The 51,526-nt window shown below is 39.4% G+C and overlaps 6 protein-coding genes and 1 non-coding gene across 13 annotated transcripts; 4 read left to right on the top strand and 3 right to left on the bottom strand.

The window, feature by feature from the left end:
• Window positions 1–575: 575 nt before the first annotated feature.
• LOC131320215 (small ubiquitin-related modifier 2-like) lies at window positions 576–3,587 on the bottom strand. The gene is made up of 3 exons (XM_058350845.1): window positions 3,296–3,587; window positions 1,113–1,262; window positions 576–881 (listed from the first exon to the last, which is right to left on the bottom strand). Exons 1-3 carry the CDS (start codon window positions 3,386–3,388, stop codon window positions 810–812), a joined length of 315 nt encoding a protein of 104 aa, XP_058206828.1. The 5' UTR covers window positions 3,389–3,587; the 3' UTR covers window positions 576–809.
• Window positions 3,588–5,804: 2,217 nt separating this feature from the next.
• LOC131320200 (uncharacterized) lies at window positions 5,805–10,292 on the bottom strand. Of its 3 annotated transcripts, XM_058350831.1 has the most exons (5): window positions 10,198–10,256; window positions 9,814–10,155; window positions 7,102–7,242; window positions 6,580–6,696; window positions 5,805–6,373 (listed from the first exon to the last, which is right to left on the bottom strand). In XM_058350831.1, exons 2-5 carry the CDS (start codon window positions 10,112–10,114, stop codon window positions 6,234–6,236), a joined length of 699 nt encoding a protein of 232 aa, XP_058206814.1. In that variant the 5' UTR covers window positions 10,115–10,155; window positions 10,198–10,256; the 3' UTR covers window positions 5,805–6,233. The 3 variants fall into 3 exon arrangements, with proteins under 3 accessions (XP_058206814.1, XP_058206805.1, XP_058206823.1); XM_058350822.1 differs by having other exon boundaries at window positions 9,814–10,292; XM_058350840.1 differs by having other exon boundaries at window positions 6,098–6,354; window positions 9,814–10,288.
• Window positions 10,293–23,441: 13,149 nt separating this feature from the next.
• LOC131320186 (uncharacterized) lies at window positions 23,442–30,499 on the top strand. Of its 3 annotated transcripts, none has more exons than XM_058350802.1 (11): window positions 23,442–23,733; window positions 24,933–25,028; window positions 25,208–25,284; window positions 26,111–26,190; window positions 26,586–26,646; window positions 26,999–27,066; window positions 27,174–27,255; window positions 27,919–28,005; window positions 28,102–28,179; window positions 28,616–28,735; window positions 29,982–30,499. In XM_058350802.1, exons 2-11 carry the CDS (start codon window positions 24,935–24,937, stop codon window positions 30,159–30,161), a joined length of 927 nt encoding a protein of 308 aa, XP_058206785.1. In that variant the 5' UTR covers window positions 23,442–23,733; window positions 24,933–24,934; the 3' UTR covers window positions 30,162–30,499. The 3 variants fall into 3 exon arrangements, with proteins under 3 accessions (XP_058206785.1, XP_058206775.1, XP_058206793.1); XM_058350792.1 differs by having other exon boundaries at window positions 24,924–25,028; XM_058350810.1 differs by lacking the exons at window positions 26,111–26,190; window positions 26,586–26,646 and having other exon boundaries at window positions 24,924–25,028.
• A 1,220-nt stretch (window positions 30,500–31,719) lies between these two features.
• LOC131320169 (putative pentatricopeptide repeat-containing protein At3g15130) lies at window positions 31,720–38,244 on the top strand. Of its 3 annotated transcripts, XR_009198143.1 has the most exons (3): window positions 34,229–34,435; window positions 35,145–36,388; window positions 37,786–38,244. XR_009198143.1 is itself a non-coding variant. In XM_058350768.1 (2 exons), the coding sequence occupies exon 1, from the start codon at window positions 31,945–31,947 to the stop codon at window positions 34,018–34,020; it is 2,076 nt and encodes a 691-aa protein (XP_058206751.1). In that variant the 5' UTR covers window positions 31,720–31,944; the 3' UTR covers window positions 34,021–34,218; window positions 35,145–35,978. The 3 variants fall into 3 exon arrangements, 2 of the variants coding, with proteins under 2 accessions (XP_058206751.1, XP_058206759.1); XM_058350768.1 differs by lacking the exons at window positions 34,229–34,435; window positions 37,786–38,244 and adding an exon at window positions 31,720–34,218 and having other exon boundaries at window positions 35,145–35,978; XM_058350776.1 differs by lacking the exons at window positions 34,229–34,435; window positions 37,786–38,244 and adding an exon at window positions 31,720–34,222 and having other exon boundaries at window positions 35,145–35,978.
• A 933-nt stretch (window positions 38,245–39,177) lies between these two features.
• On the top strand, window positions 39,178–43,880 carry LOC131320159 (uncharacterized). Its single transcript, XM_058350758.1, has 6 exons — window positions 39,178–39,509; window positions 41,370–41,434; window positions 41,591–41,868; window positions 42,688–42,759; window positions 42,869–42,931; window positions 43,534–43,880. Exons 1-6 carry the CDS (start codon window positions 39,403–39,405, stop codon window positions 43,576–43,578), a joined length of 630 nt encoding a protein of 209 aa, XP_058206741.1. The 5' UTR covers window positions 39,178–39,402; the 3' UTR covers window positions 43,579–43,880.
• A 790-nt stretch (window positions 43,881–44,670) lies between these two features.
• Window positions 44,671–50,407, bottom strand: LOC131320148 (uncharacterized). Its single transcript, XM_058350747.1, has 13 exons — window positions 50,203–50,407; window positions 49,384–50,089; window positions 48,446–48,530; window positions 48,256–48,345; window positions 47,789–47,862; window positions 47,556–47,640; window positions 47,375–47,464; window positions 46,967–47,097; window positions 46,594–46,675; window positions 46,477–46,524; window positions 45,880–45,952; window positions 45,664–45,767; window positions 44,671–45,230 (listed from the first exon to the last, which is right to left on the bottom strand). The coding sequence occupies exons 1-13, from the start codon at window positions 50,369–50,371 to the stop codon at window positions 45,117–45,119; spliced, it is 1,851 nt and encodes a 616-aa protein (XP_058206730.1). The 5' UTR covers window positions 50,372–50,407; the 3' UTR covers window positions 44,671–45,116.
• An 81-nt stretch (window positions 50,408–50,488) lies between these two features.
• TRNAK-UUU (transfer RNA lysine (anticodon UUU)) lies at window positions 50,489–50,561 on the top strand. The gene has a single exon. It is a non-coding gene; the product is annotated as a tRNA-Lys (tRNA).
• The last annotated feature ends 965 nt before the right edge of the window (window positions 50,562–51,526 follow it).

The following is a 51,526-nucleotide window of genomic DNA, read 5'->3' as shown; positions in this document are numbered from 1 at the left end:
TACCCTTCAAATGGTGTGCACTTGAATTTAAAATTGCACTATTTATTTATTTATTTATTGTATTTTTAACATGGAGTAATTTTATTTTGTTTTAACATTGTTGACGGCATTATTCATAGATAGCTAAAGTGAATGAAGTATTCACTCAAGTTTGAGTAAGTAGATAATAAGCTCAACAAAACAAAATAAACTAGACCCAGCTAATTTTCAACCAAATATGAATATGCTTATTTTATTCGAAGCTTTGTATACAAAACAATTCTTTATATACTTGTCACCACTAAATAAAAGTCTTGGGAATAATTTCTGATTGACCAAAAAATAACCCTAAATAAAAGTCTTGGAGCCGCCTTGATGGAATAAAAACCGCATTGTTTGGAAATTGTGAAAATTGAGGGTTATTTTACCCTCTCCACCACTTCTTCGGAACGCAAAGAAAGAAGGGAAAAGGGAATGAAAAGAAATATGTGGAAAACACGTCGGACTTTCTCTATGATTTTCCTCTTATTTTCCCTTCCTTGCCTCAATATCCAGACAGTGCATAAAAGAAGAGCAATGATCTAACACATGCACAATGTCACAATCCATATCATCATTAGGAAAGCAAAAGGGAAATTTGAAGCTGTTTTCGAGTTTCTAAATTGTAGCAACAAAATACCAACATCATGCATACACTTATACTCCTTGAACTACCACTGCTAACCAACTAAAAAAGAGAAAAACTGAGTTGGGTACTAGTTATATACTTCTCCAGCAGATCCATTTCTTAACAGGAAATATCTTCAGTCTTCAGAAAAGCCACACTGTAGCTAGAAACCCACATTCCCACCTCCAGTTTGATGCAGCATGGCATCTATTTCATCACCATCCTCCATCTCAAGCTATAAATAAAAGATTAACAGTTTACACAAAATAACATAAGAAATTCGCATTCAATAGAACACCACCAATGTCCCATACAGGTGAACATTTCGGATCGAGAAGAACTTGCATTTTTTTTTTTAATTTTATCTGGATTAGATATCTTAAAATGATCTATAGTTATCAGTGTAAGCTTCAACAAGCAATGAAGAGGATACAAGTCCTTATCATGCTGCCAAACAAAATTTTACCTCATCTGGAGTTTGCTCTCCTCGAAGCCTGCGTCCATCAAATAGAAATGCAATGGAGTTGAACTCCACAGACTGTCGGTCACAGTAAGCAGTCATCAGCTTCCGTAATTGGGTGCTACGTTTGATCCTAAAGAACACCTCATTCCCATCCTACAATTGGCAACAACCAAATGGGAACATAGAGCAGGAATAATACAGTACTTCAAAGTGCAAACGGAAATAACGTGAATACAGAACACTGCAGTGCTGTATTTAACTTCAGAGCAATTCAATCTAGGTGGTATATGTGAAAGCTCAAACAAACTATCAAATGCTTAAGTTATGTAGGCCCATGAAACACAAAAAAAATGATTAGTCACAAAAAAGTATCTTTAGGAAACACAAACAAGTAGACTTCATCAAAAGGGGCGGATCCCTTTGATACCAGCAAAGGGCATAGCATGTTAAATTGTTAACCACGTTTGTAACAAATATAGTCCCGTAAGGGGCGTAAAATATTTTGGTACGGCTCATGTTTCAAGTTCCGGCAAATCTTACATCCAAAACTTCCATATTGTGGTTAAAATTTTGACTCATTCCATGCTGCTCAAAACCACAATCTTAAAGGCCTAATGGCCTACATTGAGTCTGGTTAGTACACTGATTACCCAAAAGACATGACACATTTCCCCCCTCCTCCTCTCTCTCCAATTCGCAGCTTGATGGTTCCAAGTTTCACCTAGACTAATCCAATGTAAACTAATATAGAGGGACTAAGGGGAGGTGAACTACAAGGAAGGAAAAAGCCTAATCACTGCTAAACCCTCTGTCTGTTTAGTCAAGTATAAAGGGATAGACGAAGGGGTTAAAAAAGAAGAAGAAGATTTTCAACTATGCAAAGACGTCCTGTACTTGAAGTCAGTCTTCCAAATGATAATAAGGACAAGCCAACTCGTATGAAAGAGTTTATCCGAGTCCTTATAACAACATTTCTTCAACAATTGTGTGTTATAACCAATTCTATATAAAGATAAAATCACAGATAAATTGTCTCGTGCATTGGAAAAATAACAGGGCAATGAAAAGAAGCCACAATAAACAACATGTTTGCTCAAAACTCTAAACAATCAGAAGGTGGGTATTTCATGTTGCTTCCATAAAGGTAAAGTGATGACATAGCTTGACTCAACCCAACGTAACAACAACAAAAATTCTCAACAAGAATCAATCAACCCTTCTACAGACAAATTAAACAACCACAACTCTGCTTTGATCATCACATTACCAAAAGCTTGCACTGATAACTAATGATGGCAATGGAGTTCAGGCTAGACATATCACTTCAATAACCTAACACACTTATGAGTTTATAACGTCTTATCAATCCACACCTGAAAAAAGAGAAAGGTTATGACTTGTGCACCTAATGACCTTCATGGGAAACTAGTGCAATTCCGCAACCAAGACATGCGCTACACAGCTCAAAACAGCTTCATTGGAAGCAGCAATTCGTTGATTAGTCGGCCCCCATTTCTTCAGAGTTCTGTTTGATTCCTAGTAGCAAGGGGAGGCCCAATCTTTAAGCCATTAAGGCCAAGGCCTAAGCCTCCAAACTGAGTAGGCCTCACTTTTTAGTCCATACGTAAATGGGTATATATCTAACTATACCAAATGGCTCTTTTGATACTACTTCATTTCCTTTTCAGGACAAATCGCTACTATTATTTTAAAGCATGTAGAAACTCAAAAGTCCCTCAAATTACCTCCAGACAATCAAAAATAACCAGTCATCTAGAGTAAGACTAGAAGACATCAAATACTTGACTGCATTCATTCAGGATTCAAGTGGACTGGTCACATTATCAACTAAAAACGTTGAAATAACTTGATTTATAAAGCTTGATAAGTACTTTCGCATCAAAGAAGCAAGAAAAATACATCATCAACAGTTAAATTGAAATTAAAAAAATTATACTCGAGAAAAGCCTCATGTCAAGCTAGTAGCCCTCTCATTCTGCCTTAGAAACGAAAGGTAGCCTAGAAACAACAACTAGGTGTCATTCATTCATTCAAACGAAACGAAACATTCAACAGCCGCATAACATATTCAAAAAAAAAAAAAAAAAAAACCCAGAACAAATACAGACCAAACTGATACACTGCCATGTCCACAAAATAGACATGTATCGTATGATTACATATACCTGGCCTTTGACCTTGAGGTTAATGTGTTGCTCGTTCGGCTTCTTCTCTTCCTCCGGGGCACCGCCGCCTCCGCTACCGGGGGTCGCAGACATTATCCCGCCGGTCTAGGGTTTTTCTCTCTCTCCTAGATTGTTTCTCTCTCTCTCTCTCTCTCTCTCTCTGCGTCGATCGGAGAACGGAAAGGACGGTGTATCTGTCGCTGGAACGGTTCGGGTTTGTTTATAAACACGCTGTTCTGTGCGCTTCGATACCATCGCCACTACGGCGGTATGTATCCGTAGTTTCGTACTCGCAGTTTCGAAGTAGTACTGCGGGAGCTTATAAATCCACACGCATTTGTTCTTTCTACACAACCATTTTACTCCAGTATTTTTATTTTTCGCAGTTGAAATTGATAGTTTTTTACTTTATCATATGTTAATTAATTTGTCATATTATTACTTGAGCACTGAATATGTCTAATTTGAAATTAATTTCAGTTGTGGAAAGATAAAACGTATGTGCATATAAAAGTTCACAGAAAATTACAAAAAGTATCATCCTTATTATGAGGTGATTTATGGTAAAGTGAGTATAAAATATAAGTAACGATCTGTGAAATGCGGCTAGAAAAATGACACAAGGTGTGTTGAAATTAGAAAGGCGACAAAGTTGGATTCGGTATAAGAATTTAGACTTTGGCACAGGAAGGGTTTGAGACACCACAAGGACTAAGTGCGGCTATGAAACTCCAATATACGATGAAAATGTGACAAATAGCAGACGACAATGTTTGCATGTAGGGGATGGTGGTGGGTAATTCTAGTGAAAAAAATTTAAGTTGAACAGTTTAAGATTAGTGAGATAAAGAAATTAATTAAAAATAACTAAAATAGATTAGTGGGGTAAGGAAATTAACTAAAAATAGCTAAAATAGATAGAAAGATACTACTAGCATATTTTCCCTTCCTAGCATATATTATTTTTGTCCAATATTTTTTCTTTGGGAACAACAAATTTGTCCATTTGACCAAATTAATTTGGGGTGTGGAAAGATAAAACGTGCATGCATATAAAAGTTACTATAAGATTACAAAAGTACCCTTTATCAAGCGAGTATAAAATGTGTGTACTTGACGCGAGTGTGCACTGGTTTTTTTATCGTCGGGGCCACAAGTGCGGTGCGACCCTTTGGCGGGAGGAAAAACTAGATTGAATTCGAATTTGGATTCCGGGGAAACGGACGCGAGAATGATTTGATCGACTTTGACCGGCAAGAAAAGGGGAGTTTCAAAAAAGTGGAGGATCAAATTGACGGCTGGTATTGGTTGTGCGCGGGAATCCGACGGCCGGCAATGCACCGACGCCTGGCTTCAACGGCGGGAGTGAGTTGCAGAGTCGTTTTCTCGCTTTTTCGCTGTGGGATTCTGGGAGACTTTTGTTGGATTTCCCATTACTTGTTTGATTTTGTTCGTAAATGGAAAGTAAAGATTCTTCCTTATCCACACATGATAAGCACAGTTCACATTAGAATTTTTGCCATAGCATCCGATTCATCTTCTAGGGTTTTTCGCAGGCATGGATTCCAAATCTTAAACTTTGGGGAGTGTTTGGATTTTTTTATTTTTTCTGCTAGGATAATGTAGCTAGTGAAGTTGGTAACTCTACCTCTCCCTAGTCAGCAATCGTCTAGGTGAGTTGACAGGTGAAATTACCTTCTTGCATTCTCTCAAAAAAGTTGGTAACTCATCTCCCTTCCCTTAGTGGTGACCAAAACTCGAGTTCCACGACGGGCGTGGGTTTGGAAATCAGAGTTATGGATAGCTTCTGGACCTCTATGCTAACTTTAACACCTCCATTAATCCCGCCTGATGTATATCGCTTGACAAAAAAAATGTAATCAAATACGCACAAGAAGTAAGTCAAAGAAAATTTTCAGCGGCAAGCTGAACCGTAATACTCAATTTGTTCCAAAAAGAACGTGGAAAATCACTTCTCACGCATCTCAAAATTTAATTTATACTATCTTCATAGAAAAAATAATATGTATGCTATATAGCTCTTGTTTGATATGTCTGACTTAATTGAAAAATAATAATCTCAATCTCCAAAGACAGAGGATAAAATGTAATATGCTATATGTGAAAGCGTAATGATATCTGACTTTGTTCGACATTATTTGCATATTATCCCATGTCTCCTAGGCATAACCCACTTAATTTTGTTAAACAAAATTTTTAAATCATAAAAAGTATTATAAATTACAAGATACAGAGTTTTTTTTTGAGAGAGGTGAATAGTAAATTTGGACATTTTTTTTTTTGGAAACCAGGAGTAATTTGTTTATCTCTATTATCCGTTTATTTGACAATCTGAGATTTTTAGTATACTAACCAGGTTTGTCCAAGTATCCGACCTACCCAATCACCTAACCTGACCGAAAAATGGAGGTAATGGACGGTTCCGATCGGGGTTCACTAACATTTATCACTGTGTTTGCAGTGCAAAATTCGAGTTTCAAAGCAAACATGATTCCCCCATAATTGAAGCTTTTGTTATAGCCATAACATGAAGATAGCACTTTAGCAGGGACCAACATGCAAGCTTTTGGCCCACATGGTTATTAAGATTGAATGGCCTTGATGGGCATTGTGCTGATGTAATGATGCCCCATCCACAGGCCATAGACCTTAAGCTAGTTTAAATCCCTCCATCTGATCAGAAATACTCCGTGCGGCATGTCAAGGCAATGCACCACGACATGTACAAACCCTTAGGGCCATCATTTTAGGAACTAATATCAACATCCCTGCATGCATACAGTAATTGCGAGAGCTAATTTCATACTTGAAAATTGAACATAGAACTATACAACTGAAAAGAGGCACCAAGGGAAAGATAGTAGCATTCACGCAGTTGGATTCCACATTGAGAACCATCATCTGGTCTTCTTACTCATTATCTGGTCTTCTTACAAGGAGCAGCACTAACCATATCATCTTCTCTTATTCGTTTCATGTTGTAACTACTGGTTAAACTGCACCGAAATTGGGTGTTTGAAATCACTCCGGATATACCACTCTCTCCTGATTCAGAACCTGAAAAAGGACCGACAAAAATGCATTACTTTCATGGAGAGACTAAGTTCTGAAAACATCAAATAGAGACAAACAGGCAATATCAGCAAAAAGGTTTGGAAGCAATGTTACTGAACTAGAAAGAAAGAAATCAAGGCGTGGCAAAAAGAAACCAACAGAAATCAAGTGACTGGAGCTACTAGATAACATCAAGAAGCCCTACGTACCTGAGTTAGTTCCAGCCATTTTTATCCTCTTCAAGGGGACGACATCTTCCAAACATTGCTTTCTCTTCAGGCCAAAACCATCACCTCTGGCAACTTTATCCTCGCTGTCACTATCTCCTGAAAACATACAAGCTTAGATTGACTTTTGTTTCTCTTTCCATTCAAGAGTCCTGAAATACCATAGCTTGAATACGCTTCGGCTCTATTACCTACATCGATGTATAACTTTTTTTGGACAGCCGGAAAGTACTATTATATCACGATTAAAACTTATTGTGGAGAGCCAGAGAGGATTCTTAATTGAACAGGCAAAAACACGTGCAATGCAAACAAAGCATATTTGTCTGTCTGCTGATTCGGTGAATTGCCTGTTACTCAATAATCCAGAACTACAAGTATGCGGTGAGATGTGAGGTATAGCAAGAAATTGTGCAAATAGGCAGCAAGTAAACACCAATGAAGTAAAATGTGGGAATCTCAAGATTCACCAATACATCTACCACCTCTGATTAGCATGATTACCTGAGTTTCTCTCCTTTAGCCTTTTACTTTTGAGAAAGTTGGTATCTTCATCTTCAAGCCATGGCCTTGTGTTTATACTGCAACTTGGGCGTTCACTCTCACAGCAAATCCCATTTTCTACATATGCTTGTTCATGTGCTCCTGGAGAATCACAACATATTACTCTCATAATTTCCAACAAATGGGTGCCATGCTATAATTATGCTATCAGAAGAAGGTGGAGCGCACACATAGATAAGTTCCCTTTAAACAGGCAAATGCACATGAAAGCTACCAGTTGTATCAGACTGATGCTGCAGGAACATTCCAGACAAATATCGACATACAAATTACGTAGTATTCTCTAATTAGCACAATAAAAGAGAATCAGTTTTTCTCGGCAGAATTAGAACCGGAACACATTACCAGGAATTATACACAAATTCAGAAGGTAAGTTTCAGCTGAGGCAGACCTAATCAAACACTAGGAGACAAAAGATAGGGCAGTCATGCCTATTGGAATGGCTGGCATCATTTAACTCCATCATTTTCACATGCAACCAAAGCACCATTTGCACTTCTCTTCTCATATATTCATCTTCTTAATATCATGTCCTTTTGTTTGCATTCTTCGAAATTCTATTTAGTGAGTGTTGACACTGAAGTACCACATGAATATGCGAATGGACTTCCAAGCACCGTGAAGGAAAGGACATCTTTTTCATATTCCAAAACCAAACAACGCAACCAATACTTTATTGACACAAGGAGGAAATTATAGGAGAAATTGGTTGGACTACCCAAAAAAAAAGTATTACCACAAGGTCAATAAGGAACAGAATTGCATCTTCAGACATCCTAATGTTTGCTGGTTGAGCTAGTAAGTCCTATCTAGCTGATAACTAATTATGGACTCTCAAAACCTGTACGATCTATAAATCAAGTGGTCTTCTGTAAAATTTGCTAGATCTGCACTGATAGCGTCATATGTGCAAGGGCACGCGATAAGGCAGAGTCGTGAAGATATAAAGGAGGGCTACAATGCCAGTACAAAAGTTGCAACTCTCATGAGCAGAAATATTTAAGCCGAAAATTCTCAATTTTCCTGACAAATCAAGGACCATGATAGTTACCATCAAACCACAAGCTCACTCCAATCATGCTTCATATAACTCCCTCAGTTTGCCTATTGGACTGGCCAGCACCATTTAACATCCTCAGTTTCAAATGCACCGCAGCACCCTTTGCACCTCTTCTCATATCTCTATCATCTCATTAATATCGTTTCCTTATGTTTACATTCTTCAAATTCCCTTTAGTGACTGTTGACACTGAAGTACCCCATGAATTTGGTAATAGGACCTCCAAGCACCGAAAAGTAGAGGACATCGTTTTCACATTCCAAAAGATAGAAACAATGCAACCCATACTCTATTGACACAGGGAGAAATTGGTAGGACTACCAAAAGAAGTATCACTAAAAAGTCACAAGTGCGTACGGTAAGGAGCAGAATTGCGTCTTGAGACATCCTATTGGCCACCGACTAAGCTCGTAAGTCCTATCTTGTTGATAATGTACTTATTGGTACATGTAAATCATGGGCTCTCAAACCTGTTCAATCTAGTAATCAAGTGGGCTACTATAATATTCGCTAGATTTGCACGGATAGTGTCATATGTGGAAGAGCATGCAAGAAGGCAGAGTCCTGAAGAAACAAAGGGCAGCTATGCAATGCAGCTGAAATCACATTGGCTAAAAATCCCCAATAATCATGAAAAATCAAGGACCATGGAAGTTAGCATTGAACCTCAAGCTCATTCAAATGAAGCATTTTTTTTATCCTGTTTTTTAAAGTTGGTTGAGGAAATTCCTAATTTCAGTAGTCATTCCAAATCTTTGTTTATTCAATGGCCCCTTGCACTTCATATGCCCCATTTCAAAATGCAACCTTTATTACACCACATAAGATTAGACGTGGCGCTGTCAGGGGATAAGGGCCATAAGATCTAGTTCTACACCAACATGCAATCAGTTGACCGCAGAGCATCCATGTAGTTTTGAAATTTTCCACATAATAACGCAAGGCAAGTCCGATGTATCTCTCGTATTCACATAATAACCAATTCCAGTGGTTAAGGTTCTGCGAATTTTTAACAAGTAACAACAACAATTATAAATTTTTCTAAAGTGAAATTGTACCTAATCCTCTTCCTACAATTACCAACCAGAATCAGTTCCGGCAAGACCGCAACCAAAGGGTTACCAGCTCCCAGGTCCTAACATCATCTTCAAAAATAAATTTCACACTTGCCTACCTTCTGTCTAGGGCTGATAACCAATCCAAACTGCTCAAGTTCAATCTCGTGTTCATTCATTAAAAGCCCGTGACGGTTTATTACATTAACAAACCAAGCTTAAACTTGATATCCGTTCGTATCGCCTCAATTAAAGCTCGTTTAGGATCAATACTGTCACCTAGACAAGCCAAGCTCAAACATATTTTTAAAGCTCGTTAGGTTTTCAAACCAAACCAAGCGTGAACAATCTAACTTTTTTCAGCTCGTTCAGTTCCTTTATCAGACCTAATTCTAACTAAAACAGAGCAAACCAACAATTTAGATTCAGCAGTTCAAAATTTCTTCACTTTACCCCCGTTTTTCTCTAACCAATCAGGATAGACATAAATAGTAAAATAAAACAACGTCGCGACTTTGAAGCTTAAAAAAACTTACTCTTGGTTCCTATTCTCGAGAGCTTGCCGTCGACGATGAGTGCGCCGGAGTCCGTCTCTCCGGTGGACAAACCGCGTGAGGAGAAGAACGAGAAGAGGGACTTCCACGTGACCGACAAGGCTATGAGATCAACTCCTCTGCCAATGAAGTGGCCGTTGAGCTTGAGAGTAGCCGGGTCAAGCCCGAAGGCCCGGGATATGGACCCGAGGTCGAGCCTCTGTTCTTCCCATGCCACGAATGCTATTGCCTTCGACAGGGATGGGCAGAACAGCTTGATCGTTCTTTTTCTCTCTCCTGACATCAATCCTTCTCTCTCTCTCTCTCTCTCTCTCTCCAAATCTACTAATCTCTCTCTCTCTCTCTCTCTCTCTCTCTCTCGCGTACGTGATGACCGTGGTCTGTGTTTTGCTCTCTCTGTTTTTGTTCGAAATTCCAATGGATTCTGGAAGAGTCTGAAAGGCATTCTCTCAACACTGCTGCCGGTGTCGGGGAAGTTCTAAAAAGTACTGTGACTAAATTTCACTTTAGTCCCTTAAGTATTGAAAATTTGTTTCCCCTGGCACGGAAAAAATATTAATTGCTTCTAGAGGACTGCCACGTAGTGCTTTGACTAATCACTTTTTTGTTTTTGTTTTAAACAGCTTTGACTAATCACTCCATTCACACAATCCGATTGGCAGTGGGAAACGAATAAACATGTGTCGGCTCGTCCCGAGTTCCACGAAGATGATCGAGGACGTTTATTAGCAGTTTTTAACCTCTCTTTTTGATAAGCACCCGAGAATGTAATGCAGGGTGCGCTAGTATTTAGTTTTAGTTAAATTTAGTTACTTATTAGTTATTATTAACGTTGTTTGCTCGTATAGTGTCTAGTCCTATTTTGTAGGTAAATCGCCAAAAAGGGAGCTTTCGTTGCACTAGACAAGGTTTTGCCCGAGCAGAAGTTGACTTGCCAAGGCGGAACCTGTCATCGCCCGAGCCGAAGCAGATTTGCCCGAGCAGAACCCATCATTGCCCGAGCAAGAGGAAGGCGGCCAAGGCAATGACCCACTATTGGCCTCGGCAGCGATGTAAACTTTTACATCCCATCGATGCCGAGCCCCTTAGTGGCAAATACCCCCTTAACCACTTCGGCAGCGATGGGACAAATCATCTTCCATCGATGCCGAACCCCATAGTAGAGCATTCTAAGGCCGTTGCCATCGATGCCGAGGGGCTTAAGAGCGGATTTTCTGAGCATCTTGGGAATATTCCAGGCGCGGACCTTCGGAGTATAAAAGCCTTTGTCATTATTTTGTACAAACAAGTAGACTTAGATTTGCTTACCTAATTTTAGATCTAGAATTAGATTCAATTTGCATTTTGAATTGTTCTTGCTGTTCTTCATTTTTCCAGCACTTATATTTTAATTTTCTGCCCTTAGTTGTTAATTTTTGTTATTGTTGCCTTAATTAAAGTTGTTTATTTTCTCCCGATCTATCTTAGTCTCTAGTTTAATTCAAGTCTTGTTATTTCATTATGGTAGCTAGATTTTTGCTTGCTCCTATCTCTCTAGATATGGGTGAGTAGTTTCAAGGGTTAGGTCATGGGATGATTAGCATCTCATGGCCCGGGCGAAAATTGCATTTTACACCCAATAAAGCTTCAAACTTTGATTTGAAAATTGATGTGGGGTTCGGGTTTGTTTGATAAATCACCGAGGTGTTAACCTCTTTGATCTTGTGTAGGTGGGAGCGTCGACTACCCACCACATAAGATGCTTAGAGCTCTTTCGCACGAGGTATTTGTCAAATGAATTCTAGAGCTAGCTTGGTTCTCAAATCATTCGATTTTCCGACTTGAGAACTTTAATCAAGTATCTTAAATTGTGTAATTGGGTGAAGAGTGTAGTTTAGCTCGAGTCTTGGGTGTTAATAATTCCTAGACCTAGCCTATCTTTTCCCTAGTTAATTCGCTTTAATTTAGCCCTTTTATTTCCACCTTTCAAAGTAAAACAAAGTTGGCCGTCTAAAGGCCGAAAGCCCTTACTTGCATCTACAAATCCGACCAAGCCATATAATTTTTCCCTTGGGTACGATCCCGGATTTCCGGTTTATTATGCTTCAACCGACGTGTTAAGCCCTACGCTTGGGGTATTATTCCGCATTATTATTATCATCGGAGCGAACGAAGCATTTTTGGCGCCGTTGCCGGGGATCTCTTATTATGGCTTTCTTGGAGGTTCGACAAACCACTGTAAGTATCCCGCTTTCGTTTAGTAGTAGTAGTTTAGTAGTTTATGTGTTAGTAGTTCGTATTTAGTTTGGTGGATACCTCTAACCTAGTTCATCTAAACTTGAGGTGTAACGAAGCCAGGCTAAATATTGAATTTGTTTCTTAGTTAGTTTAGCGTAATTAATCTAGTTAGTTAGCTTTAATTTGATTGCATTGCTTAGCCGAGGTGGTGGCATAACCCCTCGCATATTCTGTTTGTTGAGTTGAGGTGGCGGGATGGCCCCTATGTTGTTAGTTAGTTAGTATATTTGCTTGTGTATGCGTGTTTACCGGAGCCCAATTTCAAATCGGCTTCATCGTTCTTCGTCTCCGCCAAAAATCCGTAGCATTGCCAGGGCGTATCCTGCCCACTCTCCGCCTCACAAATTAAATCGCAATTGCAAAGGCCCAATGGCCGAAGAAGTTCCAGTTCGTACTTTGCGTGATTATCTGAATCCAGAACGGGCTCCTCAAGTATCTCCTATCGTTATTCCGATTCCGACCGCTGGGAATACATTTGAATTCAAGGCTGAGTATCTTCGTATTATTCCAGAGTTTCGGGGGAGAGAATTGGAGGATCCGTATTTGCATATCCGGGAGTTCGAGAATATTCTGCACTCTTTTGTTACAGTTCCGGGGCAACTTGACCAAGCTCGTTTGAAGTTGTTTCCATTCACTCTCAAAGACAAGGCGAAACAATGGTTTAATTCTTTGAAGGCACAATCTTTGCGTAACTGGGGAGAAGTTCAGGATGCTTTCACTACCAAGTTCTTTCCAGCAAGCAGGACAAAGTTACTTATCGATCAGATTCAATGTTTCAAGCAAAGGGATGGAGAGACTTACCACAAGTATTGGGAGCGCTACAAAGATTTGCTTATGTCGGTTCCTCATCACAACCTTCCGTTGTATCTCAGAGTTAACTATTTCTACACCGGGTGTTCTCAAGAGAGTAAACAGCTTCTGGATACTATGGGTGGCGGTGATTTTATGGGGAAGACACCGGAGGATGCATGGGATTACTATGAGTCACTAGCTGAGAAGACTCAGTCTTGGCAGTTTGCAGATCCGGGAGATAGAGCAATGTTCAATCAAGGTCCTACAGGTTCAGGGAAGTTCTCTATTGCAGAGCATACAGCTTTTGAAACTCGTTTGGAGGAGATTGCTCGGAAACTTGACAAGTTGGAATTAAAGAGTGCTCAATCTCAAGAAGTGAAAGCAGTGCGCCAAGTGGAAGACGTGTGTGTTATTTGTGAGATTGTGGGCCATTCTACAGAAGCGTGCCCCAATATTCCTGCTTTGAAAAATGTAATTAATGGAATTGCTCCAGAAGAAGTACAAGCTGTCCAACGCTTTGACCCTTATTCTCAATCTTATAATCCGGGGACAAGGCAACATCCAGCTTTCCGTTGGAATCAATCTAATGAGGGGGGTTCTTCTCAAGCTCCACCGCCCGCTCCTCAATTGCCTTGGAAGCAACCTCAGAATGCTTTCCGTTTCCCTCAAGCTCAAGGTCCACCTGGTTTTGCTCCTTCTACTCCGTTCCCACATGCGAACCAATTTCAACAACAACCTGCTCAGTTCCACCAACAACCACCAAAGCGTTCTTGGGAAGATCAATTTAGTGCTCTCTTGCAAGGCCAAACAGCTATCAATGAGCAACAAACTCAAATGATGAATGACATCAGAAACCAGTTGGGCAAGTTGACAACTACGGTGGGTTTGTTACAACAGGAGAAAGGGAAGTTTCCTACTCAACCTCAACCTAATCCGCAACCGAATTCCAATCCTACTTCTCAAGGTCTTCACTTTGCTAGCTCTTCGGTGACTTTCCCCGAGCAAGCAAAGGCTATTATTTCTCTTCGGAGTGGGAAGATAGTTGATAACCAAGTGGTGATGCCTCCGGAACCGTCTTCCTTGCCTCCTCCTATCGAACGTTCAATTCCAATCATTGGGGAATCTCCCAAGGAAGCAAGTAAGGAGACTCTTGTTGAAGAAGAAGGAAAGGATAAAGGCAAAGCGAAGGAACAAAGTGTACCGGACCCTCGAGTTATTTCAACACCGGCACCGTTTCCTAGTCGTTTGAGGGCTTTGGCGAAACCAAATTTGAATGAGGAGTTGCATGAGTTGTTCAATCAAGTGAAGATTAACATTCCTCTTATGGATGCAATTAAGCAGATTCCGTCATATGCCAAGTTTCTTAAAGATTTGTGTACTCGGAAGCGCAAGCTTAATGTTCAAAAGAAGATATTCCTTACTGAGCAAGTGAGTTCTATCATTCAAACGAATATCGCGCCGAAGTACAAGGATCCGGGGAGCCCTACTATCGCTGTAACCATTGGAGAGAAGCGTATCGAACAAGCTTTACTTGATCTTGGTGCAAGTGTCAACCTGCTTCCGTTTTCTGTTTATCAAGAACTTGGGTTGGGGGAGATGAAGCCTACTCGAGTCACTCTCCAATTGGCCGATCGAAGCGTTCGTACACCGAGGGGAGTAGTAGAGGATGTTCTAGTGCAAGTTGGCCAATTTGTTTATCCGGTGGATTTTGTGATTCTCGATACCAATCCGATCGACTCTTCTGCTGCTTCTACTCCGGTGATTCTTGGAAGACCCTTCTTAGCCACGGCAGATGCAGTTATTAATTGTCGAAATGGACTCCTCAATATGACCTTCGGTAACATGAAGATGGAGGTCAATGTTTTTAATGTGGGTAGCCAAATGGGAGATGACGAGTACGTGAATGAAGTGAGCCTTATCGATACTCTTGTAGAAGAACACGTGGATGAATTGCTTTTCAGTGATCCCTTGGAAGTTACTCTTACGATTGAAAAGGATGAATTTCTTGAGTCTTCTGAAGTGAGTTATTTGAGTTCATTGCTTGGTAAGGAAGATGCAGCTTGCGCTATAAATTCTTGGACTCCAAAGTTTGAAGTGTTTGAGGAGCTTCCACCAATTGAGAAGAAGGTTCTCCCATCTAGTGTTGAGCCACCAAAATTGGAGTTGAAGCCCCTTCCTGATACTTTGAAGTACGTTTTTCTTGGAGACAACGAGACTTACCCTGTGGTTATTTCCTCCTCTCTTGGGAATCTCCAAGAGGTGAAATTGATCAATTCTCTAAGGCGGCACATGAAGGCTATAGGATGGACAATTGCTGATATCAAAGGGATTGATGCTACTCTTTGCTCGCATCATATTGCTTTGGAGGATAATGTCAAGCCGTCTCGTCAACCTCAACGTCGTTTGAACCCTATTATGAAGGATGTAGTTCGTGCTGAAGTTTTAAAGCTCTTGGATGTTGGAATCATTTATCCTATCGCCGATAGTAAATGGGTGAGCCCAATTCAAGTTGTACCAAAGAAATCCGGAGTTACAGTTGTGCGAAATGAGGAGAATGAGCTCGTACCTACTCGTGTTCAGACTGGATGGAGAGTTTGTATTGATTATCGTAAGCTCAACGCAAGTACCAGAAAGGATCACTTTCCCTTACCATTCATTGATCAGATCTTGGAGAGGATAGCCGGCCATGCATTCTATTGTTTCTTAGATGGTTATTCCGGTTACAATCAAATTGAAGTTGCTTTAGAGGATCAAGAGAAAACAACTTTCACTTGCCCCTTTGGAACGTTCGCTTATCGTCGTATGCCTTTTGGTTTGTGCAATGCTCCGGGGACTTTTTCACGATGCATGATGGGGATTTTTAGTGATATGGTTGAGAAGATAGTAGAGGTTTTTATGGATGATTTCTCTGTTTTTGGCGATTCATTTGATTCATGCTTGGCTAATTTAGAGAAAGTTCTAACAAGATGTGAAGAGAAGAATTTGGTTCTGAATTGGGAAAAGTGTCACTTCATGGTCACTCAAGGGATTGTCTTGGGGCATATTATATCGTCGGATGGTATCGCGGTGGATAAGGCTAAGATCAATCTTATTTCCAATCTCCCGACTCCAAAATGCGTGAAGGATATCCGTTCATTTCTCGGGCATGCCGGATTCTATCGTCGATTCATCAAAGACTTTAGTGCTATCTCTCGACCCCTGTGCCACCTTCTTGTCAAAGACGTTCCGTTTGAATGGACCGCCGCGTGTGAGCAAGCTTTTGTTAAGTTGAAGGCTAGTCTTACCACCCCGCCTATTGTGCAACCACCGGATTGGAGCCTCCCGTTTGAGCTTATGTGTGATGCAAGTGACTATGCTGTAGGCGCTGTTTTGGGGCAAAGGAAGGACAAGCATCCGTATGTTATCCATTATGCAAGCAAGACCTTGAATGATGCTCAAGTGAATTACACTACCACGGAGAAAGAGTTACTTGCGGTAGTGTTTGCTCTTGATAAATTCCGGTCTTATCTTATTGGGGGCACCCCTATTGTTGTGTATACGGACCACTCAGCTCTCAAGTACCTACTTACCAAGCAAGATGCCAAAGCTCGTTTGATACGATGGATCCTGCTTCTCCAAGAGTTCAATTTAACTATCAAGGACAAAAAGGGTGTCGAGAATGTGGTAGCCGATCATTTATCAAGGTTACAGTTCGAGGACCCTACTCCAAGCTTACCTATTGTGGACACGTTTCCGGATGAACAATTGTTTGCTGTTTCGAGTGCCCCATGGTTTGCGGATATAGTGAATTATTTGGCTACGGGACTCTTACCGCCACATTGGTCTCCTCAAGAACGTCGTCGGTTCCTTCATGAAGTACGAATGTTCTCTTATGATGACCCTTATCTTTTCAAGTATTGCCAAGATCAAATAGTGCGCCGTTGTGTCCCAGATTCAGATCAGCGAAGAATTCTTGAGTTTTGTCATTCAGAAGCTTGTGGGGGCCATTTCTCTTCTAAGAAGACTTCTGCTAAAGTGCTGCAATGTGGATTTTATTGGCCAACCTTGCATAGGGATGCTCATCACTTTTGTGTAGCTTGTGAACGTTGTCAAAAGCTTGGGAGTGTGTCTCGGAGGGACGAAATGCCATTGACCAACATTATGGTGGTTGAGATCTTTGACTGCTGGGGCATAGACTTCATGGGACCTTTCCCCGTTTCTTTTGGCAATTTGTACATCTTATTAGCAGTTGATTATGTTTCAAAATGGGTAGAAGCCATCGCAACGCGGACCAATGATGCCAAGGTAGTGGTGGAGTTCCTCAAGGACAACATTCTTTCACGTTTTGGGATGCCAAGAGCAATCATAAGCGATCAAGGAACTCACTTTTGCAATCGTGCTTTTGGGGCATTAATGAAGAAGTATGGAATCAATCACAAGGTCTCCACTGCTTATCATCCTCAGACGAATGGACAAGCTGAGTTGGCAAATAGGGAAATCAAACACATTTTGGAGAAGACGGTGAATCCGAACCGGAAAGATTGGAGTCTTCGTTTGACCGATGCACTTTGGGCTTATCGCACAGCATACAAGACTGTTTTGGGGGCTTCGCCGTATCGTTTGGTTTTTGGAAAAGCATGCCATCTTCCGGTAGAGCTCGAGCACAAAGCATATTGGGCAATCAAGACACTTAATTATCATCTACCAGCCGCCGGAGCGCACAGAAAGCTCCAACTCAATGAGCTTGAAGAAATTCGGAGAGATGCTTATGACAACACCGCCATTTACAAAGCCAAAGTCAAGGATTTCCACGACAAGCGAATTCACCGGAAAAAGTTTGAGGTTGGACAAAGGGTACTCCTATACAACTCTAAGCTTCATTTGTTTCCCGGTAAATTACGTTCTCGTTGGGCGGGCCCTTATGTTATTGAGCATGTTTATCCTCATGGTGCTGTTGATGTTATGAATCCGTTAAATGGTAAATCTTTCAAAGTTAATGGCCAAAAGCTTAAACTGTTTCTTGGTACTTTAGAGTTTGGCGAGCCGGATGAGGAGTTAATCGATCCAGTTTACACGGTTGATTAGTTTGTTTCTTAAAAATTGCACGGGGAGCGAAAGCGTAACCGCTGAACTTAACTGTTTGTCGGACCCGGCCCCCGGGTAGGGGGTACCCTCCATTGACTTGGGTATATGTAGCTTCGCACGCCGCTACCAAAAGAAGGATCGTGTGCCCAGCTCCGGTTCGAAGGGCAAATCATTTAATATCAGTGACATAGGGCTTTAATTAGCTTTTCTGATAGGAGTAATTCACAGTAAACCACTCACGTTTCCCAGATTAGCCCCACCGGGGGCGGTATAGATCCTTAGGTTTGGCCGTGATACTCCCGTGCTTGCGCACTTGGCTCTATCTTGTTTGCTTGCCTGGTTATGATCTTAGGGGACGCTGGACTTCATTGTTTGGCGGAGTCTAGCTGTGACTTTGACGCTCCGAGTTCTGATATTAAATTTGTATATACTGTGCATATTTCTTTCTTTCTTTCTTTCTTGCTTTCTTTCTATTTTAGTTTAGTATGCATGCTTTGTTTGTTATGTTTTGTTTGTTTTTGTTCTGTGTTTGCATCTAATAAAATCTTGGAGATACCTCACATGCAAAAGATTTCACCAATGTGTTAGTGAAAAAAGGGCTTTTATTAGTTCTTCTTGGTAATAGTTTATCGTTAATGATCCATGCTCTCCGCGATTGCCCCTAATCGGAGGCAACTTAGGTCTGTGAGTGAGGTTTGATATTGCCTAGAGTGCACGCTAGGTTGTATTGCATCTTGCTTTGTTTTGATCTTAGGGGACGCTGGACTTCATTGTTTGGCGAGGTCAAGCGATAGATTTTATTACGGGCGCTAGCATAACAAATTTTCGACGGTCTAGTATAGCCACCCATTGCTTACCCTAACGGTAAGAGATGGGAAGAAAAGTATGACTCGTGTGATCGCGTGATGATCGGGTGGTGCATCGCATTTCATTTTGTTTTGCATGTCTAATTTGTTCTTTGCAATTTCTTTATGTTCTGTCTTTTAATTTTGGTTTGGTTTGAAGCCGGATAACACGGGCCGGTGGTTCTAATGTCATTTGTTTTGTGGAAAGCCGTCCTATTAAGTCTTCTGCAGGGTTTATTTGCTACCACACCAGCCTTGGTAGTTTGGGCCTAAAGCCGGAGTGAGTGAGGCGTTCAGGAGCCCTAAGCATGGGTGTGGCTACGAGCCACGGTTGTTAGTCCGATAAAGCTTTGGATATGGCCCTGTGTGACTAGCTATGGTTCCGAGTTGGTAGAACCGAAGGAGTGAACCCTGGAAGCATCTAATCTGGCTGGAGCAAAACATTGGCATAAAATCCTCCTACTTGGTCGAGGTATTTAGGGGTTGACATTTCCCTTGGACGGTACATTCGCGCACTCTTCCTTTCTTCACTCTTGTTCTTAATGCTATGAGGGCATAGCATCGCTTTAAGTTGGGGGGAGGGGTTAGCTTATGTGCTATTTGGTTGATTTTTGTTTAATTTTTGCAAAAATTTTGAAAATTCAAAAACATTTGAAAATTTGAAAAATTCAAAAAAACAATAGAAAATTGAAAATTTTAAAAATAAATAAAAGGTTTTTACTTGCAAATTCTTCCTTTTGTCAGAGTTTTTAGTTTTGTTCATGACTTGTTGCATGCTCAATAATTGTTAGTTGGCAAGAGTTCGTAATAATCCTAAGAATTTTGTGCTTCTCACTTTACATGCTTAGTTGAAGATTGAATGGTTTAAGTTTTGAGTTAAGTTTTTGAGCAAGCTTTGGCCCATATCCCCATCTTTCAATAAATATGCTTGTAGTTAGGAGAATAATCACATGTCCATCTCTAATTGTGTTTAAATATCGATTTTCAATCATTTTGGAATCCAAAGCGCACTTAGGAAAGGATACAAGGCATTCTTTGCATGATCATACCACATATGTGTCACCTAGTCCTATTTTGCATCCTGGTCCTCTTTCCCGTTCTTTGTTTTAACCTAGGCAACCGGATGTTTGGAGGGTTGTGTGAAAGTGGTTTTCAATGATTCAAGGAGATTTGGGGGTGGTGTGAATGTGATAAAAGTGATTGGAATGCAAAAATGCAAAGAATTGATACATGATTCTCTATCTTTCCTCTCTCACTACAAAAGCAAAAGCCCAAATTTTCATCTCCCTCTCCAAAAAGCCCCAAAATTGGCTCCAATATCTCTCTTGCTACAAATTTCACCTCAAATGACATTATTCCTCAAAGAAATGAGATCAAAGAAATGTTATGAAAGAGCAAAAGTTAATTCGAAAGAGGGTTGAATACTTTGATAAGAGAATTGGTTGACTTATGGGCTAGCATACATTCTAGATGAGAAAGAATCCGATGGAAATGGGGAGCTCGAGGCACAATATCATGAGAAGCCGGATGAGGATGGCGACTATGTGTGATGGAGTCGGTGGTAGTAGTTTTAGTAGGCCTTTTCTCATAGTAGTTTTCTTTATTTTTTCTTCGTAACTTTGTTTGGTGTTTGGCCGGCGTGTGGTCATGTCTTGGGTAGTTTAGGGTTGGTAGTGGCCAAGGGTAGATGAACCATGCTAGCATATGGCCACTACACTTTTTGTAGTTCCTTTTCTTTTGTATCCAAGGTCATTACAAGCTAATGAAGACCTTAGTTGATCTTTCGTGCGCCTGAATTCCATTTTGATTGACTGTCTGATAGTTGCATAACTAGTTAATGGCATGCTTTCCTTTCGTTATCCAAATATCATCTGCTAGTTTTCAATTCTGTTGAATAAAAGTGCTTTAGTTATTTGAGGCGTAGTATTTCTTGTTCGCTAATGCCTGTTGTTGAGCACTGATTCGGTGGATATGGTTTAGTCTGAATTCGCATGTTCTGTGTCCCGTATCCTCCCATTGTTCGAGGACACAGACCATTTTGACTTGCTCTTGGACTTGCTTGATACTTAGCCTGTTTAATTGCATGCTGAAAATGTGAGTTGTAGAAATGAAATAAAAAGCCGGATTGTTGAACTCTTGCTAGGTTACAGAATTGAGCATGTTCTAAGTTGTGAACTCGGAAGGATTGCATAGTGCTTATGTTTTAATTTTCTGCATTTCGTTCGCTAGGGACTAGCAAACCTTAAGTTGGGGGGCGTGATAAGCACCCGAGAATGTAATGCAGGGTGCGCTAGTATTTAGTTTTAGTTAAATTTAGTTACTTATTAGTTATTATTAACGTTGTTTGCTCGTATAGTGTCTAGTCCTATTTTGTAGGTAAATCGCCAAAAAGGGAGCTTTCGTTGCACTAGACAAGGTTTTGCCCGAGCAGAAGTTGACTTGCCAAGGCGGAACCTGTCATCGCCCGAGCCGAAGCAGATTTGCCCGAGCAGAACCCATCATTGCCCGAGCAAGAGGAAGGCGGCCAAGGCAATGACCCACTATTGGCCTCGGCAGCGATGTAAACTTTTACATCCCATCGATGCCGAGCCCCTTAGTGGCAAATACCCCCTTAACCACTTCGGCAGCGATGGGACAAATCATCTTCCATCGATGCCGAACCCCATAGTAGAGCATTCTAAGGCCGTTGCCATCGATGCCGAGGGGCTTAAGAGCGGATTTTCTGAGCATCTTGGGAATATTCCAGGCGCGGACCTTCGGAGTATAAAAGCCTTTGTCATTATTTTGTACAAACAAGTAGACTTAGATTTGCTTACCTAATTTTAGATCTAGAATTAGATTCAATTTGCATTTTGAATTGTTCTTGCTGTTCTTCATTTTTCCAGCACTTATATTTTAATTTTCTGCCCTTAGTTGTTAATTTTTGTTATTGTTGCCTTAATTAAAGTTGTTTATTTTCTCCCGATCTATCTTAGTCTCTAGTTTAATTCAAGTCTTGTTATTTCATTATGGTAGCTAGATTTTTGCTTGCTCCTATCTCTCTAGATATGGGTGAGTAGTTTCAAGGGTTAGGTCATGGGATGATTAGCATCTCATGGCCCGGGCGAAAATTGCATTTTACACCCAATAAAGCTTCAAACTTTGATTTGAAAATTGATGTGGGGTTCGGGTTTGTTTGATAAATCACCGAGGTGTTAACCTCTTTGATCTTGTGTAGGTGGGAGCGTCGACTACCCACCACATAAGATGCTTAGAGCTCTTTCGCACGAGGTATTTGTCAAATGAATTCTAGAGCTAGCTTGGTTCTCAAATCATTCGATTTTCCGACTTGAGAACTTTAATCAAGTATCTTAAATTGTGTAATTGGGTGAAGAGTGTAGTTTAGCTCGAGTCTTGGGTGTTAATAATTCCTAGACCTAGCCTATCTTTTCCCTAGTTAATTCGCTTTAATTTAGCCCTTTTATTTCCACCTTTCAAAGTAAAACAAAGTTGGCCGTCTAAAGGCCGAAAGCCCTTACTTGCATCTACAAATCCGACCAAGCCATATAATTTTTCCCTTGGGTACGATCCCGGATTTCCGGTTTATTATGCTTCAACCGACGTGTTAAGCCCTACGCTTGGGGTATTATTCCGCATTATTATTATCATCGGAGCGAACGAAGCACTTTTCCTTTTTCTTTTTTGTGAAAAAAATGGAAATGTAATTCTAACCTTGGCAAGATCCGATCTTGAACCGGCAATCTTGTGTTTAATGGAGCGACATCGTAGAGCAAAAATAAACGGGTAACTAAATACGGAATGCACCACGGATGGTGGTAGCCTACATAGCATAGGCCTAAGTCTCGCCACACTTAGCCTCATGTTCGTGCCATACCAATTGTGGGGCTTATGCCATCTAGACACGAGTTGAGTTTTGTTCACTTTCCACTTAAGAGGGTGAACATTACTCCTATTCCTATTAGTTAAAATGGTATGAATCCCACTACAAAGTGATATTATGCTTATCAAAAAGTGTATTACATAGTAAGCATAATATCACTTTGTGGTGGGATCCACACCATTTTAATCAGTAGAGAGAAGGTAATATTCACTCTTTTTTAAGAAGAATGACCAAAATTGCACTCATCTAGACACCCAAGTGGTGTTGTGGTGATAGTACGGATAATAGTTATAGCTCAAATCAGACATTTCAAGCGGGCCGGAAAATATGGAATGCAATTCAACCTCGCATCTTGGGCAAGAAATTTCCTGGTTGTATTAATAAGTTGAGAAATAATTATCGATTCTACGTTATTTTAAGGGGTGACTATTCGCAGCCCAGTATTTTCTCTCTTAGCCCGTTAATTTTTTTTCAATTATACTCGACAGTTAGTTACCGAAATTGAGATACATTTTCAGCATACAATTACCGAAATATAATTTTTTTTCAATAGCTATTTACCGAAAATGTATGTTCGGCAGTTGTTTACTGAAGGTTGAATATATTTTCGACATATAGTTACCGAAATATAATCTTGTTTTCAACAGCTATTTACCGAAATGTTATGTATGATTTTCAACAACTATTTATCGAAATGTAATTGACTAAAGGAGAAAATACGGGACTACGAATAGTCGCTTCCAATTTTAATTAGAAAACCCCATGAAAAGTAGAAATTAGATTCTCCTCTTGGGCAGAAGGTATAAATAAATAGCGGAGAAAAGCAGCTCAGAGAGGTTTCGTTACGACCCTGCAAAGAATCGGGCATCTTCGATGGCGGTGGCCTTCTCTTCAAGTTCATCCTTGTTCCTCGCTTTCAGGGCTTCTCAGGAGTCCGTAGAAGAGGTTTCGCAACTGCAACCAATCGTCACTTCTCCTTTCAGTTTCTCCGAATCAACTCAGGCCGTCCCAATACTGCCTTCAATTCTCATTCTACACATCTTGGTATGTTGCGTTGGAGAAAGCTATGGCATCATAGATATGTTATGCAGATTTTGGTGTGTGCTAGCATTCTTTTTGCGCATGTTACGAATCTTTTTGTTTAGGTTTTTTTTACGAACAAGATCATCCCATATATATTTAAATGAAAAGATTACAACCACAACAACAACAGAAAATACATCAAAAGATCCGAACTAAATAAGAAAACAACAACAAAATATAAAGATCTTTTTGTTTAGTTATGCGAGTATGTAGCTTGGAAGTATGATAACGTTGGTGCAATGTGTGTGTGTGTGTATATATATTGTATATGGTACGTATATTTTATGGCTCATTAGTTAGTATTTTTATTGTTATGGTATCATCAGTGGCGGACGACCCCCAATGCAATTTCCAATAATTTCAATTGTACTCCAAATTATAAAGGTCATGACAATTTGTATAAAAAAATAATACACATTTTTTTCTTATAACACTTATATTCTCAGTATCTTTGTCAAGTTTCCAAAAAAGTTCTCTTTTACGTATTTGTTTTCCATAAAGACTCGTTATCTATATGTATATTGTAGCAAATTATGTTTTAAGTTCATTTATTTCATATTGTTGTTGTTGTACTATAAGAAAAAGATGGAAAATTCTAAGACCATGTTTAATGGTGCCCCCACCGGCATAAATTTCTAGCTACGCCACTCATTTTGTGGATGAAATTATGACTACAGGTGTAAGGTAAGCCCCAAAGTAGTTGCACATTTTTTTTATTAGTTATGCATTTTTTGGTACTGATCACATATTTTTGTTGGTATTAGTTACACCTTTTTTTTTGGTAACCAAAATTATTGTTACCAAAGTTTTCTGCGGGGTGTACCATAGGATTCTCCTGCTGCATTTACTATGTATTTGACTATTTTCTAGTACAGAAGCTTCATCCCGTATGGACGACTGATGGACAACTTAAATGTAAGCACACATTTGAGTAAAAGCTTGTTTGTACGTAAAAATTGGAGAAAAGATGATTTGATTTAGGTTTGAGTCGAGGATTGGAGTGAGGTTTAGTTGGTTTTACTCGGATTTTGGTTATGACTTTTGAGTTTAAGAAAAAGGAGTATGGGCTGTAGATGCTCTTCTAAGATGGTATTGATACAAGCAAATATTATTCCTTGTTCTTGAAATTTATTAATTAATTGCTGTTCTAGGAATGTCAGAAATGGCTGTTCCAGAAGTAAACAAGAGATTGCTTGGTGAACTCCAAGAAATGGGATTTCCATTGGCTCAAGCAACAAGGGCACTTCATTTTTCCGGTTTGTAGTTTACCTGAAATTTTTAATTAGGACTTCCTTGCATATGTTTTCCACTGATTTTAGTTGTGCATGAATGAAAGGGCGCTACATTAGAACCTTCTAACTGCTTGCAGCTTTTCTCTTCTTACCTTCAAACAGTTTGAAATTGTGCATATGAATTTTTCCTCTCTCTTTTCCAGATAATTCTAGCATTGATGCTGCTGTAAACTGGCTATTTGATCATCAGAATGACCCAGACATTGACCAGATGCCCTTGGTATGATTCCTTTATCTTGGTAGAAGAATTCATGTCTTCAATTGTGGCTGGTCTTCATGCATAATTTCAAAAGTACTGAATATCATTGGTTGTAGTTCTGCGGTAGCAGATAGCTTCTATTCATGATTGGTGTCCAACTATGTAATACGTTATTTAAACCTCAAGTAATCTAGCAATGGAGAGATCTTTGCATGTGGAAAATATATGACAGTGCCATGTTACACGGTTTTGGTATCTCCTTCATTGAACTCACAATTAGACCATATTGTGCGAGGGAATAATGATAGATTCACTTATAGTTAATCCAATGTCGTTGAATGATACGAGTACTGAGTCCCTAACTTATGAGCAATATTTGCCCAATCAATATTAGTATGGTTAGTGTTACCGCCTGGAGATTTCTAGACCTTCAAAAATGCAAGTTTTCTTTATCCATATGACATATTGGAGGCAATATCTCTTCTAAGGCTTATCATGGCATGAGTTGAGCTGACTTCCATTATATAGTAAGAAAATACAGCATGCAGAAATTTTGGCATTGTAGGTAATCTACGAAATGGTTTAGATTATTTTTATATTCTTGGCATCTTCCTAGTTATCATTTAATTACTAACTCAAAGTGTTCCCAACTTTGTATTTGGGTGGTTAGTCTACGTTTGTCATTTCAAAACGTATTTTGTGGTTCTATTTTAATGCCTGACATGAGCTCCTAGAATCATACGCTGGCCTCAACAATGTCAGGTATTTGGGGGGCCGTTTTTGCTTACCATGACCTAGTAGTTGTTCGGTTTCTGGTCTTTCATTTGTATGTTCAACTGCACCCCAGGTTCCAGTGAACATCGAAATTGAGACTTCTGATCCTTCTTCCGTTGCAGAAGAAGTGAAGTTAAAAGCACAGGAATTAAGGTTTGATTTTGCACTTCTCTCACGATTAAACCCTTTGAAGCATCTTTGGAGAAAACAACATTCAACCAAATTCCCATTATCCTTGTATGGTGGTTTCTTAGGGCTTTTTTGCTGGTTTGTAGTACCATGACTGCTTGTGATTGTTTTCTTCTCATTTTTTCCCTAGGGAAGTTTTAAACTATAAATTTAGTTAGTTGAGAAGAGGATAAGAAAGAAGAGGATAAGAAAGAAGAAGAAGAAAGAAAAAGAGAAAAATAAGAGAAGTATGTTCACGGAACATTATCCATCCCATCACCTCCACATGTTTTATATTTACCTACACGAGAGTACAAGAATCCCTCGTCAAAATGAACAAAAATTAACAACCCAGCATTACTACTTTGACTTTTGCTCAGAGATCAAGTACGCATAAAGAAGGAAAATGAAGAGAAGAAACTGGAAAGAGAAAGGGAGAAGGTACATTTCATTTATACAGTTAATTTCCTTCTCCACATTGTGACTAGTCTTACTGAATGTAGCTTGAGCCTTGAGTTTTTTTTCCTTTGCTTTAGTCTTCCTAGAAACATGCCAGCAACAGTTAAATGCTTAATGTCAAGACAGTTATTGTACAGATATGGAATGATTGTCATGTTGATATTGTTTTCACCAGTTCTGCTGAGCGTTTTCCGTTCATTCTACTGATATTTTGTTAGTCCTATCGCTGAAATGTATTCAGAAGATCTGTTTGTTGGATAACTTGTCATATGTCTAAGATTTGAGTTGATAAAATTTTTCAGTTTTGTTTAATTTAGCTGTTATGTACTCACAGGAGAGGAGACGATCAGGAAAGGAATTGCTCGAGGCAAAGAGTAATCAGGAAGAAAATGAAAGAAAAAGGTCTGTTATGAGGCTCAGTTACCCTAAGAGTGTATGGAGGTGTCATGACCTCCTTTGTTCTTGTTGATTGTTGATACTGACACTTTTTATGTGCTTTTGTTAACTAGAAATATAGCCTTGCGGAAAGCAGAGAAAGAGCAAGAGAAAAAAGATAGAGATAGAATTCGTCAGAAACTCCAACAAGATAAGGTTATGCTCTAACTCTTCTCACCCCTTATGTTTTGTTGTGGATATCTAGACAACGGCATTGCATATATAGAGCTGGCTTTTCCAATGATCATTATACTTCAGTGGGATGTATAGTAGTTTACCCAAGTGAAAACACCGGATGAAATTTCCTGGCAAAGCTTTTCTCTGCATCTTCTAGCGACCTTGGTGCAACCTCAGAGTCTAGGAAACTTAGGAATCTAAGAAGAATATAGCTATTGAACTGTTTTCCCCATTTTATCATTCAAATTGTTGCTAGTATCATTGGGGAGCTGTGGTGACCTGGATCCAAAAGCCTAGACTTTCTGAGGCTTGAGGCCAAGACGGAGTGGATGAGGTGAAGGTTACCAGTCGAAGAGCCTGTCTCACATCAGTTGGGAAGGTGATGTTTCAGGCTTTATATGAACGCGAGCTTGAACTGACATGGTACAATACATTTTGAAGCTGTGCAGAGGCAGCCCGAAGTTGTACTGTGTGGGGCAGCTTGTTACAGGAGCACCAAGCGTCTAAGAAGCATTTTACTCACTCTACTTTTCCAACATTTCCCCTCCATTCACTAGTTAAAATAGTTGCTCAAATATATTATTATTCGAGATTTGTTCTCATCTTCAGTTCTGCTTGATTCCTTCAGCTTTATTTTCACAGGCAGAAAGAAGGCGGATGCTGGGATTGCCTGTGGAAGACCCTCCTCCATCCATAAAGAGTGCTTCAAACTTGATGCAGCAAGTAAAGGTGTGGATCTTTGGGTATCATATCTAATTTTCAGATATTCCACCATTTAATTACAATGTTACTAATCATAAATGTCTCCTATCATTCCAATTGCAGGTTCCTGTTACGTTTGTAACAGTGCCAACCACAGAGCTTATGGTGGACTGTTTAAGATCTCTCAAGCGCAACCACAAGGTACATGACATGTCGTGTGGTATCTTACGATGTAGTCGCTAGTAGCAGGACAACGGTGCAGTCTGGAAGCCGTATTTTCACTTTTTCTGTACACTACCAAAATTTTAAAAGGTGCCTTGCATGCAATTATTTATCGAGAAGATGGAAAGAAAAAGGAAATAAAAGTGTAATTGTAGATTATTTCTATGCATGTTGAGATGTTTTAGCATGTAATGATTTGCACCAGTGAAAAGGAAAGGTAGATTTTAAACTCTGCCAGTGTAATTATTTATGACGTTGCTGCTTTTGCTCCTATGAATGAACGCCTTGAAAATTGAAGGGCCCATCTTGATGTAGCAAATGTGGAAATACCGAAAACTAGAAGATGGTAGACTGTCTTTTTATTTGTATATTCGACGACAAGAAGGACCTCATTTTACTTTCCTTGTCGGTCTAGGATGATGGTACCAAAGCGAGGAGAGCTTTCCAGACTCTTTTGATTTACGTCGGAAATGTTGCAAGGAATCCTGACGAGGAAAAATTCAGAAAAATACGTATCAGCAATCCAGCCTTCCAGGTAATTTGCATGTTGTTGGATCAGGTTGATAAGGATGAAGGATGAAATGTTTCCTCACTTAATTCCAAAATGCACGAATTGTAAAATCTCTGACAGGACGAGATCATTTGTACTGTACCCTCTGTGGAGTTCAAACTGTCCTCTGGATTGATTTAAAAAAAAAAAAAATCCGCTGGACTATAACTTCTTGGATTGGTACTGTAGAGTTACCACGACTACTTTGGGTTTTTATTGGATAGAGAAAGAAGAGTAAGATAGAGAAAAAAGAGTAATAGGCCGTAAAGGAGGGACGGTCAAATGTATAGAGGTTTTCACAACATGCTCCAAGGGTGCCCCTTCACTTATTCTTACCCCACAAGTTGTGAAGTATGGTATTATCTCCTGCGTGTTCAACTTGCCTAGGATGAAAGATATGGAGAGGTTGGATATCTAAAATGGTTAAAGGCTGTTTTACAACTCGTTGCAACTGAGCATCTTAGGTAATTGTAACCCACAAATTGCCATGTTTGGGTTTTTATGTCTGCATTCCAAAATTCAGAGTAAGTGAAAGTATGATTTGACTCAAATATCTGTTAACTGGTACCAAGTATCTTCGACATGGAAGAAGCTATATGGCCTTGGACTCTTGGGTCTTCCCGTGATGAACTATCCAACTTCCTCTGTTTACTTGGTCTCCGTGGAGGAACTGGGTAATTTGACTTTGTGGATGACAATAGCTTTCTTCTTTGGGACATATCGTACGTGAGCAAGCACACATGAACCATGTGCTGGGCGGCTGGGCCTGTGGCATTGTCACTTAGGAAATAACAATATGGTTTGTAGATTCTGAAAAATATGAAAACTATTTACCTGTACTTGTACAAAACTAGTATTTTTATGTGTTTCATCTCAAGTACAAGATCCCTTTCACAAGGCAACGTGTTCAATAATCCAACTCAATAGGTGCCTCAGGATTCCTGATTTTCTAAGTGTCTAACATATTTTGTTGTCCGACACTTTTGCCTATTTATTTGAACCAATTGAACACAGTTGGTGAAACGAGAAGGCTATGGATAGGGTTCAAAATGCCAAGAGCTATGGAAATTGTCGTATTTTTTGTTCTTCTTTCTGAATGTCTAACATACTGGCGTTGAGTTGAATGTTTAACTTTCTTCCGCACTTGGAGAGTTGGATAAAGTTCTTACTCTTTCGCTAACTGTTTAGTAGTCTGTGGAATGATGCAATGATTTTGTATCCTAAATTGCAGGAGAGAGTCGGGAATATGAAAGAAGGTACCGAATTTCTTGAACTTTGTGGCTTTGAGATAGTTGGAGGCAAATTTTTGTTTCTCCCTAGAGACAAGGTTGACATGGAGGTATTGAAATCAGCTGGGACTGCATTGAACTCTGCGATAACCAACCCGTTCTTCGGACTTCTTTCAAAGTGAAGAGAAGATAAAGCCCGCACCAATGGTTGGAGTTTGAAACAAACTCAGAATATTTGGCTACTGAAAATTTGAGGAACCGTATCTTGCTACTGAAAATTTGATTATTTACGGTGCACACTGTACATCTATCTTGGGGCATTTGCTATATCTGCCAGATGGAATGAACTTAACAAGGCCTGACCTCTCTTGTCTGAACAATAGGGTTGTCTAAGCAGTGCTTTGACTAACTTCTTGCCAAGGCCGTTGTAGCCGAAGTGGCATTTCTCCAATCTCTCCCTGCGGAGGTTTTGGGTTCGAGCCTCATATTGAATGACCGGGACTGATACCCGTTTCTTTTTCCTTTGATCAAGACTAGAAACAGTGTTTTTTGGACCAAGATATATAAAATGGCCCGTCTAAACATATCAATGATCGTGGTTCAGTTTCAAGAATGAGAAATTTGTGAAACACTTTTTGGGCCATAGCTTGAACCATGATGAGGAGTTGGCCCCTCGATTTTTTTTACACTGGGTTGTGCGTTTTCAGAACCGTGTGAGAAAAAGAAAGATGACAAGATTTTACGTGATTCAATGGCCGAAAATTTATCGAAATGCTGGTGCAGTGCAAAATTGGGTACAAAGTAGTTAATCTGATCTTGTACTTGAGTCACTTGGGTGCTAGTTTCGTTGAAGCCATGTGCTATCTACGAGTTTCCCCCAGAATTATGTGCTGGTGTGCCAACATGATAGATAGAGAATTGACAAGTTCTTTCTTTCTAAATAGAAATAAGAAGGGATGATCTATGTGATAATGTTGTCTAGACTTGATTGAAGAAGTTCCAATTTGTTGGCTTTGATGTGATGAAAGAAGTCCTAATTTGTTGGAAAGCAGAATAAGATGGGCTTAAAGATGTACAATGAAACTTCCAGCTCTTTTAAAAACAACGAGTTTAACCCATAACTTTGCTCTTATCTCAAAATTTTGGAATGACACCGTTCATTTGCGAGAGTGCCGGTTAAAACCAAAGCAAAGTCCTAGTCCAAATGAGTTAATAGTACATTATATGTTTCCAACATGAGTCCTTAGGGGAGCAAACTCCCATGTCCGAGTCCCAAGCTTTTGACCTCTAGCTTATTTGATTGTTGTGTATTGATTCAAATAAGTAATGTACTAAACAAATAAATACAGTAACAGTCCCTTTGAATTGTGAGAAATAATGAGAAAAGACAGTCATTTTCCATCAAATCTTATGAGATTTAGTTTGAGAAAGTGCTAATAAAAAACTTTCATTTTTGTATTTTTTTTTATCCATTTCTCACCAATCATGCAATCAAAATGAGTGATTCGGTGGGACATTCTATCTGTTCTTTCCCTTCTTTACAAAATCACTCCATAAAAATCAGTCTTTTGATATGTCTTAGTCTCAATTTTGTGTAAATTTCAGATTCAAATCATTATTCTCGTTATCACCTTTGTTGTGTGCATGAGAATAACGTAATATAATGGAAATTTAAAGTGAGAGCAAAAATAATTCAAATTAATTTAGTAAGGAGTATAAGATATATTCTTACAAACGAAGCAAACAAACAAAGAAATTTGCCAAGAATAAAAGTGTAATTCTTACCGTTTAACAGAGTTAGCCCTTCCGTTTTTGGATAACGGGCGGTCCCTAGCGTGCGCAAACACTCAGAATTTGAGTTTTGACCGAACAACCATAAGGAAAAGGAAAGTGGCCACAGTGATTGAAATCTGAAAGTGAAGAAAGATTACGCAGCCAAGATTGCTGCCTCGGTCTGAAGGATTAATGCTCCAAATATCATTGATGACTGAACGACACAGATTGGCAAAACTCCTGAGAGTTTCTTCAAAAAATCGGTTAATTGATCAAGGTAAGCAAGTTCATGCTGCTTTAGTGAGAATTGGATATGGGTCCGATGTGATACTAAACAATGACCTAATAGATTTGTATGGGAAATGTGGTAGAATGGACATGGCTTGTGACGTGTTTGATAAAATGCGTGAAACAAATGTTGTTTCGTGGACGGCTCTGATGTGTGGTCACTTGCAGCAGGGTAATCCCAAATTGTCACTATTACTTTTTTGTCGAATGGGTTATACCGATGTTAAACCCAATGAGTTCACATTTTCGACGAATTTTAAAGCATGCGGGGTTCTGAAGATACCCGAGAATGGAATGCAGATTCATGGGATTTGTGTTAGAACTGGATTTGAATGGTTTCCTCCGGTAGCCAATTCTGTAATGAACATGTACTCGAGGTGTGGAAGAATTAGTGAAGCAGAGCAAATGTTCAATCTAATGCCCATTAGAAGCCTCATAAGCTGGAATGCGATGATAGCTGGATATGCCCTTGTGGGAATGGGTGAGAAATGCTTACTTTTATTCCAGAAAATGCAAAGACAAGGAGAAATACTGGACGATTTTACCTTTACAAGCACTTTAAAAGCTTGTAGCAGTCTTGGGGCAATTGAAGAAGGAACTCAAATCCATGCTTATTTGATTACAAGAGGATTCACATTTTCTGTTCAAGCAATCGTTTCTGGTGCACTTGTTGATTTGTATGTGAAAAGCGGGTACTTATTTGAAGCGCGGAAAGTGTTTGATCAACTTGAACAGAAGAGTGTGATATCTTGGAGCTCTCTGATCCTAGGTTATGCTCAACAAGGAAACTTAAAGGCGGCCATGGATTTGTTTAGGCAGCTAAGGGAGAGTAACATATGGGTAGACGGGTTTGTTCTCTCGAGCATGATCGGTGTATTTTCTGATTTTGCCCTTGTGGAGCAAGGGAAGCAGATGCATTGCTACACCGCCAAATTTCCATCTGGTATGGAAAAATCAGTGGCCAATTCAATCGTCGATATGTATCTCAAGTGTGGGTTGATCGAGGAAGCAGAAAGGGTTTTCAATGAAATGCCTGAAAGAAACGTTGTTTCTTGGACGGTTATGATCACAGGGTACGGAAAGCATGGTCTTGGAAGAGAAGCAATTCGCCTCTTTAATGAAATGCAGGTGGAAGATGTGGAGCCCGACGGAGTGACTTACCTTGCATTGCTCTCGGCTTGTAGTCATTCGGGACTTGTTGAAGAAAGTCGAGAATACTTTTCAATATTGTGTGGGGATTGTCGAATCAAACCTCAAGTTGAGCATTATGCTTGCATGGTTGATCTCCTTGGCCGAGCTGGATGCTTGAAAGAAGCAAAGGAACTTATACACAACATGCCTCTAAAACCAAACATTGGGATATGGCAGACATTGCTTAGTGCTTGTAGAGTACATGGAGAATTTGAAATGGGAAGAAAAGTAGGGGATATGCTATTAGAATTGGATGGTAAAAATGCGGTCAACTATGTTATGTTGTCAAATATTTATGCCGACGCTGGGTACTGGAGAGAGAGCGAGAAAGTACGAGTTTCGGTGAAGTTGAAGGGTTTAAAGAAAGAAGGAGGATGCAGTTGGGTTGAGATTGACAAGGAGGTCCACTTCTTCTACAATGGAGACGAGAGGCACCCACTTACAAAAGAAATTCATAAAGTTTTGAAGGAAATAGAGAGGAGGATAAAAGAAGAAACGGGTTATCCTTATGAAGTGAAGTTTGCTTTGCACGATGTGGAAGAAGAGTCAAAAGCGGAGAGCTTGAGATATCACAGCGAGAAGTTGGCGATTGGGTTGGCATTAGTTCACGGCGGGGTAGAAGAAGGGGGAAGGACAATTCGAGTTTTCAAAAACTTGAGAGTTTGTGGGGATTGTCATGAGTTCATTAAGGGTTTGTCAAAGGTTTTGAAGAAGGTGTTTGTGGTAAGAGATGCCAATAGGTTCCACAAGTTTGAGGACGGGTTTTGCTCTTGTAAAGACTATTGGTGACTGTGTGTTGGCATCCTGGATCCATTACCATGCCATGTAATTTACCCCTAATGCTAAGGGGTCCCAACAGCCCCCATAAGAATGGGGTACCGACGGGCACGTGGGGCCCACTCCAGATCCCGCACGGATGATCCGAGCCATTCAATAATTAAAAAAAAAAGAGTGGGCCCTGTGAAAAATCAGCTCAATCCGATACGTGTAGGTGCTCCATCTAATCTTCCATTTTTTTCATTTAGATTTTAGGATCCCTGCGTTCCCGTTGGTACCCTATCAAATTCAAACTTTCTTGTCTGATGCAGATTTGATCTCTCTCTCTCTCTCGCACGCACATTTGCGCCCATCTGAAGCTCCCAATTTATCGAATCAGAGTGCTTATGTCTTGAAACAAAAGAATTTGGTGTTGGACCAGAAGCTTGTAAGATATTTAGTTGTATTATGAAATTCCAAACCTTATGACTTCTTTTCTTTTTGCGCCAACATGATACTCAGGGTTAGAGAAGCTTTACAACATGAGTGCATATAACTAGGCCCCTTAAACCCCACCACTAGGTAGCCCAACGTATAAAGTTATCTTTGTTTACAAACCATAAATCTAGAGGTCTTGTGTTTAAGGCATCGCCTGACTTGCCCAAGTATCCGTGTTTTGTGGGTGATTGAAAGTATCAAGTGTCTAAAGTACCTTGTCTCTTGAAAGTCCGAAGGCAAAATACTTCAATTGATTATTTTGTGACTCTGCACTTTTTGACTACTTTTTGGTTGTATGGTAGATTGGGGGTGGCGGTACCGTACTTGTAAAATCTGTAGACACTGTACATCTTTAATTTTGGTATAAATCAAGTTTGATGATATTTGCAAAAGAAAAAGTACAAAAGCAAAACAAGGCACTGTTCCACACCCTTCATAAGAATTGGCACCTTTCCCAAGGAGATGAAATGCGGAAAAATCTATCAACAGCCTGAGCTGACCTAGCTCCCTCTGATTGTTCGTGTAAATTTTCCAGTTTCCTAGTTCTCTTTTTCTTTTATCAGCAATAAGTATTGTTAGATAGTTAGACTAGCATCTTGTTTCCTAGTCTTCAATAGCTGTACATTTGCTTTTCACTAATACAGTGCTTGCATTTTCAGAAACTTCCACAAAGAACTTCTATGATGGCAGATAAAGCTATATACAACTTCATAGTTCTTATACGCACAAAGAGTAGGGAAGATTAGTTGAGAGAGAGAGAGCTACGATTTCAGCCAAACTAAAGGAGGGAGCACATCCAGCAGACACTGCTTGGACATACCGTTGCAGTGGAAGAGACCTGGAACTGGTGCTTGAACAAACCGATTGCAGTGGAAGAGACCTGGAACAAGAATACAAGGAAGGGCTTTTAATTCATAATATCTATTTTTATGAATTAGTCAAAGATCGTTATTCATAATATCAAGCTTATGGATGGTGGCTTGCTTAATCCGTTATGGCAGAATGTTTAGAGAAGTCATGTATGTGCAGGGCACTAAGAGAAGTTTAGTTGAACATAATGTACTCTGTTGGCTGGGAGCTAAACTAATCTTATAGGTTATCTTTGCACGGTGCTTTGAGAAAAGACAATATGGCATAGAAAATATCATTTTGAGGAATTTTTGGGAGAAGTGAGTAAAGAAGGGTTATGATGATATAGAACTCATGACTGATATGTGCATGATAACAATGTTCCAAGGGTAAGGGCTGACTGGATGTGCATGGTATTTGCATCAAGTCTTGATGGCATCTTTTGCTGGCAATTCATCTCAGTGTCAATAATTTTTACCTCAAAAACATGTGGAGAATTTTGGGCCAAAAGCCACCTCAATTCTCAGATACATGGAACTGATTTGTAGTAATTTTTTGGTAAAGAGTTTAAATGCTTCTCTTTTAAATGGGGAATGTCAAGACAGTTATTATACAGATATGGAATGATTGTCATGTTGATACTATTGTTTTCACCAGTTTTGTTGGCTAAAAAGGTTGGGATGGTTATATCTATGCATGTTGAGCTTTTTTAGTGAATTTGCACCTGTGAAAAGAAAAGGTAGATTTTGAACTCTGCCTGTGTAATTATTTATGACGTTGCTGCTTTTGCTCCTATGAGTGAATGCCTTGAAAAGTGAAGGGCCCATCTAGATGTAGCAAATGTGGAAATACCGATAAGTAGAAGAAGGTAGACTGTCTTTTTATCTGTGTATTCGATGACAAGAAGGACCTCATTTTACTTTCCTTGTCGGTCTAGGATGATGGTAACAAAGTGAGGAGAGCTTTCCAGACTCTTTTCATTTTTGCAGAAATGTTGCAAAGAATCCTGATGAGGAAATTCAGAAAAATACGCATCAGCAATCCAGCCGTCCAGGTAATTTGCATGTTGTTGGATCAGTTTGATAAGGAAATGTTTCCTCACTTAATTCCAAAATGCACGAATTGTGAAATCTGCGACAGGACGAGATCATTTGTACCGTACATCTGTGGAGTTCAAACTGTCCTCTGGATTGGTTAAAAAAAAAAATGTCAGCTGGACTATTACTTCTTGGATTGGTACTGTAGAGTTACCACGACTACTTTGGGGTTTCATTGGATAGAGAAAGAAGAGTAAGATAGAGAAAAAAGAGTAAGAGGCAGTAGAGCAGGGACACGTCAAATGTATAGAGGTTTTCAAAACATTCTCCACGGGTGCCCCTTCACTCCTTATTACCCCACACGTTGTGATGTATGGTATTTATCTCCTGCTTGTTCAACTTACCTAGATTGGAAGATATGGAGAGGTTTTTTTTTTTTTTTGGTCTTAAGATATGGAGAGGTTGGATTTCTAAAATGGTTAAAGGCTGTTTTACAACTCGTTGCAACTGAGCATCTTAGGTAATTGTAACCTTTTTATGTCTGCCTTCCAAAATTCAGAGTAAGTGAGTATGATGGGAAAATGACGGCCAAGGACGTGTTTTGATAACTAATACCTGCCAAGGACATTTTCAGCATTAACAAATATTCTCAGCATGTCCTTGGCGGGTATTAATTATCAAAACATGTCCTGGGCCGTCATTTTCCCCAGTATGATTTGAGTCGAATATCTGTTAACTAGTATCAAGTATCTCCAACATGAAAGAAGCTATATGGTCTTGGACTCTTAGGTCTTCCCGACGTTCCCGTGATGAATTATCCAACTTCCACAGTTTACTTGGTCTCCATGGAGGAACTGGGTAATTTGACATGGATGACAATTGCTTTCTTCTTTGGGACATATCATGAGCAAGCTCACATGAACCATGTGCTGTGGGCCTGTGGCATTGTCACTTAGGAAATAACAATATGTTTGTAGATTCTGAAAAATATGAAAACTATTTACCTGTACCTGTACAAAACTAGTATTTTTATGTGTTCCGTCTCTAGTACGTACGAGATCCCTTTCGCAAGGCAACGTGTTCAATAGTCCCACTCAATAGGTGCCTCAGGTCAGGATTCCTGATTTTCTAAGTTTCTAACAGATTTTGTTGTCCGACACTTTTGCCAATTTATTTGAACCAACTGAAATGAACACAGTTGGTGAAACGAGAAGGCTATGGATAGGGTTCCAAATGCCAAGAACTATGGTATTGTTGTACTTTTCGTTATTCTTCGTGAAAGTCTTATATACTGGCGTTGAGTTGAATGTTTTAACTTTCTTCCGCACTTGGAGAGTTGGATAAAGCTCTTGCTCTTTCGGTAACTGTTTTGTAGTCTGTGTAATGATGCAACAATTTGTATCCTAAATTGCAGGTCAGAGTTGGGAATATGAAAAAAGGTACCGAATTTCTTGAACTTTGTGGCTTTGAGAGAGTTGGAGGCGGCAAATTATTGTTTCTTCCTAGAGACAAGGTTGACATGGAGGTATTGAAGTCAGCTGGGACTGCGCTGAACTCTGCAATAACTAACCCGTTCTTCGGACTTCTTTCAAAGTGAAGACATCTATCTTGGGGCATTTGCTATATTTGCCAGACGCAGTGAACTTAACAAGGCGTAACCTCTCTTGTATGAACAATAGGGTTGTCTTATCCGTGCTTTGACTTACTTCTTGCCAAAGGCATTGTAGCAGAAGTGGCATTTTCCCAGTCTCTCCATACGGAGGTCGTGGGTTCGAGCCTCATATGAGCGACCGGGAATGATTCCCGTTCCTTTTTCCTTTGATAAAAAACAGTGCTTTTTGGACCAAGATATAAAAAAAAAAAAAAAAAAAAAAAAAGGCCTGTCCAAGCGTGTCAATGATCGAGGTTCAATTTCAAGAACGAGAAATTTGTGAAATACATTTTGGGCCATAGCTTGAACCATGATGAGGAGTTGGCTCCTCGATTTTTTTTACATAGGGTTCTGGGGCATTTTCATAACCGTGTGAAAATATAAAAGATGACAAGATTTTACGTGAGTTAATAATACCTAAGATGTTTCCAACATGAGCAAACTCCCGTAAGCCTATGACCTCTAGGTCTTAATATGTGCTTATTTGATTGTTGTGTATTGATTCAAATAAGCAATGTATTTAAACAAATAAAAGTAACAGTCCCTTTGAATTGTAAGAAATAATGAGATAAGACAAGAAACCTCTTCTCCCCAAATTTAATAAGATTTAGTTTGAGAAAGGACTAATAAAAAACTTTCATTTTTGTATATATATATATATATATTTTTATCTATTTCTCACCAATCATGCAATCCAAATGAATGATTTGGTGGGACATTCTATCCGTTCTTTTTCTTTCTTTCGAAATCACTCAATCCAAAGGGGCCTTTTAATATACCTTAGTCTCAATTTTGTGTAAATTTCGGATTCAAATCATTATCATAGTTATCAGCGTTGTTCCATGTTCAAGATTACCGTAATAAAATAAAATTTTAAAAGTGAGAGCAAAAATAATTCAAACTAATTAGTAATCGTAAGATATACTTACAAACGAAGCAAACAAACAAAAAATAAAAGTGTAATTCTATTTTTTTTTACGAACAAGATGTACCCATTATATTAATACAAAAATAAATTACAATGAAAATAACGAAATTAAATACTACAACAATAATAATAACAAAACAAAATAAAAATAAAGAAAAACCGTGTGAAACCAGACCGTGTAATTCTAAATACATGAATCCAAAAATACTGTCCGATTCCAAAAAAAAAACCCTAATTCAAAACCCACCCGCGACCCGACAGAAGAGAAGACAGGCTTTTTCCATTTGGATTGAATCACTACCCTGTCCCTTCCGTTTCTTCAATACGTCATCGGAAAACCTCTCTCTCTCTCTCTCTCTCTCTCTCTCTCTAGAAATCGATACAACGCAATTGCCTAGGAATCCAGATTTGCTGCATTATTAGGGTTTCGACTGCTTCAGATAGTACACACGATGTATGCAGATCGTGTGGAGAGTACAACGCGGAGGACCATAAAGGAGCGTCTATACGGTAACACCGGAGACGATTCCGGCCGTCGAAGGCAGGTTACGGGCAAGAGGTTCGTTTCTCTCTCCTTCCACCTAGATTTGGTGTGGTAACAGTTTTCCTTTTGTATCAAGATACTATTGGCAAAACGGTAATTGGGATTGAAGTGGGCAAAGGGCTAGAATTTGTTTTTGTTTAGGAAGTTGATAACTTGCTTCGATTCAATTGATCTAGGACTTAGGGGTTTGCTCCCTCTTGGCCTAGGATTTGGGGGTTTGGTCTCATGTTTGATTCTCCTCTCTCCAGCTCAACTCTCCTCGCGAGCAACTCTTGGGGCCACCGACGGGTAAGCTTGTGGAATGACTATAGGGATTAGTCCGAGGCGCCCATAAGCTGGCCGGCTATGGAGCACGGGTACCGCGTACCGGGTACGGGAAACGGAAAAACCCCAAAAAAGTAGGGTACGGGTACGGCGAATAGATATATAATTTTTTTCTATTTTTTATTGCTTTAAATGAAATATAAATCCATTTTACCAACAAAAAGTAACATAGATAAAAGTTCGAAGTTCATACATCAAGTTCAACGTGCCTAGATCAAAGCTAGACGAGTTCCTTGTTCCTTACATACCAACAGAGTGTAAACGTGTGTATGTGTATATAAAAGAGAGAGAACTTACGTCTTCTGTTCCGATTTGGAGCCCTAGACCGCTGCCTCTTTCAGTGACTCAGTAAACGTGTATGTGTATATAAAAGACAAAAAAATTACACAATAAGCCCATATTTTATAATTATTTACAAAAAAATCCCTGAAATTTTGAAAAAAAAATCATTTTGGGCTAAAACGTACCCATGCCGTACCCAAAATTATCAAAAGTACCCGATCAAATTTTGCCGTACCCGTACCCGGTACGGGTACGGCGACATTTCTGAAGTACCCGTGCTTCATAGCTGGCCGGTGACACTTTGCATTAGCAAAAAAACTTGCTTAAATTATAGGGAAGTATCAATTTTTGACAACGGCTAGTGACTGGTTTTATGTACTTAAGATTGCAAACCGAAGACAAAACTAAAAGTAATGCAAAGGGAAGAAAAATCTAGAAATTTGAGGTAGATTTTCTTAGAAATCCCAGCCTTACATAAGGTTATAGAACATGGACCAAATCACAGCATCAAATCTCAGCTTCCTAATTGGAAGATTTAATGGCAGTAAAAAAGCTAGTTCTTTTTTTCTCCACTAGACAATGTGCAATAGAGAACTTAGAAACTTTGGGTACTATGAGTGTGTGATCATGATATATCACAAGCATGTAAATTGCATAGAACACAAATGAGGCCCAAGAATTTATTGAGGCTAGAAATACTTACTATTTTTCAATACTTGTACCCTTATTTAGCAAATTTTTGTACTAAAACTCTTTTGACTTAGAAAACAGAATGAAGAAACAAATATTTGCCCTGGGTAGTTATGTAAAAGTAGGCCAATATGAAACTAGAATTTGAAGTTAAGCATGATTAGAAGAGGTCACAAACAGCTTCTAAGTAAGAAAAGAATGGCGGTTCTTGTAATCACGGGATGAGATTTATGAAAGGCTTGGATCATTGAAAGGGAAAAGGACCTTTGAAACAGAAAACAGGAAGAAAATTGGTTGAGTAAACAAGGTTTGGTGTTCGTGGACAATTGTTGAGGATGATAAAGGTATGGGACGTGTCAAAGCAATTGAATTTGAGCTTTCAGATCTCGGAGATAACTTATTGCTGTGGAGGTTCAGATGTTTTAAACTTTGGGTTTTAATAAAATGAGTACCCGACAAAAATTAAAATTGTCTGGAGGTGGTGCCTTCCACCAATCTAATTTGTTCAATAAGTTTTTATGGTCGAGTTTACTGAGGTATGAAAGACTTTTAACTTGATTTTATCCACCCATTTCTCAGGCAGAGGCAAGATGATGACAAGTGGGAACATGATCTTTACAAGGATGGTCAACCCCAAGTGTCAAGTATGGTTTTTTGAAATATGATTGAATTTGACCAGCCCTTGCTGCTTTAGTTCAGCAGGAATAGCAATACAGTATCACGTTGCTATTTCTATACATGTTGGTGCTTCTGAGGGTCACTCTTATATTGTTTTGATTGTATGTTAATGGCATTTAAAGATCGCAGTATTGGTGTGAAAGATCTTCGGTTCAAGCTCCAGAAGAAAAGCGTCCAGCAAGAAAATCAAAGTGGAAATGGATCTGTTTCCGCCACAAGGGATCTGCGTGAAAAGCTTTCTGGTGAGATATACTTGAATCCAGTGAAAACTGATAATCCAACGCCGAAGCCTGTGCTTGGGGGGAGTAAACCTGTGAAGAAGACTGTTATTGTTGAAGCCCCTGAACCAGAAACGAAAAAAGTTGCTAGTTCAATTGCAAGGAAAAAGACTCAGCAAAAGGCACGTCTTCTCTATTTCCGCTTTTATTTTTGTTGGCCTCTTTTTTAACTGTTATGAAGTATGAAGTTTGAATTCTATTCTGAGATTTGAGGTTATGAAAGATAGAGATCTGAACTTATAGTGCGCATGTTTATTGAGAAAGGAAATCTTTGTTAGTACTACGAGTAAGACATGCCATATAATTGCCACTACCATTTATATTTCTATTTCAGATTTTGTTTTGGTTGGTGGTAAGGCTGTATGAGCATCCCTTGAACATTCCGTGAGGATCAAAAGCATTTTTGCACAATTGAGACTAAATAGTCTTCTATAGCACATATGTTCAGTATGATTCATAGGCCTTTTCTCTTTGATCGTCTGGAGATATACCTTTGGGGCAAAGATGTCCAAACGGACACATTGCATGGACAATAGTCATTTCTGGAAGGGGGAATATGTGTTTTTCTATCATATGTTGATCGTGTAATAAGGTATAACTTCTTTGTCCTCTATTAGAAGTTGTATTACATTGAAGTAAGGTGATTCATCAAAAATACTCGTGCCAGTGGCATACTCCTTTTCTTGCCATTCTTCAGTTCGCAAAGTAGATCCTACCTCGGCATGACACAATGGAATATTCCTATTAAAGGGATATTGGAGGAATATTCCTATTGAAGGGGCTGGGGGGAAGGAGGGATTTTCTTGAGGGGATTGAGGTTGGGGATTATTCTAAGTACCATCCGTCTGTCTTAGATTTCAAAAAGTTAATAGTCGAGAATGGGGAGTTAACCCTTTGTGGTGTCATTGTTCATCCTTCTGAGTGATACATCTTTGATGCAGGTTGAATCCGTTGATAGTTTTCTGCAGTCTCTTGGTCTGGAAAAGTACTCAATTACATTCCAAGCTGAGGAAGTATGTGTTTCTTATGACATTGCTGAGTTATTTGCAGTAGCTCCGGTTTTTCAACCATTACCTTCATCTCTTCCTGTAACTGCCCTTACACTTCCTCATGTTTGTGCAGGTTGACATGACAGCGCTTGTGTACATGACTGATGAGGACCTAAAGGCTTTAGGAGTACCAATGGTAAAGTTGACCAGATTCATCCTGTTATTATGGGAGTAATTGTCTGGCTTTTATCGTAGTCATTTTTGTTTCTTTCGCTGATTAATGATTAGGAACTTTCCTTCTGGAAATATACATTACTGCTTTTGTTGTCTCGGGCGTTTTTCATGACTTTGTCATATATATTCACAAACTGCAATTTGTCCAACCAAGAACATCTAGCATCTTATAAATGCGAGGTCTGGTTTTATCAGCTATATTATTAATGTGTAAGGGAGTATGAACACTTAAGTGCATATAATTATGATGCACCAAAAAAATGGTGTGAGACGATACGTAAATTGGTGATGTGTAGTCTTTTGGTCTGACAGTTTGGTCTCTGTTAAAAAAGCTGATATTCTGCGTCATGTCTGCCCACCCCGTATTCTATTAAGTGTTGCTATGGGATATTGAATGTCCCGTTATGTGTTAACAGCAATGGTGTTATTTTTTATAAACAAGTGTCACTCTTGAGCAGCTTCATTTTTATTGCTGTGATCTTTGTGTATCTTTTATGCTGCAAGTAATGTCCCTTTTTATTCTTTGGCATGGAAAAAGTCACACCTTTACCTTGGTTTTTTCAGGGTCCAAGAAAGAAAATAATTTTGGCATTGGAGACGAGAGTCTGATAAAGGTTGCACTGCCTTTGTTTAATCACCATTCACCAGCCTAGTTTCAACTGGTACGACTGGGTGTAACTGTTAATTTCCAGCTGTATTTGGTGAGAGTGCCTTCTGCAAGCCCATTGTTGGTGCTATTCTCAATAGAAAATTCCTAGAGTGGGGAAGAATAACTTTAATCTGATGAATTTGACAGTTGCTTTGTTATGGTAGTGTTGGTTTCTTTTCCATCTGGGGCTGTACTTAATTTTGGTTATTGTTCCCTTCAAACACTAATTTTGGTTAATGTTGGTATACCTTCTCTGGATTTATTTCGTGCTTCAAACAAAGGAGAGAGATTTGCCTTCTTTGTATCCTGTCTGGAGAACCTGATATGAAGGTGGAGAACCATTGTAAATTACACTTTTGGGAGGAGTGTGAATCCCTTGGCATTTGTGTATGGGACTGACATATAATGTTCATCTGTGTTAATCGCTGAGGCTGGAACAACTATGCCCGGTAAAAGATTCCATAGGTATGTAGTGCTACAAATTTGCCGAGCTCGAGTTGAGTTCAAGTTTTAGACTCATGTAGTAAATAAGTTGAGCTCAATATAGTCAAGCTCAGCTCGGCTCGAAAAAGCTTGGCTCGTTTGTATAGGTTGACTCATTTATAGAGGCTCAGTTAGTAAAACAAATGAACTGGGTAAATTGGCCGAGCTTGAGCTCAAGCTCTACAAAACTCGCTAACCTTGAGCTCATAGGTGTCCCAACTGACATGGAGACCTTGGGCTAGCAAATTTACCAAACGTTCAGTGTTCTTTTCTGCATTGAAGATAGACGTTTGCATCTTAGAATATTGGCCCTTCTATTTGATTGTACCAATTTTACTGTGGCTCATGGAACTTGACATAGGAAAACATTCACTTCTGTAATATCTTTTATACATTTTGATGGGGTTCACGACCAAGCGATCGCCAAGACTAGTGGGACTGTGGAATTAGATAAGTGGAAGATACCATTGAAATTTGAAACTGGACTTCGTCATTACAGTACAACACTATATCAGGATCAAACAAGCTTTTACATCTCTCACTTATTTGATGGTAAATTTCATGGAAGATAGACAGAAATTTCCCTCGTTTTGAGAAATCAAATAGAGAATCAGCGTACAAAAACGCATCTTGGGAAAATTTGGGAACCCCAAAGAAAATAGTTCCAGTACCGTGAATTTTACATATAAACCGACACTCTGACAAAGTATTACACAGCAACCACAGATAATACTAGAGGCAGAAGAACAAGAGTAAAGTGGATGAAAGAATCAACTCAGATCTTCAATTTGCCCAACCTTTGAAACACAAAAATATGCACACACTAAGGATTAAGTTGAATTTGTGGCAGCTCGTTGGTCTTGCTTTTGAGAGGCAAAATGGATTTTAGATAGTCTTCAAATAGCAACTTGGCTGCATCAGAAGCTTGAATTCCGTATAAAACCCTCACGCAACACACACTAAACCGCCCGTCAGAGGCTGTCTTCAAGTAAAAAATCAGTAATATATCCCAATGCTACCTTCCATCTTTGGTTTTCCATGCTACGTATTTTTTCTGCTCTGTCTTGACTCTTCTCCACTCTCTGACAGCAGCAAGAATTACGTGTAACGAGACTGGCAGAAAGAAGGGCTGTCACAATAGACGATATACAATCAGTCACGCTGATATCAAGTCCGAATGAAGAAGTCACAAGTAGCATATCAATAACCTGTCAATTCGAACATCTTCATTTATATCCGCACTAATAAAACCACAACAGTATGAGATTATTCCACACCCAAGCTCTTTCATGGGTGGACTCCAACGTGAAAGAGGGGCCGTAATTTTACCACATACAACCATGAATATACCAATTTCTCTCCGCAATGGAATTGCACAAAATCGTGCTTTACAGCTTAATTTTTCATATTTCGCTTCCATGGGTAAATTTCCTCTTGACCATCAAGCTTTTAGCAAGAAGAACCTTGTAATACACGCATCGCAAATTTCCGCACATGGATTATAGGGTAGAGGTTAGTTTACCGACTTATGTTTAAAGACTTGTCAGAGTGACATAGCTTACCGAATAGACGGCAAAGCAATGCTCAAATGAGTAATAGCTCACTGACATTATAGACGGGTGGAAAAAGGCGTCTTCTGCCAAGGATCTTGCTTGTCTTGAGGACACTGACAACCAATGCGAGAGAATTTTTGTTAGCAGTTCTTTGCTATGAAGAAATGTAGGCAATAAGCCAATAAAGCTGCATGCATATTAAAAAACAAGTAAAATGGGACATACAAGCTGAAGCCTCATAAATTCCAAGTGAGGCATTACTTTGAGCCAAATTTGCAGCCTCAAGAGAAAACTTCACCTGCTCAAGCATATGATCACAGAATTAAGCTGCTGATAGTTCGACAACTGAAAGAACTCCATACATGTTTAATAAAGTGAATGTGATCGATAGTATGGGCACTCAAAACTTTAAGTTGGTTAGTGAAGATGAGAGCATTCATGGATAAGCTGAGACAAAAATTAGATTCTGCTTTGAGGAATAGAAAACAAGGGCCTTGAAAGATATGATACAAGATGGTGGAAAGTTATTTTCCGGAAGTCCTTTTCACATATACTCGAGAGCAACCTCCTACATCTAGAGCCACATATGTGTTTTGCGAATTCTCAAACAGATGAAGTATATCAACTTCGGCAAGAAAATTGGAGCAGAAATATAAACAATTATTGAGAGTCTTTAACACTTGCTACTCCATCAGTTTTGAACCTGCTTATATGAGGTAGATTGATTTGTTCTTTATTGGTAGTCATTGGGTGTATAATAGTTTTACTGGTCAACAAGCATTTCTCTTGAATACAAAAAAAGATGTATTTCTCTTAACTGACCTGTTTCCCTATCTCATCCTTTATAATCATCCTGGGAAGTGATTGGACCTGCATGGAAGACTTCGTCACAACCCACAAACTCAATCGAGTTATACTATTAAATTAATAAAGGCATACCAGTCTCGAAAGTGATCCAAGGGTTGTTGTACATGAAAGAAGATTAAAACATGTGTGCTGCCGCGACAACACATCCAGTTCCCTGAAAAGGAGGAACAAAAATACTCAGTGTTGCCAGAAAACAAAACTCGATAATCGAGGGAAAATATGCCAACTAAAGCCAATATAGCGGCGCCCAAGTGATAAGTATGGTAAAGAACTTCAATGACTACCATGCATGTGATCAAGGCATCACATCAAGGCCTTTCTTTAACTTCTAGTCGAGTGTAATATTCGTAAAATGCACTTCCATTCAAAAAACAATGAAGCCTCTATATAGTGTTATCAAAGCACCAAATATCGCTCAGGACACTGGAATTAAGAACTGCCTTACCATTCTGTAAAGCCTCTTTCACTAGCTAAAAGGACAAATGTTCCTGATGCTCCGAGATACAAGTTGTTGGATTTCAGACCAAAAAGTTGCCGCAACTGCCCCATGAAAACTTCAAAAACCTTCTCAAGGTCCTGTTTCGGAATGTTCATGTGTCAGTCTCGAGTCTTGACTCTTGAGAATACGGAAAAGATTCCATATACAGCATGACACGGACTTCTAGTATTTCAATTTGAAAAAACAAAAGGAAGTAGAAATGTGTTACCATCAGGCAACATAAAGGGGAAAGGGAGATGTAAACAAAGGAGATTGTATCAAATGAGTTGTGGCCTCATTGAAGAATGAGAAATGGTGACAGAAACACAATACAACTTGATGTTAGTTGGAGTAAGTTTACAAATGAACCCTGACCTGATGTGAGATTTTATTCCCGAGAAGATGCATAGTTTCTGAATTCGTTGAACAGCCTGGGGGGTTCCAAACAATAACACCTCCCCACATCTGCAAGATGCCATATGTAATTTAATTATGTTAAGAAAATTCTCCAAGAACAATGAGGGCCAACATGCAGTATAATGATGAAGACTCTCACTGGAGATATAAAGCTATTTGTCCTGGAAATCTCTCCATTGGGAAGCTGTAACAGAAGAGGGCACTCCTTTGCAGATGGAACATAGCTGGCAGTAGAGACAAAATATACAGTGGGCATTAGATTGACCACCTAAGATTTCCAGCTTGTATTATCCACATATGGTTAGAAACGCCAAATTACAGAATAGGTTAGAAGAAGATGGCAACAACGAGATAATGAGTCAAAGAATATACACCACAACATGCAAGACTTTTGACCTCCCGCCAGCTGCAATGGAAGTATCCAGATGCCACTCGTTTGAATTCACCTGTACAATAGCAACATTAGTCAAACAAAATGCGACTATTTACATAAATCTAATAATAGTTGCAAATACTACATCCTTGCCTGATTTGCTACATGCCACGCATCTCAGTTTGCATCACAAAATACAGTTTGCCCAGTTGGTGTTTATTGAAACATTAGTCAAACGTGGATGTGAGTATTATAAACAAAATGGTACATGAGTACTCAATGTGCATGTTCTCACTTGTGAAGTTGTATAATATACATCTATCGCAGCAACTCATTAAAAATTAAAAAGGTGTAAGGAGAGACCATAGGAAATGTAAAAACTTTCAATCACGTTTGGGGCACATTAAATTTGAAAACATGAAATGAGTAAATTCTTTCGCATATCTGAATAGCTAAAGGAGCATACAAAGAAAGGCAGATCTTTGGTGCTGAAAATGTAACTCTCCAGCTCACCATCCCAATAAGAAAATGAGGACTTTGGTGTATGGTATAGAACCTGCACTCGCACAAAAGCATATAATCAACTGATAGATTAATAAGCTCCATTTCTGAAGGCGAAGAGTATCGTATATCCTCTAGGAAAAGCCATTCGGTACCTGACTTTCCACACTTATGTTTGCGACAGGTCCCAAAGCCTCTATAACGGGAGTCAAAAGTATCTCATCTACTTTTTGAAAATCCCTGTAGTTCCAAGAAATATTATGGATGATATATAAAAGTAAATGTATCATGTATGGGGATGAGGCCAAAAAAAATAAAAATAAAACGTGAGTACAGTGTTAGTTTGCCTGGTCATCCTAACATTACTTTTTAATGAAACATGGAACTTTCAACAGAACTACTACTATACACTGATAGCTTTTAAATCAACCTAAAAGTTCAAATGTTCTACAAGATGCGTTACAATGTTTTCTCTGAAAACTAAGACACGTAACATTCTACTTAAAGGATTCCGGACCATACACTTATTACATAAACAAGTCAGTTTGGATCGATAAGTTGTGCAAATCATCCAATCCTTCTTTTTACAGTAGCCATTAGAGGAAAACCAGTACGTGAATACGAAGATGTATAGCTTGATAAACTGTACACGAGTTCATGTTATATACTAAACAAAGTATTTCAATGCATTCTCTATCTAAAACATCTACCATACCACAATAATCCAACTTCTTTGGTTGGTGAAAACAATGGAGGCTAATGGCGAAGGCGAACAATAAATGAAGTTTATGAGTGAAGGGGGTTTTATTTGGTGAGGTTATATAACTCAGCCGAGGTTAGTAATTAACCTTTTGGTTGGCGAAAACTTTCCTGGCTACCAAATCAAGAGAAATTAATAACTATCACTGACTCTCGCAGGAACATAGACATTACTACTTTACTAGCTAGTAACTCATATAACACTAGGTATTCTGAAGCAGCAAAAAAAAACGTACAACTATCAGCAATGATTAACTCTTCATTAAACAAAACATATTAGTATTTGTATCAAGCTGCTTCAGATAAACGATGATGAGATAATACAGCTCCATACCAGTCATAAACCCAGTCATCCGGATCAGCATTCAACAAATTGAAAGAAAGCACAACCTTCCCATCAGCACCCACAGGCATAAACTCCCCGGGAATCACTCCTCCTTCCTTCCCACCATTCACGAAAACCCTAATGAAAATCTCCGCCACCTTCTCCACCGCATCCACCTCCGAAACCCTACCTACAATCCATGCGTGCCTGTGCTTCCCGACCACAGCCCTAACCTCCTCATCCCTCTTCACCACCACAACAGTATAAACCTTCCCTCCGTAACCACAACCCTCACTCCCCCTCAAGGCAGACTCCAAATACTCATCAACAACTTCATCATCATCTAACTTCAAGTCACTCGTGGCCCCACACCGCCACGAGCAAGCCGACTCTAAACCAAAACCTAAACTCCTACTGCTTACACAATCAGTGTTTGAATCTACTGTCACTAAGACACTATAGTTGTTTCTACCACAACTTCCACAAACTCGACCATCACCAGTGAACTTGTTCACTTGACCTAGAATTGAGTTCCCTAGTTCATCAACCGTCCACTCGTCGGAGGTTTTTCCGCGATCGAAACCTACGAAAACGGCGTGGAATCGACAAGGGAATGCCAACGGAGCCGACTCGATCGATCTGGAGAGCGAATCAATGTCGCGAAACGGGAGCGGCGCGCGGTAGATCTCGATCGATTTGAGCAGAAACGGCAGACCTGTTAACAGAATCAACAAAATTGCAAATATAGCGTGCGTCACAGTCACTAAACATGTACATGTATGTATACAAATATATATATATATATATAGAGAGAGAGAGAGAGAGAACCTAGGAGGAAGGAGAAGAGGACGGAGAGGGAGAGGACGAGGCGCTTCAAGCCGGGCTTCGTCTTCCGCATGGTGCTCGGGTCGAAGTCCGAGATCTCTTGCTTAGTTTCGGACTCGTTGTTTCCAGAAGAATCGGGTGCGTCATTCGGAGTTTCTGCGATTTCCGCCATTGCTGGGAAGCCTCTGAAACAGTGGATGATTTTGCGAAAGAGGAGGTAAAAGCTAGCCGATCAATTTATGGGAAGACAAATATTTAAATATTTTAATTCGGGTCAGATATTACAACCGCCGTCTTAGCTCAGCCGGTAGAGCGCGTGGCTTTTAACCACGTGGTCGTGGGTTCGATTCCCACAGACGGCGATGACGAAGATTTGAACTTTTTCCTTTTCCTTTTATCAAAAGGAAATATATGGAAACCCCACTTTTAAGAAATTTTTCAGTGCCGAGCGAGTACCACGTCACCTAGCTGATGTGGTGCCTAAACGGATACATTCGAGCCATTCAAAAATGTGTTAGACGATCTAAATTGAAACACTGCGTGACTTTAAACCACGTGGTTGTGGGTTCGATTTCCACATACGGCGATGATGAAGATATGAACGTTTTGCTTTTGCTTTTATCAAACGGAAATATCATGGAAATCTATGGAAACCCCACTTTTGAGAAATTTTTCAGTGCCGAGTGAGTACCACGTCACTCGGCTGATGTGGTGCTTAAGCGGCCACATTCGAGCAGTTCAAAAGTGTATTGGACGATCTAGATTGAAACACTATCTCTCCTCCACCCCCACACTCTCTCTCCTCTTTCTCTCTCCAAATCCGAGCGGTCAAAAATTGAAATGGTTGGTCCGGATGTACCGAGCGGGCACCACGTGGTACCTGCTCAGCATTGAAAAATTTCTCCAACTCTGATCTTTGAACAATTGTAATCTTTGTCAATCAGTCTCTATAACTCCAAAATGGAGAATTTATGTGACATATTAAGGAGAGATTTTATAATTTATTTTATCTTTTCTTCAATTTTTCATATTCTTCATAGGGAATCTTGGAGGGACCAAATCATTGAACACTACACCTTCATTTCGAAGACCAAAATCTCTAAAAATGACAACCGATCCCTACAAAATTCTTTCATAAAGCACACAAAAAATAGAATAAATTACGAAATACCCCCTTAATATGTCACATATATTATCCATTTTTTAAGTTATAGAGCTTAATTGAAATTGCTCTTAGATATCTGGGGGTGACGGAGATTGAAGGACTACTGTTTTTTCTTTCTTTGTCCGAGCATGGCATGGGGGAAAATAAAGACAAACAGAAAGG

Source organism: Rhododendron vialii, chromosome 1a (genome assembly GCF_030253575.1).
Source record: "Rhododendron vialii isolate Sample 1 chromosome 1a, ASM3025357v1".
NCBI classification, from domain to species: domain Eukaryota; kingdom Viridiplantae; phylum Streptophyta; class Magnoliopsida; order Ericales; family Ericaceae; genus Rhododendron; species Rhododendron vialii.
The sequence above is the reverse complement of the archived record's forward strand: the minus strand, read 5'-3'. Positions and strand labels throughout refer to the sequence as shown.

Coding starts and splice junctions, on each gene's coding strand:
- LOC131320215 (XM_058350845.1), bottom strand. CDS start 3,388: ATGTCTGCGACCCCCGGTAGCGGAGGCGGCGGTGCCCCGGAGGAAGAG. Junction 1,263..3,295: donor ACCTCAAGGTCAAAGGCCAG/GTATATGTAATC, acceptor TGCCAATTGTAG/GATGGGAATGAGGTGTTCTT. Junction 882..1,112: donor GAGAGCAAACTCCAGATGAG/GTAAAATTTTGT, acceptor TTTTATTTATAG/CTTGAGATGGAGGATGGTGA.
- LOC131320200 (XM_058350822.1), bottom strand. CDS start 10,276: ATGCCTTTCAGACTCTTCCAGAATCCATTGGAATTTCGAACAAAAACA. Junction 7,243..9,813: donor CTCGAGAATAGGAACCAAGA/GTAAGTTTTTTT, acceptor GTGATTCTCCAG/GAGCACATGAACAAGCATAT. Junction 6,374..6,579: donor AATGGCTGGAACTAACTCAG/GTACGTAGGGCT, acceptor GTCCTTTTTCAG/GTTCTGAATCAGGAGAGAGT.
- LOC131320186 (XM_058350792.1), top strand. CDS start 24,926: ATGTCAGAAATGGCTGTTCCAGAAGTAAACAAGAGATTGCTTGGTGAA. Junction 27,067..27,173: donor GAAGAAAATGAAAGAAAAAG/GTCTGTTATGAG, acceptor TTTGTTAACTAG/AAATATAGCCTTGCGGAAAG. Junction 28,006..28,101: donor ACTTGATGCAGCAAGTAAAG/GTGTGGATCTTT, acceptor TTCCAATTGCAG/GTTCCTGTTACGTTTGTAAC.
- LOC131320169 (XM_058350768.1), top strand. CDS start 31,945: ATGCTCCAAATATCATTGATGACTGAACGACACAGATTGGCAAAACTC.
- LOC131320159 (XM_058350758.1), top strand. CDS start 39,403: ATGTATGCAGATCGTGTGGAGAGTACAACGCGGAGGACCATAAAGGAG. Junction 39,510..41,369: donor AGGCAGGTTACGGGCAAGAG/GTTCGTTTCTCT, acceptor CCCATTTCTCAG/GCAGAGGCAAGATGATGACA. Junction 42,760..42,868: donor TTACATTCCAAGCTGAGGAA/GTATGTGTTTCT, acceptor ATGTTTGTGCAG/GTTGACATGACAGCGCTTGT.
- LOC131320148 (XM_058350747.1), bottom strand. CDS start 50,371: ATGGCGGAAATCGCAGAAACTCCGAATGACGCACCCGATTCTTCTGGA. Junction 47,863..48,255: donor CCAAAGATCTGCCTTTCTTT/GTATGCTCCTTT, acceptor GCTATTGTACAG/GTGAATTCAAACGAGTGGCA. Junction 47,465..47,555: donor CAAATAGCTTTATATCTCCA/GTGAGAGTCTTC, acceptor GGCATCTTGCAG/ATGTGGGGAGGTGTTATTGT.